General features: G+C 44.2%; 7 protein-coding genes and 1 pseudogene across 11 annotated transcripts; 5 read left to right on the forward strand and 3 right to left on the reverse strand.

The window, feature by feature from the left end:
• Nucleotides 1-4167: 4167 nt before the first annotated feature.
• LOC102512793 (olfactory receptor 51F2) lies at nucleotides 4168-5112 on the forward strand. The gene has a single exon (XM_006173609.2). It carries the CDS (start codon nucleotides 4168-4170, stop codon nucleotides 5110-5112), a length of 945 nt encoding a protein of 314 aa, XP_006173671.2.
• Nucleotides 5113-11353: 6241 nt separating this feature from the next.
• LOC102513030 (olfactory receptor 51E2) lies at nucleotides 11354-12535 on the forward strand. The gene is given in 2 exon segments (XM_032490468.1): nucleotides 11354-12252; nucleotides 12254-12535. Coding segments are annotated over 2 exon segments (963 nt in total). The 5' UTR covers nucleotides 11354-11523; the 3' UTR covers nucleotides 12488-12535.
• Nucleotides 12536-19900: 7365 nt separating this feature from the next.
• LOC102516310 (olfactory receptor 51I2) lies at nucleotides 19901-21013 on the forward strand. The gene is given in 2 exon segments (XM_014559305.2): nucleotides 19901-20668; nucleotides 20670-21013. Coding segments are annotated over 2 exon segments (963 nt in total). The 5' UTR covers nucleotides 19901-19951; the 3' UTR covers nucleotides 20916-21013.
• Nucleotides 21014-27995: 6982 nt separating this feature from the next.
• Nucleotides 27996-28955, forward strand: LOC102516564 (annotated as a pseudogene).
• Nucleotides 28956-30728: 1773 nt separating this feature from the next.
• Nucleotides 30729-40647, reverse strand: LOC102513284 (olfactory receptor 51E1). Of its 2 annotated transcripts, none has more exons than XM_032489210.1 (2): nucleotides 40064-40647; nucleotides 30729-33730 (listed from the first exon to the last, which is right to left on the reverse strand). In XM_032489210.1, exon 2 carries the CDS (start codon nucleotides 33686-33688, stop codon nucleotides 32735-32737), a length of 954 nt encoding a protein of 317 aa, XP_032345101.1. In that variant the 5' UTR covers nucleotides 33689-33730; nucleotides 40064-40647; the 3' UTR covers nucleotides 30729-32734. The 2 variants fall into 2 exon arrangements, with proteins under 2 accessions (XP_032345101.1, XP_006173673.1); XM_006173611.3 differs by lacking the exon at nucleotides 40064-40647 and adding an exon at nucleotides 39920-40045.
• Nucleotides 40648-44048: 3401 nt separating this feature from the next.
• LOC102513522 (olfactory receptor 51D1) lies at nucleotides 44049-45023 on the reverse strand. The gene has a single exon (XM_006173612.1). It carries the CDS (start codon nucleotides 45021-45023, stop codon nucleotides 44049-44051), a length of 975 nt encoding a protein of 324 aa, XP_006173674.1.
• An 8418-nt stretch (nucleotides 45024-53441) lies between these two features.
• TRIM68 (tripartite motif containing 68) lies at nucleotides 53442-65747 on the forward strand. 4 transcript variants are annotated; one of them, XM_014559422.2, is made up of 8 exons: nucleotides 53824-53979; nucleotides 56747-57229; nucleotides 58820-58915; nucleotides 59707-59967; nucleotides 60410-60432; nucleotides 61010-61110; nucleotides 61265-61446; nucleotides 62297-65747. In XM_014559422.2, exons 2-8 carry the CDS (start codon nucleotides 56804-56806, stop codon nucleotides 62393-62395), a joined length of 1188 nt encoding a protein of 395 aa, XP_014414908.1. In that variant the 5' UTR covers nucleotides 53824-53979; nucleotides 56747-56803; the 3' UTR covers nucleotides 62396-65747. The 4 variants fall into 4 exon arrangements, with proteins under 4 accessions (XP_032345102.1, XP_014414902.1, XP_014414908.1 ...); XM_032489211.1 differs by lacking the exon at nucleotides 53824-53979 and adding an exon at nucleotides 53442-53618 and having other exon boundaries at nucleotides 61265-65747; XM_014559416.2 differs by having other exon boundaries at nucleotides 53797-53861; nucleotides 61265-65747.
• A 981-nt stretch (nucleotides 65748-66728) lies between these two features.
• Nucleotides 66729-67718, reverse strand: LOC102514009 (olfactory receptor 52I2). Its single transcript, XM_006173614.3, has one exon. The coding sequence runs from the start codon at nucleotides 67701-67703 to the stop codon at nucleotides 66729-66731; it is 975 nt and encodes a 324-aa protein (XP_006173676.2). The 5' UTR covers nucleotides 67704-67718.
• Nucleotides 67719-70277: the final 2559 nt, after the last annotated feature.

A 70277-nucleotide genomic window follows, 5' to 3' on the forward strand; every position in this document is an offset into this window, starting at 1 on the left:
ATTACTGCCTTCAAGTTTAAGCCTAGAAATCTTGCCACAGCTTCAAAGATTGCATTAACTTTTGAAATATAGAACTCAGGAGAAGCCATAATTAGATTTCAGGTTTGTGAATCATCTGGGTCTAAGTGCTATTTAAAGCCATGGGAATAACAAATATATCCCAAGGAGAATATATGGAGAGCAAGAAAGAAGAGAGACTTCTTGGAAGAAAAACAGACTCCCAAAGAACATCACAATTGAAAGACAAAGAACAAGAATATTATTCGATAAACAGGGGAGAAACCTACAGAATTACTGTCATTGAAGCTAATAAAGGAGAAAGTTTCAAAGAGGGAGGTGGTCAACACTGTAAAAATTTCTGATGAAGGAGAGGAAAACAAATCTGAAAATAAACTTTTGGACTTGGTGACATCAGCTGGAGAATGCTCTGACAGTTATTAGAGAAAGAATCCAGCTTGCTGCTGAAGGTGAAGAAATAATAAGCAAAAGCAGACTATCCCTCAAAGTACATTTTTTTCATTATAAAATATATGGCAGGAAATTGGGGGAGAAACAGCGTTTATGTCTTATTTCCCTCACTAGCTAAGCACAATGGCCAATTATGAAAGATATTCAATAAATCTTGGTTGAATTGGATGTGTTGAAAATATCTATGTAAAAGTGTAGGAAGCTTTCATTAACAAGATGGGGTAGAACTCAAGTACTGTAGATTTCAGAAAGAGAGTCAATGGTACTAAATAAGATACTAAAGAAGGAAAGGAATTTTGTTGGAGTTAAATTAGACAAGATGAAGAATGATTTATTTACTTACTCGTAAAATATTTGGAAATGCTTGACTTTTGATGTTCTAAAACTAAAATCTAAGTTCCTTATCCTTTCCGTGGAATTTCAAGATCTTCATGCCCTGGGCTCGCACACCCTGGCCTCTCTTGTTTCACCTCCACAGCACCCAGCTTCACATTTAAGGCTCCAGCACAATGATTTTCTGTGGTCATCTAACAGATTGAGTTGTTATTATTCCATTCAGCCTCTGCTCATGTCATTTCTACCTCAAAAATACCTCTTTCCTGCTTTCCATCCTTGTGAACTTATACTCACCCATCAAACTTTACACAGTTATAATTCACCTACTCTGTTAAGATTTCTTGGAACTAATTCCTCTCAACACACAGCCAAACACATTCATGTATATATGCACTCAGAATCTGTCACGCCACACTATTTCTGTCTTAACTATCATTTAGGAATGTTTCATCCTTGTGCACTCTACAACTAGCAGCATTTCTTGTCTCTGATTCCTCTGATACGTGTTGTGCCTAATACAGTTCCTGGCATGTAGTTAGGGTTTCAACATTGGTAATTTTTCATTTTTCATTTGCATAAGGGTCACCAGGCTCTTACTAAAGACAAGGTTTTCAGCCTTACAAAGGTGAGGTCCTGACCATCTCTCTGATTGTCTCAGGCTCCAGACCACTGTCATCTGACTTGCTTCATACCCTCCGTGCTGACACAATACACAGTGAGCTCCCAGTTGATGTTGAAATGAACAAAGTGTTTTCGATGAATGATCAAGAGCTTAGATGGTGTTATCGGCTATGAAAAGGAATAAAGTAAACCCTGTGTCTGAGCCCAGCATGGATGATGAAGGGGTGCAGGAAGGTATCCATGGTTGTAGACCAATGGAGAGGAAGGAATTTGAGGGAGCTCTCTTCTGCCAGCTCAGCATAGATCATTTCAACCTGTACTTTTCTTCCAATCACTCAGCAACAAAAGGAATTTTAAAAACTGACAAAAAGTATGACAATAAGCAATGAATAAATTGTTTGATGCAATAATGTAAGCAGAGCCATGAAGAAGTTAAGATGAAAGAGAAATTGTTCAGACAGCAGTTTTTTAAACTGCTCTCTTACATAGTTTCCCAGAACTCAGTGGCAAAAATTACAACTCAGTCATTACATATGATCATGAAAGTCATTGTGACAGGAAAAACTGACATATATGAAGGCCTTCTGCATTCCCATAACTTTTTATTCATCATTATACACTGGATATTGAAGTTATTTATAAACAGTACCATTCTTTCTCCCTTACTTGATTATAAACTCTTTAAGAGGGCTTTTGTTTGTGTTGTCTTAGCTTTTAGCACAGCACCATGCACAGAGTAGGTGCTTGCTAAATGTCTCTGAGAGTGTAAGGCAAGAGTCAAGGAAGACATATTACAAGTACATTCTAGCTCAACACTTTCACATATGCCATTTGAAAAGCCCTGAATTTTTCACCTCGACTTACCCAAAACGTAGCAATCTTTCAAGCACTGATTTCCTGGGAAAGGCTTCTTCTCCAAATACCCCAGACTTTTTGTACACAGAATTGAAAATGCTCCCTTTTTCGTAATTACCCTGCCTCCCAGTAATCCCCAGAAGCTGGTAACTTTAAGAACTGAGTCCCAGGTTCTGTGAATTAATAATAAATAAACAGGTCAAAGACTTGTGGAAAGTGAGCAGTGAATCCATTATTTTATATTAGCTTAAGTATCATTTACTTACTAGATTTTTAGTGTATCTTTCTGATCAACATTATTTTCAAAAGACTAAGTAGAGCTACTAAAAATGTTTTTCAGAAATCAATCTATTTATGAAATCACTAATAGAACTTATCAGCCTTTCACCTTATCAACCTTATCAACTTACCAAACTTTCACAATTAATTGGAAATGCATGCCAGTTGGGCAAGACTATATCTGCTTTGTTCCTATGTAATGTTGGTTGAATTCATGACACTCAATAAACAAGCATTGGAAGCAGTGTCAAAAAATGCTCCTTTTCTTATTAAATGTTCCCTTTCTGTTAGCTCTTCTTTCTATGTTGAGGTTTGATAATGCATTTCTGACAGTAATTTCATTGTTTCTCTGAGGATACTCTCATTACTCTAAACTGGAGATGCTGAAGTTATAGTTCACTTATTTGGTCAACTCAGTTCACTGATTTATTTTTTCTCTTATTTCCCATTAATTTGAATTAAAATTTTCCTAATTCTTTAAAAGTAAGAGACTTATTTAGGGAATTTTTGAGATGGCGCTTTGAATGAAGTCATGTGGTCTGGAAACAGTTAGGTTCCCCTGAGGAACAGTTACCTTAGCATTGAATACTTCTCACTGGTTGAGCCCTCTTCAGCTATAGCCCCAATCTCTGTTTTCCCCTGGATCCCCTCTTCCCACTCATACAGACCCATCTGCCTAGTCTACAATTCTCTGCTAAAGGAAAAAAGAAATATGCTGTTTGCAATAAAGTTATATATCCCCCTCCAAAGCAAAACAATAACATTCTGTTAGGTATGTCCTGAGAAGTATGTCTTAACAAAATGGAGAAACTGTGTTCTGGAGAAAAACTAGTCTCCAAGCGTACTGAAGAAAGAATACATTTGAACGTGACAGCACGTTATATAAAGTGGGGAGCAGAGACCTCTGTAGATGTCTCATTCTCCATCTCTCGCAACTGTAACCTCAGGTGCTGTACTGCCAGGTGACTTTAAAGATTAGATACTGTAGGCACCTGCACATGACTGCGCTGGTGCCTGAGCCATTTATTGTCACTTCATAAGTGTTGATTTGCATTATAAGTATCTCATTCTCAGTATTTTCTGGCTTCCCAAATTATCTGCAAATTTCTCTACTTTCTGTTTTCATGGCCAATGTACTATTGCCATCCCATAACCCCAGTCTATTTTTCTCTGATCCCAGCTATACAGAAAAACTAACCTGCTACCTCTTTATCACACTTTGAATACTCCAGAGAGGATGGAATATGATTGGCCAAATTTGAATAAAGTGTCTTTTCTTAGTCCAGTTATCACTGGTTAAAGAAATAGGAAGAAAGATCACATAGTATAAACCTAGCTACCAGGAAAGGGCCTCAGGAAAGAAAAATTGTGGGCAGGAGCAAATGCAAAACTAAAAACATTTTTTGAGGATACCTACTACAGCAGTTGACATCTTACAATTATTTTATAAATTTAAATGAGCCACTCATATTCATATAGTATCTAGATACTCATCTTTCGTTAGTTTTTGGTTGAATAAAATTATTTGTAATTGGATTCATTTTTTGAATGTAGGTTTTCTTGATTGTTCCAAAATTTCATCTTTGAATTCCATACTTTTAATCCAGCATGTCAAACTTCCAGAATACCTCATCCTCATCCATTATTTTCCTGCTGACTGGTGTTCCTGGGCTGGAAGCCTTCCACACCTGGATCTCTGCTCCCTTCTGCTTTCTCTATGTAATCGCTCTCTCAGGAAACAGCCTGATTCTCTATGCCATTGTCACCCAGCCCAGCCTTCATGAACCTATGTATTATTTCCTCTCCATGCTGTCCACCACTGACCTTGGCTTGTCCGTATCCACTCTGGTCACCATGTTGGGGATATTCTGGTTCAATGCCAGGGAGATCAGCTTTAATGCCTGCTTGTCACAGATGTTTTTTATTCAACTCTTCACTGTCATGGAATCGTCAGTGCTGTTGGCCATGGCCTTTGATCGATTTGTGGCCATCTCTAATCCCCTCAGGTATGCCACCATTTTAACTGACTCCAGAATAACTCAAATTGGAGTGGCAGTTGTCATCAGGGGGACACTAACACTGACACCAGTGGTAGCACTTCTTACAAGACTGTCCTTCTGCCGCAGCCACGTACTCCACCACTCCTACTGCTTCCACCCCGATGTGATGAAGCTCTCGTGCACAGACACCAGGATCAACAATGCAGTCGGGTTGACAGCCATGATCTCTACCGTTGGTGTGGACTCAATCTTCATTATTGTTTCTTATCTTTTGATTACTAAGATTGTCCTCAGCATCGCATCCCCAGAAGAGAGGAAGAAGGGCTTCAGCACGTGCATCTCCCATATTGGGGCTGTTGCTGTTTTCTATATTCCATTGATCAGTCTGTCCTTTGTTCACAGATTTGGGAAACGAGTCCCAGCCTACGTACATACTATGATTGCTAACACTTACCTGCTGATCCCCCCTGTAATGAACCCCATCATCTACAGTGTGAAGACCAAACAGATACGCAAAGCTGTGATAAAAATTCTCCATTCCAAAGACACGTAGAGTCACAGAATTCTAGAGATGGTCTCTGTCAGGTCATATTATCTACCCATTGAAAAATAAATCTGGTGATTGCTGAAGCTAAGGATGCAAATATTTAAAATCAAAGCTGGAATATGTTTAGAAAATTAGCTTGACTGATCCCTGTATTTTACAGATGAAGAGACGAGAGACATAAGAATGGGAGGAATGAGCAGCCTAACTCTAAGTCTGGAGGTTGTCTTCCCAACCACTGTTTGTTCTGAGCTGTTGTTTATCCTGCCATTACCCTTTCTCTTCTTACTTCATCCACTTCACAGCAGTTAGAATGACACATTATGAAAATGTCATTCCTTTTTGAGAAATAGGTACTATTTTCTAACAGTAATAATAATTTTAGCTAACATTTATTATTTCCTTTGACTGGTCATAGTTCTGTTTTTTATATATAAACACATTTTATATTCAAAACAACTTCATAAGGTAGTTACTTGTATTACCAATGAGAATATTGAAGCACACAAGTGTTAAGTAACTTGCTTAATCAGCTAGTAGGTGACAGAGTTCACATCCATGCAAACTGACCTCAGGGTCCACCCACTCTTAAATTTAATGCTGTATTGCTGCATATAAACTATATATATTATCTATATACTGTATTTATATATAATATAAACATATATATACACTGTAATGTATATTTATACATTAATTAATTTGTACTGGGAGACATAATTTGATCGAAGAAGCAAACAAAAACTAAAACTCTGTCCTCTAGAAATTTTCAACCAATTTATGGAGGAAAAGCTCAAAACAAAATCTTTAAACCTCACAAATATATTTCTACCTGATGGTCTTTCCCAACTAAGCATATTCTAGAATTTCTCTTCACCCTCCATAAACTTTCTTTGATTGATTGATTGATTGATTGAGGGAGGGAGGCAATTAGGTTTTCTTTGTTTGTTTTTGTTTTTTTAAACAGAGGTACGGGGGATCAAACTTGGGACCTCGTGCATGCTAAGCACGCACTCTACCATTGAGCTATACTCTCCTTGCTCCATCAGCTTTCTGCCCCAGCAGAAACTGAAAAATGACTAGAATTAGAAAAGAATTACGATTTGTGTTATTTGCTTAGAAGTTTTAAAAGCTCTGGCATATATTTCATGTAATGGCTTAATCCAGCAGCTTAATTATTTTTTCCAATCTGGGTATATCCAATAAATCTCAAAGTTTTAAAGACATATTTCAATGACACGTTGGTATCACTCAGTAAAGACAGGCTCTATAGCTGGTTTCAGATCCATCAAGGAAGCAGAAGTAGTCGTTCATTTATACAGGGAATTTATTAAGTGACTACAGTACCAGTCACTTAATAATAAGGATGATGTCAAAATCCTCAACATATTCAACAGTAAAATTTTCAGTCTCAATTATTATCAGTCGTCAAAGACCTGATCTTTGTATGTTGTAATGTCCAGGACTTTGTTCTCAGACCTATTTTTTCCTTTGTTATATTCTCATTTTTGGTCATCTCATCCACTTTTGCTTTGCAGTACAGTCTAGTTCCCCCATCGTAGTTAGAGTATTTTTATACACAAGACAGATCGTGTCACTTCCTCTGTTCAGCATGTCCCAGTGGCCTCCTGTCTTACTGAGGGAAAATTCACAGTCATTATACTCTCTTATAAGGATGTATGTGTTCTGACTGCTCTCCATCATCGCGACTTCATCTCCTACTACTCTCCCCTTTATTCACTCTGCTACACCCACACTAGCCTCCAAAATATTTCCTTATGCTCACCCAGCAGGCTTCACCTTCAGACTTTGCACTGGCTGTTCTCCCTGCCTGGGACGTCTTTCTCCAGATGCCCACATGGCTTACTGCCTCACTTCATGCAGGCTCGCTCCATGTTTACGTGTCCTCTCATTAAAGGGCCCTTTACACTATAAAAACTAAAAACGACAGCAGCACCTCTCCACTAATTCCTGCCTGCATTCACTCTCTTCCTTACCCACCTTGTTTTAACTTTTAGCACTTACAACCCCTCCTCAACATATTACATACATACCTATTTATTTCTTTTCTAGTCTCCATTACAAGGAAAGGTCTTTGAGAATAAGGACTTTGTTTCATTTATGCTATCTTCCAGACCCTAAAACAAGGCTTGCCACATTGAAAAATAATAGAATCTCTGGATGGCCTGACTCTATTTATCTCTCAAGCCTCACTGCATCCCCTCTAAGCAGTGCTCCAGGCACGACAAATAACTGGCATTTCCTTAACTCTGATTGTTCTGCCTCATTCTCAAGCCTTTGTACAAGCTGTTGCCTCCACCTGTAGCACCCTCATGCTCTCCTTTCTGACTTAGAAATTACTTTCCTTAGAGACTTTTTAATGACTTCTCAAGTCTGTCTGGTGTCATTTCCAGGTGCCCCTGAAGCACCAATGTGTCTTCCTCATGACATCCCCTCCCAGACTCTACTGTAACCAGTCTCCCCACAACAGACTCTGCCCACTTCTCAAGACCAGGGAGCATGTCTTCTTCACCACTGAAAATGAGTGAAATTTCAGATGATGTGAACTTACAGACTGCATTTTTGTCTGTCTGTCTCTATACATGATATACGATGGGGTATGGAGAAAGGGAAGAGAAAAAGAGAAAGAGGGGCTCCAGCTAGAGAAGAAGGATGAAGTACTCAGAGTCCCAAACTTGGGAAAGAGAAGATAGAACTTCAGTCTTAAGCCAGACAGCCAAGACAATCACACTGCTGCTACAGATGGTCCTCCCCCACCTCACCCCCAACCACACTAACCTCCCTGTCCCTGTCCAACATTCCTAGAAACTAGCAAGCTTCCATTCCAAGGGAGTGTGTAATTTGGACACTTGGGGAAGGGGGGATTGCAAAGAAAATGTCATCTCTGACCCAAGTGGACAAGTTCACAACTGGAGACTTTCCTAAAAGCCAGAGTAGTGGTAGACACATGGCCGCTGTCCCACTACTTGAATTCAGAGTCCAAGTGAAAATCCTCAGTGTCCTGTAAGACTTACATGATCCAGTTCCCCATTACCTCCCTGATTCTGTCTCCCCACCACTCTTGCCCTTGCTCTCTCCCCTGAGGCACAGTGGCCTCCTCGGTGTTCTGAATCACCTTGCACACCCCCTTCTCAGGAACTTTGTACTTCCTGTTCCTTCTTCCTGGAATGATCTTCGTCAGATATCTCCATGGAAATAAGTCTCACTGCCTCTGGCTTCTCCTCAGATGTCTTCAGTATGCTCAGCCTTCACTGACAACTTCATTTAAAATTTCAGCTACCCCCTTGATATTCATCTGTTTCCTTCATCCCTTTGTTCTTTCTCCTTAAGACTACCTAACATCTTATTTCACTTTTTATGTTAACTCCATTTACTGTCTGTCTTCCTTACCAGAACACTCCAAGAGGGTGGGGATTTGTGTGTGTGGTGTCTGTTTTTCTCATTACATTGTAGGCGCTTGATAAATATTTGTCGAATGTGAATGAATAGTCAGAATACCGGGTTCTCTGAGCAGTATTATCACTCATTAACTATGTGATCTAAGCACAGAGCCTCTGTGTCATGTGTTCTTTATCTGTAACACAGGTGCAATGAACAGTGGCTTCCCTACCTCAAGGTCTGTTGCATTAGCTGAAAGAAAATCTGGGAAAAGAAAAGTTGAGGAAGTGCATGAACTTATTTTGAACTATTTTGAGTACTCATCTGGGTGAAAAGGATGTGAACTCCTAGAGCCCGAGGATGTAACTATACTCACGTTGACTGTTGTGTCTAGCAAAGTGGCTAATGAGAAAAAACACTCATCACTGTGGCTAACAGGGCATTTGAGTTACTTGGAGGAGCGGACACAGACTGGTGACAATCCTACATGAGCAAGTGTGGGAGTGGCGGCAGAGGCAGCGGGCCGTTGGTGATTGCCTGCCCCCCACCCCAAGACTGAAATAGGGGAAGCCCATGGGAGTGACACACAAGTGGCCATGAAGATACTACACCCTATCTGCCAAGCCCCGGGGTCCTCAGTCCATATTACCACAGCCTGTCCCCATGGGCTTCATGGGCAGCGTTATAAATAGACCTGTGCCTAAAGGGGAGAGCCAGCTTCAGCTGCATCTCATCAGGACCGCACCGAACTCAAGTGAGTGCACACTCACTGGGGCCCAGCAGCCCAAGGTCCCTGCCATCCTAAGGGACCTCAAAGACCTCACAAACTGCCTCCTGGCAGGATAGGGGGAAGCCCTTGCCACCCCTTCACGTCTTCATTGCCCGAGAAGAAATGTTCCAGAGCATTAACAAACATCCAGAAAGGCAAGTGAGAATAAATGCAGCAGCCACATCCAGACCCAAAGAGAAGCTGAACTGGCCGGGGCTCACTCTAGGCAGAGGGCCTGGCCACATGGGAGGGAAACATGAGGTCTTCTGGGATAGGTAAGTGGGAAGATGAGATGATGGCCCAAAGTCTTAGACTGCTACCAGCAAAGCAGAAAAGATGCCCTGGGGACAGAAGACTCAGGAAGGTATCTGACTCTAAGGCCAACACAGACCCTTATGTCTGCCAGTGCTGCTGCAGGAGCGTGGGCAAGAGGCCTTGAGGAAGGGGAAGTGTGTTAATTACTGTGCTCCCCCTGCTACCTTCTGTGCCCATAATTATCTGCCTCTGAAAAAGGCTTTTCATTCCCTGACAGCAGCTGAGGGCCAAATCTGGGATCTAATATCTATCAAGGAAAATAGCTGTAATATCTTTGCACATGTTCTGAGAATGGAGAACAAATAGTAGTCAGAGGCGTGAATTTTGTGACCTTTGAACCCTGGATCTCTTCTTCCTTGCTTATCCAAGATGAGGATAATCCAATCAAAATGTCTAGTTCTCATTTTGTCATGTTATTAAGACTACTGGTCTCCAAACCCTCTCCTCTATGGCCAAATAGGAGAGCATGTCCCAGTTGCAGTAAGAACCCAGGTTAGGAGTGAAGAAGAATCCTAGGGGGATGAACAGGTTAGCCTGAACACCACTGCAGAGTTTATTCCCAGGATTCAAAACCTCTTCTAGAAGTCAAGCCCTTGGCTGTTTAGAGACAATTAACTCTAAATACCAGGGCACCTAGGGAGCCTATCAAGGAAAGAGCTTGTGGTGGCCAGAGCTGCAGGTCGGGTTTGGGTGAGGCAGAGCCACAGCCACACTGGGCTTCCAGAAAAAGAAATGTCTCCCCTAACATAAATGACTCATTGGAGAGGTTCCAGGAAAAATAGAGCTCTAGGAGTAGCAGGACGCTAATCAAGCTCTCTCTGGGGCAATGGGAGTGGCCTTGGAGGCGGCCTTTAAGCGTGGAGGAACCCACCAACCAGGAGCAGAGAGAGGAGCCTGCACAGGGCCATGCCAGGCAGCTAGGGTCCTGCCAGTGCTTTCATCTGCAGGGAAGTCACTGGTGGGAGCTACTGCCTTGCATTCAATAGCCCTAGATGAGTTTCCTTTTTACCTCAAGAGATTGTCTCTTGGCCTTTCTTCCTTAGTTTTTGTTTTGTTTTTTAAATCATGGCTGTGTTTCTTTCCTCTCTCGCTGACCTTAGACCTGGGGACCTGAAATCCTGAAAATTTGCAAAAACAAAAACAAAACCCCTCCTGTCTCCTCTGTTTGGTACTCCTTTTATTCCCTTCTCTATCTGTTTAATTTCTACTCATGTTTCAAGACTATAAGGAAGGATCATCTTTTTGGGGGGACTGTTTCCTCTGATTGTGCCTCTCCCCCTCCCATGCATTATATGCACATCTTTTGCTAACACTTATCCCAAGATTTTAATAATTTTGTTACTTGTCTATCTTTTACCCGAGTCGGCATCAGAAGGGCAAAAGATGTGTCTTTGACCACATCATCAGCATCTAGCAAATAGCCTTGTCTATGGTTGGTCCTATAAGTAAATGCTTACAGAACAAATGGGTGATAGAGAAGGGGAGGGGAGGGGAGAGAAGGGAGGAGGACACAGCCTATCCGGAAGAGGTTCCTAGTAAGGTATCACTTACCACCTATCTGAGAAAAAGGCCACCCACTATCTAGACAGTGAAGGTATGGGCCAGGACAAGGAGTCTGCGGAACTTGGGATGGATAGATTTGGGGAGAATCATTGTTCTCTCCAGGTTCCCTTTTATAAATGTAAGTGAACCTTGAGAGTAGTGGTGATAAATGAATTTTGGCTGTCATTTCCCCCTTTACCAGAAGGCTTCAGAGCTTATGAGAGAGCCCAAATGACTTGGAAGAGTGGGAGGAGAGAGTAGGGGAGGGAGAGCTAAGGTGCGTTCAGCAACCAGGGTCCAGGGCTGGACTCTCTGACTGTGCTTCATGTCCTAGCAGGCTAGCAGACTGCCAGTGTGACCTCACCCTCTCCAGTGCCCCCTTCTCGGTGCCAGCTATGAGTCCCTGCAACTTTACACATACCACCTTTGTGCTTATTGGTATCCCAGGACTAGAAGAAGCTCATTTCTGGATAGGCTTCCCCCTGCTTTCTATGTATGCCGTGGCAGTGTTTGGAAACTGCCTCGTGGTCTTCATCGTGAGGACAGAGCACAGCCTGCACGCTCCCATGTACCTCTTTCTCTGCATGCTGGCAGCCATTGACCTGGCCTTGTCCACATCCACCATGCCCAAGATCCTTGCCCTCTTCTGGTTTGATTCCCGGGAGATTACCTTTGATGCCTGCATGGCCCAGATGTTTTTTATTCATGCTCTCACAGCCACTGAGTCCACCATCCTGCTAGCCATGGCCTTTGACCGTTATGTAGCCATCTGCCATCCACTGCACCATGCTGCCGTGCTCAACAATATGGTGACAGCCCAGATCAGCATGGTGGCCATGGCCCGTGGATTCCTCTTCTTTATCCCTCTGCCTCTGCTCATCAAACGGCTAGCCTTCTGCCACTCCAGTGTGCTCTCACATTCCTACTGTGTGCACCAGGATGTAATGAAGTTGGCCTATGCAGACACACTGCCCAACGTGGTCTATGGTCTTACTGCCATTCTGCTGGTCATGGGTGTGGATGCTCTGTTTATCTCTTTGTCCTATTTTCTGATTATACAAACAGTTCTACAACTGCCATCCAAGTCAGAGCGGGCCAAAGCCTTTGGAACCTGTGTGTCACACTGTTGTTGTGGTACTGGCCTTCTGTGTGCCTCTCATTGGCCTCTCAGTGGTGCACTGTTTAGGAAACAGCCTTGATCCCATTGTTCATGTTCTCATGGGTGATGTCTGTCTACTTCTGCCTCCTGTGATCAACCCCATCATTTATGGTGTCAAGACCAAACAGATCAGGACTCGGATGCTAGCTATGTTTAAGATCAGCTGTTACAAGAACTTTCAGGCTGTGGGAGGCAAGTGATCCTTACCACTCCTCTTACTCTTATCCTTAATGAATGGATATAATGACTTCCTAATGCTGGCCTAATCCCAGTTGCCCATAAGCACATCAGTGCTTTTCTCTGATTTTGCCTCCAAATACTTCTGCTTGGGGTGAAATTTTTGAGGCTGCCATAGTTCTTTTCCACAGGTCACAATGCTGTTGATATCTTTATTGTATAAAAATCTTAAATTAGAAAATCCACTATTGCCCAGTAAGTAGTAAAAGAACATGAAGAAGAGTAACAAGAAGTACAGTTGGCTTTGAAACAAGGGACAGACTGTTCTCTTTGACTAGTAATACAGGAAACCTGTATTACAACAATAATTAGGTAACATTCTGTCTATTAAATTAGCAGTTTTCATTAATAAAAAAATCACAATGAAAAAGGAGCTTGTGTTGAAACATATATCCTTGACAATCACAGCTGATGGTATAATTGGCAAAATACAGCAAGAACTTTTTATTTTGTTTTTTTTTTTCTTTTTGGCAGGCTAGAGGGAGAGGTAATTAGGTTTATTTATTTAGTTCTAATGGAGGTACTGGGATTGAACCCACGACCTCATGCATGCTAAGCACGCACTCTACCACTGAGCTACACCCTCCCCACTAGCAAGAACTTTTTTAAAGTTACATACTCTAATGCTGTAATCTCATTTTTGAAAATTTATTCTAACAAAATATCCCTAAATGCAGAAAAGTTTTTCATAAAATATATCAGTTATACCATTATTTAGAGTAGTTCTATATTAGAAATCCTAAGGTGTGATCTATAAAAGTAAAGAATAGTAAGCTCAAGTATGGTCCATTCATTTAATGGAATATTATGTGAAATGATCTATATTAAACAAATATTATGTGGCTTTTAAAGACTCTGCTATAAAATGAAATATACATATAATGTTAAGAAAAACAAGAACACGTGATTGAAACTAACTTGAAAAACAACCTATGCCTTAAAGGAAATGTGCTCAAATTGCTAGTGACTTAGTTCTGTTTCTTCCTTCTAATTTTTGTTATTATTATGGAGGTCTTGTTTGGTTAAGATGTACAACTTTTAAAATGGAAAAAATGAAACTGATAATTTACATAAGCCAGGGCTTGTCACAGACCTCACTGTTGTTTTCCTCTTTGTTATCTGGGAATTTAAGCCCTAAATAATAATGCTATTGAATATATTTTGAGTGCTTGCAATGTCCCAGGACTATAAGTGCTTTATAGGTTTTGCCTGATCTTTACAACAACTTTACCGGGTAGGTACAATTTCTGCCCCACACACCAGTGAGAGAAACGAGGTTTACATTAGTGAGAAAACTAAGTCACAGAGTTTGTGGTGCTGTGCCATGATTTGAAATTAAATTTCATAACCAAATACAGTTATTTAATGTCCATGATCTATTGTTTCCTGTTTAACATCTGGCACTTATTTCCACAGTCTGTGCAAATTTTGTTTTCTCTCTTCTGTCTGCCTTACGAGATGAATGACTGTATTCGTGTTGAGAGTAACAAATCCAAGTTATTCTTCATGTTGCACAGCCACCTTGCGTGTTCTACAGGTTGCTGCTTTCCAGATGAAGGGAGAATATTTTTGTCTATTTATTACTTACATCCGCTCCATCGTGTTTCCATTTAGTGTATTCTGTATCTGTCAGACATTTCCAATGTCTGAGTTTTAACTTAGGTATGACATATTATGAATCTTATTCTAAATTTTACCAAGTGTTACACCTATTGCTTTCACGTTTATAGAGTCCCATAAACTCAGATTTGGAGATGTGAGAGGGTTCCTTGGTCTTCTTTCCCACCAGTGAGAGAATTTGAATGAATCTTTTCTCAAGATGGGCTGTTCCCATTGTATTGTTAAGCAGGTCTGATAAGAAGCTTAAATCTGACCTCAATCACTGAGCAAATGTTGGGTGGGAGACTAGGGTGGATAAACCATGGGGGAGACTCCCACCTGCGGGCTCTTTCTTAGGAGAGGGGTCCTCAGACTTTTAACCTCTCTCCTGGAAAAGGGCCCTCCTAGCATAGGTATCTGTGAGCATCCCATTGTGACTCCCTGCTCAGAGGCAGTAAAACAGCCTTCAAAGTCATGAGGCTGATCAACGCAGATGGACCAGGGCTGGGAGAAAGAGCCGTGGGTGGTAGCGGTGACTGTCCTAAAGGAAAGTAGGGGTGCTCGTGCTCCCTGCAGGCACTGGGCCTCCTCACCCCAAATAATGAGGTCAGGAGCCTCGTTTTATGAGACTGATCCCCTCTGTGTCTTGCCACAACTTCCATCCTCTTTTATCTTCCTGTGCATTATTCTACCTCAAGTCACACCCTCCCGCCTCCTTCCATACACCTAAGAACATGGCTAGATTACCAATTTTATAAAGTGCGTATCTCTTGTGCCTAAATCCCTCACTGTACCTCACTGCAGTCCAACTTAGTCATGTTCTATCTGTCTCCCCTACTCCTCCTTCTGCCCTAAAATTTTCATTTTTTAAAAGTAGTCCAAAGACTGATATGCAAATATTCATTAGCAGCACTATTCACAGTAGCCAAAAAGGTGGAAACAACCCAAGTGTTTATCAACAGATGAAAGGATAAACAAAATGTAGTAAATACATACAATGGAATATAATTCAGCCATTAAAATAATAAAATTCTGACACATTTGACAGCATGGATGAACCTTAGAACATGATGCTAAGTGAAATAAGCCAGACCCAAAAGGACATATGTTGTATGATTCCACTTATATACAGTACTTAAAACAGGCTGCATTCATTGAGACAGAAAGTAGAATAGAGGTTACCAGGAGCTGAGGGGAAGGGAAATGAGGAGGTATTGTTTAATGGGTGCAGAGTCTCAGTTTGGAATGATGAGAAAGTTCTAGAAATGGATAGTGGTGATGGTTGAACAACAATGTGAGTAGACTTAATTGCACTGAAATATACACCTAAAAAAATTGTTAGAATGGTAAATTTTATGTTATGTATGTTTTACCATAATAAGTAATCACCAAAGAAAGAATAAAATAACTCATCATCAGTTTTATAAACAAGAACATGTTGAAATGATTGCATTTTAGGTACACTGGGTTAAAGAAAACATATTATTAAGGTTTTTAAAAATATCTCAAAGAAGAAGGTATTTAATCCTCAGTGTTGAGAGGAGGGCAGAGCCTTGGGATGGGGTTTAGTTCAGAACTCCTGTTCTGCCACTTAGTGGGAAACCTTGTCTAAACTATATCGCCTTTTTGAATGTACTCTGTAAAACATGGTGATTAAATTAGATAAACCCTAACTCCATCTTCTTCTAAATCTTATATACTCTGAATATTAAGAAGCCAGGAACAATTCCAAAGGGGCTCCAAGGCAAAAACTCTCCAGGGACTCCTTGGGAACTGCTTTTTGATCCACTTGAGAAAATCAGCCCCCTTTCCTGAGGCCACACCTGCTGTTTACTGAAACATGGCATTTATCAACTCAACCTCCTAACCCCTGCTTCTGCCAGTTATAGCTCTTTCCAAAAATTCAACCTGCTCTCAAAGATTGGGGATTTTCCACTCAGGAGGTATTCACGGGCTCTCTGAAAGGAAGGCCAGTCCAACAGAAAGAGCAAACCATTTCTGTGACCCATCAAGTTAGCTCACTCTCTGAGGCTCGTTTTCCTCATGGGTTTATTAGGGGCAATGATAGTGTCTACCCTCAGTGCTTTTGTGAGGATTGTGGGCAATAACCCATGTGCAATGCTTAGCACAGTGTTTAACACATAGTATGAACTCAGTAAATACTCATTATCATCATGGAGGGGGTGAATAATAATCCCTGCCTCACCGGTATATTGAGGGGACAGAAATGTGGGTTTCTGCCTTTGGCAAGCAAACCATACAGATCTTTTTTAAACACTCAGCTGGTCACACTAGCCTGGGAGCTAGAATTTAAGAACTGGGCTTTTCTCTCTCTCTCTCTCTCTCTCTCTCTCTCTCTCTCTCTCTCGTCTTTAACACCAGTAACAGGACTAAGATTGGGAGATGGGAAAAAGGAAGGGAGTGTGGTGGGTGGAGAAGGTGGGATTTAAATGAGATTCTGACCAGGATTGAAATGACTTCCTTTAGGAAGAAGACAAACACAAAAGCCGTAGTTTTCAAAGTTGTCACATTCTAGAAGGTGGCAAACTAAACGGGGTTTATGGCCATTGCTTATTCCGTGTTCACGCAGATGAAGATCCTGGGAGAGTGTTTGCCTTCTGGTTCCCAGTGATCTGGAAGGGCTCCCAGGAAGAAGGCCTCTGGGTGCTTGAGTTGCTGAGTCAGCTCACAGAGGTGGTCCCAGGCAGCCCCAGCCGTGAGAGGCCTCTGGGTCTCAGGCAAGTGCTCACTGTAGTGAGAGTATCTTTCCCAGTGAAAAAGGATCTCCAGGGACTGAGAGCCATAAAAGCGCTGCCCTGTTCCCAGCCGTGTTTATGTTGGCCTGGACAGTGGATGGCACCAGTTTGGGTAGCCATTCCCCCGAGAGCCAAAGAGCCTGACGTTGCCCTTTAAGCAGGACAGCCCCCACCCCCCTAATAATTACATTTAGCCCCCATCTCTGAGTAGCACTTCATTTACTTAAGACTGGAATGACAAGAAATAAGGACAGAGCACAAGTTTGTTTGTTTAGAGGGGGATAGAGATTTCCCCAGGCTTTTTTTTTTTTTTTTATTGGAAAGAGAGATGTACTCTCAATATTTATTACCAGGGATTACCAGCATCACATATCTGAGATTCTTTCCAGTGATGATCACCACCAATTCTCCCAGCTGGTGCCAGAATTTATGCCCAATGTGTATTTTTTAATACGTTAACTAATTAGTTACTGAGAATTGAGCTGGCAGGTTGGATAAAGAGCTTGAGAAGAATGGGGACAATTTAAAAATTGAAAGGAAAAGAATTTTGGAGTGCTGCTGAAGTCTCAGCTCAGGTTAATAACCGTGAATTTGTTTTGATACAAGATGTCTAAGTTGACTAATTTTTCTCAAGTTTACTTATCACCTTCAGAGGAGAAAGGTAGACAGGCTGGACCCATTTCGGCTGGGAGAGTGCAGCTAGAATCGAGGAGGAGAAAAGCCAAATGTGTTCACAGAAAGCAGTTCCAGGTGAATGACTGTAGTCCAGACTGATTTAGGAATAAGCTAAGGCCAGAGCTCTGGAGTAAAGCTCTCAAGAAAGCGAGAAAGAAGGGACATGGACCTTGTACGTGGTAAGAAATTGAGCAAGAAATAGAGAAGAATTCAAGCCCAGTTCTGAGTGGCTCTGTAGTTCGTATTCTTTCCACTCAGTTCCCTCCCTTTTGAATCTGTTGGATGCTGCAGGTCAGCCCCAGGACTGGGGTGCGGGCAGCATCCGTGTCAGCCCCAGTCTGCAGCTGCAAGCCCTAGAGTCCTGGAGTCTGCCCAGCACGAGGGCTGAGCGTTTAGAACAGGGTCTGTGGGCCTTTCGGAAGTCTGCCTTCTCCCCACTTCCTCTAGGAAGCCTTCCCTGACTCCCTTTGGCTGGGTTAGGCCAAGCACTACTAGGCTCCCAACACACCACTCCATACCCCTACCCTCTACAAAACCCAGGTGCTCATCCTGCAGGATTCCTCCTGGGGCCTGGCGCAGAGGAGGCTGACTTCAGGAAAATTGTCTTGGAAGGATTTCAAATGCAGATGTACTGTTGAAGTTGATAGTCTTTGAAGAGAATTTAAACTTGGTGGGATATTGTAGATTCTGTGATTCCATCTTCTTTACCCCTTATTGTTTAGCTCCTCCAGCCACTTCCTGATTCCAAAAACTAGCCCCAACTTGTTTAAACTCCCTACCCCCCAGGGACCTGTGTGGAGTGACTCCTCTGTGGCTCAAGCCTGGCCTTCCCTAGAGATGGGCACGAGATGGGCACTGCCCCAAACCATCCCTTTGCAGTGGGATAAAACTCAATCCCTCTGCTGCAGAGACATCGGGGCCCTTGCAGGATATGGAGTGGCAGAGCAGCCGGTGACAACAGCCGGGGTGAGTAACCTGGGCCCTCAGCACACCCTCTTCTCCACTTCCCAGGTGGATGGCTGCCAGCACCTCCACCTCAGATGGAGATATCAGTGGGAAAGATCTAGAAATAAAGCAGAAGAAAGAGAAATAACCAGTTTTAGGACAATAGGAGACAGCAGTGCTATTCTTTGCTTGAAGAAGAGAGTCTCAAAGAGAGACCCTTCCTGGGGTCCGGGAGTTGACAGCTCAAAGAACTGCAATCTTAGACCACATTTCCAGGGAGAGATGTCCCTCATAGTCTTTCAAGAGAGGGAAGACATGAGAGGATGTCAAGTTCACTCTGTACCTGGCATTCACTTTCTTTTTTATTATCAACTATTTTTATACTCTAATATCAAAGAAGTTTAATTTGGTTCATAATTTATTTAATTTCTTTATTTAAAAAATTATACAGAATTTCCCTCTTTCCTGAATAATTCCTTATCTCAAAGAGTATTTTTGCCTGTCTTTAACTTGTTTTATCCCTTTTAATTTTTACAAAATATGCTGCACAAGATCTGTGTTTGAACATCTCTGTTTGTTATTCACCTTTGCGTAGAATGAGTTGCATCAAGTTTTGATATTTTCTCAGAAGTAGTGTCTGAGAGAGAAGGGATGGAAGGTGCCAGCTGACACTGTCAGCAACTTTTCTTCACTGGATTTACTTTAAAAATCTTCTAACAAAATATGGACAGTCCTCCACTTGAGAGGCACAATGCTAGTCACCCTCCCTGAGAGAAAAAGGGAAGGCAAGGCAAGGAGAGGGAAGATCATGCCTACCTTCAGAGGGAGCCGATTATGTTCGCTAGAAATAACGCAACTGCAGCCCCCAGGGTTCAGAGCAAAGCTCTTTTAAGCACACAGACCTATTTTTGGAGGGTTTTAAGTCTCTGCTAAAATATATTTAGGTGGCTGTTTCCCTTACGTTTTTTTGACCTGTCTTGAAAGTGGCTTTTGTTTGCTTACTTACATGTTTTTGTTTCAATAATGAGATTTAAGGGGCAATCCAAAAAATAATAACAAGCCCGTGCTGTCAACCCTTCAGGCTTCTGCAGTATGTTTGCAGTTTACTTCCATGAGGCCATTGCTTCTTCTTTAAAATAGAGTGTTTTTATTAGATTCTTTATTTTCATCTCATATTTTTAAAGAAAGCTTTCTTCAGTAGGTGAAGAGATCAGTGTTTCACACTATGAAATGATACTTTCATAGTCAATAGGTTTAAGTTATACTTATCCCCTAGTTTCTTTTTAGATGGAGTACATTTTTCGATCTCCTTCTCATTTCATATTTGCTACTGTGCGTGAATCCATGTCACCTAATATCACAGCTGTTTTTCCAATGTTTTTGTCTTGTATTATTCTTCTGCCCAGATTGAAGAGGTCACATCTATCTGCAGACCTCATCCGTATCCCGAGGATGCTCCCTTCCCAGTCCTTCATCAACATCTCCCTCTTCCGGCCCCCTGATTTCCTGATAATTGGCATCCCAGGGCTGGAAGCCATTCATGGCTGGATCTCCATCCCCTTCTCCTCCATCTATACTGCGGCCCTCACTGGAAACGGCCTGATCCTCTTGGCTGTGAGGAGGACCCCCAGCCTGCACCAGCCCATGTACTACTTCCTGTCCATGCTGGCCCTCACCGATGTGGGTCTCACCTTGTCCACCATGCCCACCACCCTGGCTGTGCTCTGGTTTGACCATCGGCTCATCGGCTTCAATGCCTGCCTGGTCCAGATGTTCTTCCTCCACTTCTTCTCTGTGGTGGAGTCCTCAGTGCTCCTGGCCATGTCCTTTGACCGCTTCGTGGCCATCTCCAACCCCCTGCGCTATGCAGCTGTCCTCACAAATAGTGTCATCATTAGGATTGGACTGGCCATTGTAGCTCGAGCCACTGTGTCCCTCTTCCCATTGCCCTTCTTACTGAAGCGATTAAGCTTTTGCCCCGGCAAGATCCTCCTGTCCCACTCATTCTGTTTCCATGCAGATGTCATGAAACGGGCCTGTGCTGACATTACTGTCAATATCATTTATGGGCTGTATGTAGTTCTGTCCACGATGGGTATAGACTCGTTGCTTATTGTCCTGTCCTACACCCTTATTCTTCACACAGTGATGGCTCTGGCCTCTCCCAGGGGAGCGCACCAGGGCCCTCAACACTTGTGTTTCTCATATTTTAGCTGTTCTGGTTTTCTTCATCCCTGTCATCAGTGTGTCCATGATCCACCGCTTTGGGAGGCACCTGCCCCCCATTGTACATACCCTGGTTGCCTATGTGTATCTGGTGGTGCCCCCTGTGCTCAACCCCATCATCTACAGTGTCAAATCCAAGCCCATCAGGGAGGCCATGCTCAGGGTGCTGAGGGACAAGAGGCAAGACTGATGCAACCAAGAAGGAAAACGAAGCCAAACTATCATATCTTATATCCAAAAGGCCCTTATTCAGAGCCCTGACCCGGACAGGTTATCAACAGAATGAGAAGCAATTGCCCATGCTCAGACTCAGACTTGTGGGTGAAAAACAGTCCTGATTCTTTCCTGCAATCATTAACCTCAACTTGTTTTTTAGTGTTTAGTGGTGCAAGAATCTGTGCTCATTAAAAGAGATATTAAAATGAACCATACATATAGTCTCTTCCCTCCATGGAAGACTAGAAGCTTCTAAATGCACCATTACAACAAAGTGTAATAAGGCTGTGAGAGGTTCACACAAAGTGCTACAGGAACCCAGAAGAGAGTTTGCTGCTTTGCCAAGAGAAAATGAGAAAGGAGTTAGATAAGAAGGAGGCTGAAAGGTAAGTGGGGATTTGTCAGGCAGAAAAGGTAGGCAAGGGGAGAGCATATATAATAAAACATGAAAAAACTGAGGTTTGGGATTATCTGGTGAGCTTGTGGGAAGGTGATGTGGCTCCGCATAATCTGTGTGCGTGTCAGAGGGAGAATGACGGGAGATGAGCAGGAATGACGGACAGTGGTGAGACGTGTTGGGGCCTTTCAGATCTGATTGAAACATTTGGCCTTCATTCTTTGTTTAAAAGTCAGCCGTGGAAAGGCTACTGCACTGTGAAAGGTTGCACAGGCTTAGCTGTGCAGTACGAATTAGGAAGGTGAATGTGGAGGAGTAAAAGAGTGCAAGGAAGGCATTTAGGAGATTGGAACATAATGGAGCTTTCACAGTGTCACATGAGAAGCAGACACAGGAAGTGGGACTGCTTAACCTGCATGAACAACCCTAGGGACTGAGGAGAGAGTGAGGGAGATACACACAACTAAACCTCAATGTCTGTATATTCCACTGGATGGTTGCTCACCTCCATCCCTGCCACCCTGGCCACTCAGATCAAGGGCCCTTTATGCAGACACTGGGTGAGTGAGGACAGAAGTTTGCTGAGCACTAGGTGTGTCCTCCAGTCGTCCTCTTTACTTGGTTGTTCAGGGCTCCCTTTAGGGTCGAGGCTCTCTTGTGAGCATTAATGTGAGACATACAGAGTTTCACACTGTAGTTACATTCTCATACAGCCATTCACATGTCCTCCGTAGACTTTTTTGTTTTCAATCTTCCAATATTTTTTTCTTCCACGCCTTATCACTGTTCTTCAGGACCACCTCCGAATGAAGCTGTAGTGAGGCAGCATTGTTTGTTTTACTTCAACCAATGTATTAAAACACCCCAACCAGGTCACTTGCTCCTCTATCAGCTAGATGTAGGGAGAGTCCCATGAGACCCCACGTGCAAGCTGAGGAAAAGGCATTGATGCAAAAGCAGTAGGTGGCAGGAAGTGCAGGCCACCTGTTTACGTAACTCACTGGTGCCTGCTAATCTTGTACCAATGTAACTGATGGTTGCTGTCTGTACTCACCCTGATGACATGGGTGGGCCTGACAGTAGCCATTAAATTAGGTAATGGACCTGGTGATCGTTATACTAAGTGAAGTAAGCCAGAAAGAGAAAGAAAAATACCATATGATATCACTCATATGTGGAATCTTTAAAAAAAAAAAAAAGACACAAATGAACATATTTACAAAACAGAAACAGACTCACAGAAATAGGAAACAAACTTATGGTTACTAGAGGGGAAAGGAGGTGGGAATGGGATAAATCAGGAACTTAAGATTTGCAGATACTGACTACTATATATAAGATAGATAAACAACAAGTTTCTGCTGTACAGCACAGGGAACTCTATTCAATATCTGGTAGTAAACTGTAAAGAAAAGAATGTGAAATGGAATACATGTGTGTGTGTGTGTGACTGGAACATGATGTGGTACGCCATAAATTAGCACAACATTGTAAATGGACCGTCGATAAATAAAAAGAAGAAAAATACTTAATTTCAGTCACAGTCACGTGATGTCCCATGATCAGAGGGTTAATCCCTACTAGGGTCCAGTAACATTCCAGCACCTGCTTTTTGAACAGAGAAAACTCTGCTGGAGACAGCATGGCCTTGCTCCGGAATCTTAGGAGTCTGTGCTGCAACTATCCTATTGGGGCTTTATGGAGACTTCACAGATATTTATTTCTCACAGATACAACTGGCCTCATGGTTTGACCAACTTAAATGACCAAAGTGACTTAGATTCTTGCATCACAGACGACCTTCTGCAAAGCCGTCTGTCACTCTATGCCCTCTCAAAACTGACAGCCTGCTGTGCACTTGATAAATGGATCAAAGAATTATTCCCAACAGTAAATGTTTTATCTCTAAAATCCAAGGAAAATTAAAAGGTGCTATGCCTCTTTGCTAACCGTAGGAAGTACAAGGTGCAATATTCAGCCCTTTACCTTAGAGGGGATATGCTAACAGGACACAGAGCCCTAGACCTGTAAGAACTTCACTGACGTGTCAGGCTGGTTAGTATTTGAGGACTTTATCCCCGCCCTCTGGTGTGCTTATGTCTTACCTGGGCATTCAGAGGACTTAACCACTTCCTGGCCTCCAAAACCTTGGTCAGTAATTTCAATATCCATGTCCAAACACCATGTTCCTTCAGTTCTTGAGAGCTCTTTTGAAAAGCACCTTTCCTTCTGTGACATAGACATTACTTCTCTTCTCACGACCTACTGAATGTTCGATCTACTTATTAGTCCCAAGTAGTCTCACCCCAGTGTTGGCTAACTCTGCCTCTTCCCAGCAAATAGAAAGATGCTCTTTTGAAAAATGAGGGGAACGGTATAGATGGGCCACTGAAGCATTGAAACCTGTTGAGAGCACATCTTAGAGAGGGCTGGGCTAGAAAGCCAGAGTCTCCACATTCCAGAGAGTTACAATTGCTCACATCTCTAATCTCTGAGTTTTCCTTTCTCTTCAGAGCTCCCTTCAGTCTCTTCCATCTTCCTTACCCTGCCATCGCATGTCACCATCCCAGGGATGAAGCTCAGCAGAGAGTAATTGTCTGTGACCCAAATGCTTTGGGTGCTGTCCCCAGACACTGGTGCATTTCCCTGCAGCAGCATAAAAGGGGTGTATCTTGGTTTCAGGGTCTTCCCAGGCTTCTGTAGGATATTGTACAACCAAACAGCCTGGGGAAGAGCCAGAGTAAGTAGCAGGGCTCAGACTCAGGTCTTTCTCTGTGTCCAGAGTCCTGGGGGGCACCTCTGTCACCTCCTCTTTTCCTCCTCCAAAATAAGAGTCAAAGAGAAAGAAATGACAGAAGGCAGAGGTAGCAGAGAAACATGGAGATGAGAGTGTTGAGTATCCCCACGGGTGGTTTCATGTCTTGCATCAGGGAGAGATCAAGGAGAATCTCTTCCTGTGGCTCATGGATTAGCTCAGAGGAGGGCACAGAATCTCATAATCTGTTTCTAGGAATGATGCCTAAATTGTGATCCAAAGTGGTAATGGTTAAGGGTACCTAAATCTCTTCTGGGCTTCCATTCTAGAAAAACAGAAATGTTCATGCTTGGCAACACGCGAGCATAGTCCACAGACGTCTCCAGTGAATTTTTCATTCACTCATTCATTCACCAAAACAACTGAATTCCTAAGATGTACCTACCATACATTGTGCTGAGGGGAGCCTTATCAAAATAAATCAGAATTACTGTTCTTGGCAAACTCAAGCTAGTTGAGAGAGAAATTTGAAATTACCATGTAAATGATTGAATGGGGTTTCTAAGACACATGAGTGGACAAACAGAGGAAAGAAAAAAAATATTTGGGCATGGGGAGGGTTGTTCAGCAAAAACAAAAGGTTAGGAGCAAGAAAACCTTAGGGGAAGGAGATTCAGAGGGGGGAAAAAACAGAAAAAAGTGAAGAGGTGGGAAAGTAAAAATAAGTCTATTTCAGGAACACTAGGTTTTGCAATCATAGAATGCCAGGATTAGAAAGATAGATAATCTAGTCCAGTTCCATGATTTTACAGATGAGGAAATTGAGGACCAAAAGGAGAAACTGACAATGTTTAGTATGCATGGCACCAGGTACAATCTGTGACAAACAGTGCAGTTTATTTGAAAGAACAAGGTACTTTGTACCAAACAGAACCAAGTTTAGATCATTCTGTGCTGTCTCCTTGATAGACATTTGACTTTTCTAATCCTCAGGATCTTCATTGATATACATGGAGAAAGTTACATCTATCTTACAATATTGTTTCAGAGCTGAGGGAATTCACTGATCATCAAAACTTGACTAATCTCTAATATGTACCTTATATAACAAGCATAACACAATAATACAGTGGCATAGCTGGATCCAGAAACCTCTTCTCTAATCCTCTACGTTAAAGTAAGTTGAAGTGCATTGTATCTGCCTCATGAGGTATGTTAGCGCTCCTCCAGCAATTACAAACCATGGAGAGAGAACCAGGGGTCTCTGCCCTTGCAGTTGTCCCAGAGATTCTAGTGCTAGAGCCTTGAAGGGATGTGCACCCAAGTGACGGTGCAGAACTCTGGCTGAATGCACTGATGGACTGGCCTAGGAGATGATTATACAGTTCAGTGGGGCAGGAATGTGCCGATTTCAATGTGGTACCTTACGAAAATTAAGCTGGTTGAAGCAGTTTGGAAAATCTGCAAAGAGAGGAAGGTGGTGGTGTATGCTGAGAGAAATAATACCAGCCAAACAGCTGCCCTAAGGAACTCTAAGAGAGATGACGAGATTATGAGCAATTGAATTAGGGACTGAATACTGGGAAGGAGAGCATAGATGTAATAAGGCACATTGGGCAGATTGAATGAGTTGATTAAAAGACATCCATTAGCTTTAATTCTATGTAGATCATCCAATAGTAAGGTTGTAAGTACACATATGTCTGTGAGAGCCCCCATCACACTTCTCAAAGCGGGGTAGGGATAGACTCAAATACTTGATATTCATGTGGACCTGTTATGAATTTATTTTTCAGAAATTTAACCAAACACTTTATTGGAGATTTCTTCTGTGCCCTGTCGTCCATAAATCCAACGTGTTTCCAATTCTATAAGGCATCATTGCCTGGGATAAGACCTCAACCACCCACCTCTTCAAAATCAGCCACGATCCTAATATCTGGAGCATAGGGGAACAGAAATTTTCTTTTACTTCCTCTCCTTTCATGAGTTTATAGACTTGGTTATTGACCCTGCCATTTATTTATTCAACCAAGCAAATAGTGACTGAGAATCTACTCTGTTCCGGGTACTGCACAATGCAAGAGCCATGTGTCAGCAAATAAAACCATATGGCTGCTGTATTCATGGATCTTACAGTCTAGTGAGAGAGAACAAAAGATTTCAAGGAAAGGAGCAATCATAAAATGTTAAAATGTGTTGAGTGGTATAAAGGAAACTAAGAATGTGTGGTGTGAGGATAATGGGTGGGATATGTGGCTCAGGACACCTACTTAGTGAGGGTCATCCCAAATGGTGCCTGAGAAAATGATGCTTAAGATCTAAGGAATGAGGAGTCAGCCATGTAAAAAGCAAAGAGTGGGGTATGGAATGAACATGAAAGTCCCAAAGTGAAGAAATAGCTTGGCTTATTTAATAGACTGAAATAAGGTCAGTGTGGTTAAAGAACACTGAGCAAGAGGTAGTCTGCTATGTGATGAGTGTGGAGGGTTAGGCTGGTACTGGAAGATATGGGTCAGTATCAACATATATCACATATCACGTCACAACCATTTTATCAAAGTGCGTTGGGGAATGACTGAAGTGTTTTAAAAAAGGGAGTAACATAAACCAGTCACTTCCCTGAACATCAGTTACATTATCCCTGAAGTAGGAGTAGTAATCTTTCCAGGGTCTACATCACAGGATGATCGTGGAGATTAAATGAATAATACGTAGTGAAAGATTTAGAGAAATGTAAAGTGTTAGACAATACAGTAAAGATAACAAAAATCATGGCTATGGTGCTTTGCACCTGAGATAATTTTTCACATACTTTGTCTCATCTAAAGAAAAGGTCAAAGGATTTGGAATGAGACAGACCTGGATTCAATGTCCAGGACTACAGTATATGAGCTGTTCATTCAGAGGTCAACCACTACAGTTGAGTCTCAGTTTCCTCATCTGTATAATGGGACGGGGAAGATGGTATTATCCAAAGTCTCTGTTGATTCTGAGATGGAGAAATCTAGTCAAAAATACTTAGGCACAAATCAAGCAATTTATTCTACAGCAAAAGTGTATCATACATATTATTATCATTGTTATTAAAATAATCAGATTCTGTATGATGAAAAATTACCTGGTAAATGATTTTGTTCAACATTTGCATTGTCACTGAAGGGTAGTACAATTTTCTATTTCATTAAAAAAAAGTGTATCATACAAAATTCAAGAGCCAGAAAAATTGTGACTTTAGGAAGACTCAGTTTCAGGAAGTACAGAGCCATCTCCATAGGGGGAAAAAAGCAGCTTCTCACTCCCTCAGACTCTGTCTCTGTGGGACTGCATGAACTCTCATGCTTGCTTCTCTCTGCATATCTGATTCATTATCCTCTCTTTCCAAAGAGGTATTCTCCTTTTCTCCCTATGCACATGGAAATAGCACGTCCTCAATTTGGGCAGCAAGTGGACAATCACTAGTTTCTCTGAATTCCAATCACTATTTCCTGGAGAGAAATTTCATGCCATCAGCTCATACCAGGTGTCAACATTGGGGATGATAAGCTTTTGCAGGATAGGTAAGATTATGTAGTAGTGATGTGACTCTTAAGGCGCTGTAGATGAGAGGGAACAGCCTTACAAAAGAAATTTATTATGTTCATAAAAGAAATGAGACAATCTAGGCAAATGCACTGGCATAGTTCCTGGAATATAACATAATAGGGAGTCAGTGAATATTTTAATTGTTGTTATTATTATGTTTTGAACATATCAGTAAATGGTATAACCAGTTATGGAGCTTGATTTTTAGAATTTGGATTCAATACTAGATTGTTCTTTCCTATCATCCTGGATCCTCTCAGTGTCTGCCCAGATTGAAGAGGTCACATCTATCTGCAGACCTCATCCATATCCCAAGGATGCTCCCTTCCTAGTCCTTCATCAACATCTCCCTCTTCCAGCCCCCTGATTTCCTGATAATTGGCATCCCAGGGCTGGAAGCCATTCATGGCTGGATCTCCATCCCCTTCTCCTCCATCTATACTGCGGCCCTCACTGGAAACGGCCTGATCCTCTTGGCTGTGAGGAGGACCCCCAGCCTGCACCAGCCCATGTACTACTTCCTGTCCATGCTGGCCCTCACCGATGTGGGTCTCACCTTGTCCACCATGCCCACCACCCTGGCTGTGCTCTGGTTTGACCATCGGCTCATCGGCTTCAATGCCTGCCTGGTCCAGATGTTCTTCCTCCACTTCTTCTCTGTGGTGGAGTCCTCAGTGCTCCTGGCCATGTCCTTTGACCGCTTCGTGGCCATCTCCAACCCCCTGCGCTATGCAGCTGTCCTCACAAATAGTGTCATCATCAGTATTGGACTGGCCATTGTGGCCCATGCTACCCTGTCTCTCTTTCCTGTGCCATTTTTGATTAAGCATCTTAACTTCTGCCCAGGAAATAACTTCCTGTCCCACTCATTCTGTTTCCACCTTGATGTGATGAGGAGAGCCTGTGCTGACATCAGCATCAGTATACACTATGGGCTCTGTGTGGTTGTGTCCACTGGGGGCATTGAATCCCTGCTCATTGTCCTGTCCTACAGTCTCATTCTGCACATGGTCATGGGACTGGCTTCTCCCAGGGAGCACATCTGGGCCCTCAACAACTGTATTTCCCATATCCTGGCTGTGTCTTCTTTATTCCAGTTATCACCATGTCCATGATCCACCGTTTTGGGAGGCACCTGCCTCCCCGTTACACATGCCTTTGTTGCTTATGTGTAGCTGGTGGTGCCCTCTGTGCTCAACCCCATCATCTACAGTGTCAAATCCAAGCCCATCAAGGAGGCCATGCTCAGGGTCCTGAGGGGAAAAGACCAAGGCTGATGTAATTATGAAATATAACAGGGTCTGAGCACCATAAAAGACACTTGCTGTAGCCTCATAGGAACCAGCTACCCTCAGCAAGTATTGACAATTCCTAGTCTTTGCTAATACAATGGAAAGACCATCAGGCTTGTTCATGTTATGAATGTATGTTCACTGTTTACTTTGTCCTGGAAGCAGTGCTGAGGATTAACGACTGAGAAATATATTTAACATGGCCCTTTCTTTCTAGGAACTCACCATCTTGTGCCTGGATAAAGCATGTAAATACACAAGCAGAATTTAGACATATTCGTACCATACAAAGTTCTGTGCAAGAGATTACTAGGGATTGCAAACTGGTACTTGCCAGAACCTTCCTGGGAAGTTTGGAGAAACCTCTACTACAGAGAGTGCTCTTTATTTCATCTTGGAACATGTGTAGGGTTTTTCTCCGCAAAGTAAGAATTAAGAAAGAGAAAAATGTAGGGAAAAAAGAACAACACAAAAAAGGCATTTTTATATTTTTTCCATAAATTTGTATTGAACAAGTGAATAAATAAATGTATTGATCAGACGATAGGATTCCACTGGCCCCAGCACTGACTTCTTGTCACTCATCTCAGGAGTGTCCTGTTCTCCAAGAGACTCCCTTATTTGACAGATTCCATAGTAAAGTCTGACAGTGACAGTTGCATCGTCTTCTATGTCCACTTCAGATCTCCTCCAGATTCTCCATACCTTCACTCTTCAACCTTCTTAAAAGCCCTACCTCCTTGTTGGCTTCCTTAGGAATGGAAGAGGCAGATTATAATCTGGTTCTGCACCAGCTTCATTCCCTTTGGATTGAATCTAAGATAAAAAGCTATTAGATGCAAGGGGAATGGACAAGAAGAAGTTTGAGTGTACCTTGTTTAAAAGATCAGCAATGAACATCCACTCTGAAATCCTAAACCAATGCTGGAATATAACCAGCATGGAGGTTTTGACAGCTGTCCAAGCAAGAGAGGGGTCTCTGGACTAGGATGCTGGCAGTCAGAATGGAGAACACAAGGCATGTTTATGAAACATTTCTAGATAAAACCAAAAATAAATGAGCAAGTGACTTACGGACTGAGAGTTCCTATCATTCAGACTTCTCTAGCACCCAGCAAAGGTCCAAGTAGCTGAGATGGTAGAGGCAGAGACAGGAATATCCAAACAAAGAAAATGGGAAAGGTAAAAGGATGCCCATGTAAAAGATATATGATGAAGGTCTTTGTCCGGAAGATACCCTAACTGCCTGCCAAATCACCTAAAAGAGGCAGCACTCTCTCTTATTCGAGTTCTTAATTCCAGGCCCTTCTCGGTGACCTGATGAGTGTTCATGAAGTAAGTGACCAGACATCTGGTCTAGAAATTAGGAGATTCTTGCTCTAGTTTTATCTCTGGGTCTGGTATTTAATACTTATTGAGAAACACAGGAAGGTGGTGGTGGTGGTAGGATTTATGTGTGTGTATGTTTATATTCACTAAATGGTTAACCCATTTAGGATCCAACCCATGAAACTTTATCCTGAGCTTATTAACTATCATAGACTTGGAATCCCTTTTGAAATCTAGGATAATGGCTGCATCCCCAGAAAAAAAAAAAAAGTAAAATGTGTCTGATTTATCTCTTTATTATCCATCTATGTGTGTCTCCAATAAAATTTCAAATATAAAACGAATATACACATTCATCCTATGTCCATACAGAAGCATGTACACAAGCATTTATTAAAAATCTGGAAGAATAAACACCAAAAAGCAGTATTTTTCAGGTGACAAGTTTATTGGAGTTTTATTATATTTTTATTTATTTCATATTTTCGAAGTATCTAAGATTTTTCTTTACAGTGATCACATATTGCTTTCCTAATAAGAAAAAAATCTGTCTCTTTCTCTCCCTTCTTTCATTCTGTTTCTTTATTTCAACCCCAGTGTCAGGGCACTACTGGGAACTGATATGATCTTCCACATAGTTCAAAGTGACCAGCACTGAGTCTAGTTTATGTCCGTCATTCTCCTAGCCACCACTCACCTGGGCATAGCAGATTCCACGCTGTCACAATTCTCATCTTCTGGATTCTAGTTCAAGAAACTGGGTATTCAATCTCCATAGCCTTTCTACTGAGTAGCCCTGTGCTACTAGCTATGGCCAGAAAGTCTGGCGGGCCATGCACCATGCTCTCCACTCTACTACCTGCTTCTCACACTTACCTACCTCTCTTTAGGTCTGACTAGCACTCCCCTGTGACTGGAGATCTCATTTCTCCCCCATTCATTCCCATGGCACTCCTGTAGTGCCAATGCTACCTCCTCCCCATTCTGCTTCCTTCTGGAAGTGCTGTGCCTGGCTTGTGGGGCTCCTGAGTGAGCCTCCGGAACCATACTCATGCTAAGTACAGCTATCAAGGACACAGTCATTATTATTGGTCTCGCCTATGGTCTTCTTCTCTGAACCTTGATGCAACAGGCTTCCCCCTACATGGTAGCTCAGAGCCCTCAGAGTACATGGTGTCCACTTACATGCTCTACTCTCTTTCTGTGGACCCATGCTTGCCTTCACCTTGCTTCCTGGCTAGTCTCAAAGTGCTTCCTACTCTTGACTCCCTGGTCTATGGTAAGCAGCCCAGCCATTTTTACTGTGAGCTTCTAGATTTTCCCAGCTGCATCTCTCCATGAAGTGTCTCTCCAGAAATCCAGTGAATGCCCACTGCTGATTATACTGTTTCCCAAACTAGCCGCTGTTAGGAAATTACTCATATTGCTACTACATATTGCAAATTACTCCTGTTGCTACTACACAAATACAATGGCAAACAGACCAGGAACTATTGGGATTAAAGCCATCAGCAACATTAACAGGAAATTCCTAAATACAATACTGGCTGAGTGAGAAAGGAACTTAAATACTTCCCCTAGAAAATGCAAAACTCTGGAATGTCTAACTCACTACCCAACTAGTCTAACAGTCCCTCCTAACAATATGGCTAGAGCGTCAAAAGATTTAATTTTTTTTTTTTTTTTTTGAGCCTGAGTGATCTCATCAAACATCAATTTCCCCATTGGTACAATGAGGGTACTAATCATATTTCTACCTAAATCAAAATGTTGATAAGAAAATTACATAAGGAAAAGCATCCAAGGTCTGTTTAACTCTCAGAATACCATGTGTCATCTTTCATTAATGTAGATGAATATAATCTTCCTGTGGATTTATTTTTAAGCCTCTTCTTAAGAACTGGTACTCAGAAGAAATTTTTTTTTTCTCTATAGAGGTCATTTTGAAGAAGGAAATCTAGGTACGACTCTTTCCTAAGTTCCAAAGTGGTTGGAGATTCTGAAGAGGAAAACATAGTTTGAAGCCAGATTATCTAACTGTATTATATTCTTATATTATTTTATTTTTTGCCATGCTTAATCCTTTGGTAGTAAATGGTCTTAAGATGCATCATCCTCATCTCAGAATGCTGTGGACTATCAGGGCAAGTGATAGTCTGAATGATTTGGACTTAAGAATTGGACTGAAAGGTTAAGTGGGAAATCATAACCCTCCAACCACAACTACCTCAAAGAACTAAAGGGAAAAATAATATTGAAAAATGGGGATTGAGAGTATACAGTTCTACCAACATGGAGATTCTCCAACCAGTTTCACCTTTGAAGGATCAGTTGCGTCTTTAAGAATTTTCTCCCTAATACTGTCTTCCAAAATCTTGATATTAAAAAAATGAATTGAAGGACTTTGCATGAAAAAGAAATCTGATCCCTGCCACCTAGGGAACTGAAGTATGTGTGGTCACATGGAAAAGACGGAGGATGCGCTGCCGGATCTCCTTAGTCTTCACTCCATAGACAATAGGGTTGAGCACAGGAGGAACAAGCAGGTAGGTGTTGGCCATGATGATGGGCAGGAGGGAGTCATGCCGTTTTCCAAAGCGGTGTACCATGGACAATCCAATGAAAGGCACATAGAATATGAAAACAGCACACACGTGAGAGACACAAGTGCCAAATGCCTTTGCCTGGGCTTCACGTGTCAAGCCCAACACAGTCTTTAGGATAAGCAGATATGACAAAGAGATGAGAAGTGAGTCCAGGCCAATGGCAGAGATGATGACAATGAGGCCGTAGATGATATTGATGTGGATATCAGCACAAGCCAGCTTCATGACATCTTGGTGGAGGCAGTAGGAATGGGAAAGGATATTGGAGCGGCAGAAAGGCAGCCGTTTGATGAAGACAGGCAGGGGTGCCATAAGCGCAGCACCCCGTACCACCGCAGCCATGCCAATCTTGATAACACGAGGCAACGTGAGCACAGTGGCATGGCGCAGTGGGTGGCAGATGGCCACGTAGCGGTCAAAGGCCATGGCCAGCAGCACCGTGGACTCCATGCCAGATAAGGAGTGGATGGCAAACATCTGTAGCAGACAAGCATCAAACTGGATGGTAGTGGAGTTGAACCAGAAGATGGCCATCATTTTGGGCATAGATGAGGTGGAGATGAGGACATCAAGGCCAGAAAGCATGCAAAGAAAGATATACATGGGTTCATGTAGGCTATGTTCTGTCCGCACGATGTAGATGATCGTCAGGTTACCTAGCACAGCAATAAGGTAGAGGGAGCACAGCGGGAAGGCCAACCAGAACTGAGCTTCTTCCAGGCCTGGGAGGCCTATTAGAATGAAATATGTGGCACTGGATTCATTGCCATTGGAGCCCACCATATTGAAGAAGCTGAGCTGTGACCAGTGCCTGACGAGTAGAGGCTGGAATACAGAGATAAACCATTATTAGATCCTCTAGAATTCCAGTATCATTTTTATTTCTCTTCATCCTGATGGCCTGTTCTCTGACCCATACTCTAACTTCATTGCTTATCTAAACTCATTCTATTCGAAACTCAACCTAGCCATCCTTCATAACTGAAGGACCAATGAATATTTACCCAGTCCTACTTACTAACTCCACCTCTAAAGTTACTCCCGAAAACAAATGAAATAGTAAGGCAAAAATTCTAAGCATATTTTAAACCATTTAGTTCACCAAGGATAGGTTATTGGCTAAGTACACATCAGACTTAGATGATAAAAACAGCCATCACTTCTTCTGTCCTGTCCTATACTTATGCTCCCCTATGCTTAATATCAACCGTAATTCTAAATCTATCATTAGGCTACCTTTAAGACTAATCCCAGTCCAATGTAGTAATTCTAAGAGTAACATAGTTAACACTGAAACCTAACCTCTTCACTGCTCCTAATGATCTCTCTAACCCCAACTTTAACATTAACCTAAGGTTTTAGTAGTTATTTCTAATGTAATCTAAAACTTAACATCTATTTAATGATGATAAACTTTAATTCAATAAAAATACCTGACATACTAACTTCATCCTGAACTCTACATTTCACTCTTGCCAAATGTCCATCCAAAGTCTTACACTTGTCCAGAACGCCTAGTTTATATCATAAAAGGAACAATGGCTGCAGTGGGTGCTGTTGGTGTCCCACCCAAATCCCCTTCATCAAGTCAGTGCATCTATGTTTCATCTGCAGTGAGTGTTGAATGCTAAAGGCTCATAGTTCCCACTTTCCCCAGATCAAAGGAGAGGCACTGCACCCAGAAAGTTATGCTTTCCCTACCAGGGTACATCTAGAGGTCAATGAGTGCCTGACATAAAGGTACAAAGGCTTAGCCTCCTTGCCTCAGGGTGGGACCAAATCTGTGATGCAGTGTTCCTGAGGAACCAGAGCTGAAGCTGGTGTACAGCTGAGACCACAGCCTTACTTAGCTTTCTTTCCCTTCTCTATCCCACTCCCCTCACTCCTCTTCTCATGACAGTAGTCCTTCATATCTCCTTTAAACAAGAATTTCTACTTCAAGCTCTGTTTCTAGGAGACTCACCAAGCTTAAGAGAGTGGGGTTGACACCGAGGACTAAACCTGATAGATGATGGTATCAGAAGCACTGGAGGAACAATAAATCCTGTACCAGGGTTCTGGTATCCCCGACTCTGGCTATTAAGGTGATGGATATAAGTAGGAATTGCTGAGGTAGAAAATGTCAGACTTGCATTTTCTCAGATCATATCTCTCTGATGAAACAACTATAGAGTTAACTAACTTCCTCTCTTTTTTTCCCTTTCTTTCATTCACAGATATTCACATGCTCCTACTTTTCACTAGATTATATAAATTGTATATATTTACTCACACAGTGTATGTGTATATTTCACATACATACTATCTATGTATATACTAGCTGTCTCCTCTTCCCGTTATGAAAATAGTAACATTTATTGCTAGAGTATATTTAAGATAATTTTATCTTGGCAAGAAAAGAGAAAGGGTTGGTTCTTAAGACCTGGCCCTTGACAACCAGGGTAGGGTATTCTGCACGGGCTACCAGAGAGCAGGTGAGTGTGGAGAAGAGCTCAGGGCCAGCATCAGGAGGGGCTCACACCATTCACTGGGCTCAGGACACACTGATGATCTTTGCTCCACCACTGAGCTGTCCCCCAGAGGTCCCCTCAGACCAGGCACAAAAGGGGAATTACTGGCAGCATGAGTTTTAGAACAGAGAGTGACAGAGTTTAATTCAAACTGCTCGAGGGAGAAGATATAAGGAGCCAGACTTATCCAAGAACTTCAGGTTAAGAGGCCAAAGTCATCAACATCACATAACTCTTCTGTACTGACCTCTCTGTAGCGTATGCCACTGTGATCAGTTTCCTCCTTCTTAAACCTTCTCCTTGCCCCTTCTGCTTCCCATCTATCTCCGAGCACTAGGTCTTTCTGGATCCTCAGCCTCCTCCCCTTGACCCTGAAGCATACTTTTAAATGATAATGCTCTCAGAATTGTATCCTCAGAGCTCTTCTTGTTCTAGATACTCTCCCCGGACTATCTCTTCCCCTTCAGTAAACCCCCTTGTTTACTATTGATTCCGAAACTATTGACCCCAAGTCTACTTGGGAAAGCCTGACTTAACTTTTGTGATCCAGATTCATCATTCCAAAGTCACTAAAAGCGTTCACCTAGCTTTCTCTCAAACATATCAAACCCTCCGTGTCTGTGTCCACACAGATCTGACTAGCAGTCAGTCTCTCACAATGACAGAGACCAAGCACTGATATGGAGATAACCAGGAATCAAAGAGAGGAGGATGCAGCTGGCCTGGAAGTAAGGCGCCTTGACAGCATGAGGTGGGCAACTGTCGCTGGAGGTAACAGCAGGCTGGACCTCAGAAGGCAGCAGCAGGAGAGAAATGAAGGAATGGAGAGGGGAGCCAGGTCCAGGACCCAAGCATCACCCTTCAGTCTGTCAGCCCTGAAGCAGCCCAGTCTCCCACTTGACAGACAGCCTGAGCAGCTGTTGGTAATTAAAGCCATCGCATGCACCCAGAGAATATTTGGCACTCCAAAGAAAACTGGAGCTAAATCATTCTGTTTTGAAAACAAAACATAATCCAGGAAAAATATACAAAGAGGTTTTTTTTTTCTTTTTTCTCTCATTTTTAGGAAGCCTTCACTGCCTTAACCCCCAGGGAATAGCTCTCTGTGCTTGAAATTTCCTCTGAAAAAGTCACACTATTTTAGCAAATCCCAGAAATGCTTCTTGGAGAACTGTGAAGGACATCTTAGCCCTTTCTTGATGATGGGGGAACAGAAGCCTCCAGTGATACCGAGAAATCCACTTTGAGGCCTTAAATCTTCCTCATTCCTTCCCCGTGGCCTCCAGGACTCTGGCCCCTGTCCAGCTCAGCCCCCTTACCAGTCCATCCTCATATCCTTCCCCCGAGTTCTCTGAACTCCCTTCTTCCCAGAGACATGGAAAAGCAGTCAGGGGGACAGAGTCAAGAGAACAATAGGGTCACTCCCAACAGGGGCCCTATCGGTTTTACGATTATAACAGAAATCGTTGTATGCCTATAGTGTTGAATGCAGACACTGAATAAAGAGTACCTAACCCAAGAACAATTCTGCATAATAGGATTTCTATGTATCTTCTCTATATTATAGGTGATAAAACTGAGGCCCTCAAGGAGTTAAAAAAATGTTTCCAGGGTTTACCTGTTGACTGGTAAAACAGAAATTTGACCTAGACTGTTCAGCTCCAAGGCCTGTGTATTTCCCCTTTGAACTGCCTTTAATGTGCTGTACCTCCTGAAAGCTAATCAGATCTGCCCAAGAGGCAGAGGAGAAGAAGGGCTTGGTATGTAAGTCACCTGGCCCAGCTAGAGCCTTGGAAGGCAAACCAAGGGAGCTGTAAAGAGGACCCTCTGGGACTTGAAGACTCTTTCCTTTTCAGCCCCGACTCCTCTGGCTGTGACTTGGGCAGAGCCCACAGTGGAAAGTAAAAAGCTTTATCCTCTTCTGAGTACTTCCTTATTATACAATACAAGCCTCAATACAAGGAGGTATCAGTAATCCCATTTGACAGATGAGGATGGTGAGAGTTGGTTAGAGCTCTCTGTGTCAAATCCATGTGCTTTCCACAAGGCCAAGCCCTGCCTCTCTCCCAGTCTCCTTTACAATGAATCAGTGCTTTATACGGACTATTTCAATGTTAATTCCAATGAATCCAAAATTTGTAGAGCCATGAGTCCAGAGGGCCTCTCTAGGGCTCAGGACGCCTGACCAGCTCTCTGCATCTGGGCTCAGTGTGTGGGGCGTGAAGAGAGGGAATGTGAGAGGAGATCCATGGTCACTGCCATTATCAGGCTAAGCACACAGAATGTTCCATGCCTGGATCAGTGGGGTGAGAGCCTCAGGTGCCCCTGCCTGCCTCTGTGGGAACATCTGGAAGAAAATGTCCTTGGAGGGAAGCCCAGGAATACCTGGGAGCCTCTGGCTCTTACTCCCAGGCACAGAGTGGGAAGGCAGACTTCAGGGGCCATGCTGTGGCCAGCAGGGATGATCAGAGCTCGTCATTCACAGGGAGGGACCCCCTTCCTTAACACTCCATGAGGGCAGTGGGCCCAGAATCACATCCATCCTGGATCGTCTGCATCGTCTATCCCCCACACCTTGCTTGGATTTGATAGAGGAGATGAACCCTTACAGGGCCTTGGCCATTCTTTATAGAATGGCCACAGTGAGAATGGAAAGATGGGAGAGTGTATTTCTAGCTCACAGAAGGCAGGGTGAGGCCTCCAGCCCTACCCTCCTCCACTTCCCAAGCTGGACCAGAGCCAACAATATTCCCACACACCTGCGAAGTTTGACCTAGGTATCAGGACCTTTCAGAGCTACTCTGACCATTGCCTACATGCACTGGGACTTTGATTGATACACTGATTTTTTCAACAATTCTTGATTAAATAACTACTGTACGCCCAACTCTGTGCTAAGCATCAGAGAGACTGGGACACAGAGCAAACAAGTCACAGATCAGCCCTCCAGTGGTGGGGAGAAACTGAGACAAGTATGCCATTACCATAACATGTTGTGATAAATGCTAGGGCAGGGGTAAGTCCCAGGGCCTCAGGAGCAAAGCAGACAGTAGCTTACAAAGTTGTCAGGCTCGAAGGGCTTCCCTGAAGAGGTGACATGTGAGCCAAGACTTGAAGGGCCAGGCACAGTTAATCGGGCAGGGCTGGGGCATGGGGACAGCAGCATTTAGTTAGACAATGAAATGTATTGAGTGCCTACTGTGTGCCCAAAACTAGAGAAAAAACAGTGGATAAAACAGTGTGATGAGAAAGCACCAGCCATTCTAAGGTCAAGGCAAAGAGTGTTGTAGGCAGAGGACGTAAGAGAAAAAGGTCTTCTGTTCTGGGGGTTCACTGAAGAAAGAAGGCCAGTGTGGCTGGAGTATCAAGATCACAGGAGAGTTGTAGAAGATGAAGTCAGGGGAGGGCAGGGGCCAGATCACGTAGGGGCCTGCAGGACAGGGCAAGGAGCTTTGATTTAATTCTGAGTGACTTGGGGAATTTAAGCGGTAGACCTGATCTAATTTGTTTTCAAAAGTGCATTCCGGCAAATGCAAAGGCCCAGAGAGAAAGAGAACATGCCTTGTTTGAAAAGCTGCAAGTGGTTCAGTGGGAAGGGATTGGGGGCAGGGGGAGGGGGGATATGCAGTTTGAAAGAGTGCAAGGCAGGGGAAATCACCATGTGGACACAAAATCCGCTTTTTAAATGGGCTGAAAACGGAACCCTCATCCTAGATCCAGACTGGGTCAGGGTCAGAGCCCCCTGGGAAGATTGCTAAATCCCAGCCTCAGCCACAGCCTGACTCCTGATGCAAAGTATAGAGTGAGTTCAAACCCACTTGGAGCCCATGCCCCAAACAGAGCTATAGTCTGAGAATAACTAAACAACAAAGTCCTACTGTACAGCACACAGAACTATAATCAATGGCTTGTAGTAACCTGTAATGAGAAAGAATGTGTGTGTGTGTGTGTGTGTGTGTGTGTGTGTGTGTGTGTGTGTGTAACTGAATCACTATGCTGTACACCAGAAGTAAAAAAAAAAAAATTGATTTTGTAAGTCAAAGAAAGAAAGGGGAAAAAAAGCTACAGTCTGACCCCTGCACACAAACTGAGCTTCGCCTGCACTAACGCCCTGGGTGGGACTAGCCCTGTCCACACACTGAACCCTAGTCCAACTCTAGCCCAGTCCCAGCCCCATCTGTTCGCTGTCCCTGTCACCTTCATTTAGGTCACCCCCTTCCAGGCTCTAGATGGGCACCCAGTAACCTGATCACTAGGAAGTTTCTTGAAAACCACATAGGAAGCATCTAACACCACCCCTGCTTCCCTTCACCACACAAACATAGAAACTGCTGAGTCTGTCTGTCCTTTGAGTCAGGGGCCACCTTCACATCCCCGGCCCTGCCCTTGTACTTTTCTGGTTCTTTCTGTCCTGGTTTCTCATTCACTCAACAGGTCTAAAGAGGGACCCCGAGCTGCAAGAAACCCACACAGCTGGACCCCCCCCCCAACCTCCTGTACTCACCTCAGCTGCACCGAAGGCACTGGGGCCCTTTTCTCCAGTCCTCTTCCGGAAGCTGTCTGGCAGGCTGCGCTGGAGAGCAGCCCTCTCTGTCTCCACCCCCTCCTTTGGGCCTCCCTGGTCAGGGTTATTTATTCTCTGTCTTACCTCCTCCCTCCTTCAGCTTCTCCCTGCTAGGCGGCAGGATGCTTCCCAGAGGGTCTATCAGCAGGCACCCCTTGTAGCCAGCTGGGGGTCTGGTGTCCTTCTTGGCTTCTGTGTCTTGGGAAGGTGTGCCTGGGGGAATGGGGAAGGCGGAGCCATGGGTAGAGGGGTCTCTACAACCCTCCCCAGATGGGCCCTGTGTGAGCTGTGACGTTTATGGCAGCTCCCAATGCGAAGCTAGGGGGAATGAGTGAAGAAAGGCTAGAAGAAACTCACTAGTGTGGCCTTGGCCTTTGGGAGGAGCTTTTCTCCAAGTTTCTACTCAGGCTATCGAACTCAGCCAGGGGAAAGGAAGGAAAAGCATCCAGGGAGACCCCATGATTACATGCCAGCTCATGGCCTCCCTGAAGCTTTCTCTAGCCTCCCCCTTCTCTCCACTGGTGGCGCCTGCCTGGGTCCCTGCTGGCCTGGCTTCCAACGGCCCCACCTGCCTTTCCCCGAAGCTCCAGGGATGCGCCTTCTGTGTCCCCCAGACTCTGGGCCCTGTGTCTGGCTGACTCATAACAGGGATCCCCGGGGACCCGGCCTCTACCTTCCACTCCCTGGCTTTGAGTTTCTGGACTTCTTACTGAGGAAACAGAATGTGATTTCTTAACCCTCCCCTCCCTCTGACTGCAGCCGTCTAAGACCAATGCCATCTGGTTTCTCTCTTAAGGGCAAAAATAGTGAGGGAACATTTTAGAGAGTTTAGAGAACAGTTTGAATGTGACACTAAATAACTTACATATTTAAATAAGTTGTTTAAGTCTCTTAATAAGGCCAAGTGAATTTTAGTTGGTTTCTCTCTATTTTTTAATGACCAGTTTCACAACTATAAGCTTTAAATTCACAACACACGGCATGCTGACATAAGCTATCCAAAATTAGACAATGTAGTTTCATAGTGCAGTGGTTATCACGGCCTCACAAAATTAGATTAATGTCAAATCGGGCCATTTCAACTCAGACCACATCAAAACTAGTGATTACAAGACCTGCATGTGCCTGTCAACCTGCAGCCTGACACTCAACGCCATCACTCTTGAGCCATCTGTGCCGCCTCCCTCAATCTCCTATAGAGTTAGAGAGTGTGAAGCCGTAAAAAAAATGTTTTTATGGATAATATATATAAAACAATGATTTGCAAGATACAGGATATCAAGCAGTGAAGGACAATGAGCTCTGAGTTATGGGAAACACATGAGGAGAATCCTGGGGTTTCCCCAGCTTACTGCCTGGACAGCGTGTCCACGCAGCAGCCCAGGGAAGGAGAACCCAGGCAGAGGCCAGAGCACACCATAAGCTAAGGATGTGGAGCTGAGAGTCCAGGAACTTCCAGCTAGCTAGGATTTGAAGGCAGAGTATGGGAGGTAGTCTCTCTACCCAGAGAGAGACTCCAGAGGTACATAGAGGGCCCTCCGCCAGAATCCAGCTGAGAACTGAGCAGCACGTGCCTGTGAACAAGCTCCCTGAAGCTGGGGAAAGAGCCACCTGGAAAGATTAGAGGTAGTACCACCCAGTGTTCACGTAGGGCAGGGATAGCGACTGTTCCCACCAGCCAGACTGGGAAACTTCAAGATTCACAGGCATTGAGTAGAGAATACAGAAGGATATTGCCTCAGTGGTGAGGAATAATTAACCAAGCATTGTCTGCAGTCTAATGCTAGTTTTAGATCACAGGTGATCATTAAGAGCTGGGGAAAGTACTTTGTGGACTTCATAAAATAGCACAGTCAAACTAAGGACTATGATGTGTAGAGACAGGAACAACAGATGAGGGTGGACAGGAGGCGGGGGATCATTTTGGTGAGGGGATAAGTGAATGTGTTCATCGACAATGAACCGGAACCCACTCAGCCTCTCCTCTCTGAGAAGCCCCAGCCAAACAGACATTGAGCACCTTATACGTCAGGTCCCAGAGACAAAGATACCTAGTTCTTGTCCTCAAGGAGACAGACAACCATCATACAGATATTTCAGTTCTATGATGAAAGATAGACAGCTGTCGTAAAACTGTTTATGCCCTATGACCAAGGAATAAACATCCCGTAGGAATACACAGCTTTAAGGCTTATGACAGAGGGAAGCACAGAGACTGTAGGAGCCTAGGGGAAGCCCTTTTTATTGGTAAGTGGGGAGGTAATTTGGTTTATTTATTTAATTTTTTTAATGGAGGTACTGGGAATTGAACCCCCGACCTCATGCTTGCTAAGCATGTGCTTTGCCACTTGAGCTATACCCTCCTCCCTGCCACCAACATTTATTTATTGCTTTTTATTTTCCACGTGTTTTCACACCTATTATCCTACTTAATCCCGGCAACCACCCAATGGGAGCTACATTGTATTTGTTTTATAGCACTTACAGTTCCCAAAATTGCTGAGGAGCAAAGTAACCTGCTCAGGTATCAAAGCTAGTGATCCTAACCTAGACTGCATCTAATTCCAACCCCACGGTGTCTCTTTCACTGATACAGTCATCAACCATGTCTAAAGGAACTTCTTGGCAATGTTGTGCTTTCTTTGAATTTCATTTGTAAATTTGAGCATCATTTGCAAATCAGACACCAGTACAGGAAAATAAATTTCAACTTATCTGAAGCTTTATGAAAACATTTTTTTAAGAGATAGAGAGTTGTTTTAATTAATCACAATAAGTCTGGACATCCAGGCATGGCCAAATGGGTGCTGCCCTGCACAATATGGGAGCACCATTTACATAGACCATGATGTAGATGGTGTTTCCTAAAGTTGTTCAATGAGACAACCATGAATATGATCATTTCTTGCACATTTACAACACTTTGCAATCTACAAAGGATGTTCATAGTGTGTAAGCTTTACAACATCACTGCTTTTGTTTTCCGAAGGTTCTGACCTCCCTAAATTCCTGGTCTTCTGCCTCAACAGCAGGTCACAGTATCTTTCCCTCTGCCTTTCCTTTTTTGCTGTTCTACCAAAAACACTCAGGTGTCCTTGATTTTAGAGAGTTTCTTTTAATCCCTATGGGGAGCAATGAACAAGGATGAGGGGGTAGTAGGGAGTGGGGAGACCAATACAAGACACAGCAAGGGTTCTGGCACCTCCAGGGCCTCTCCCTCCAGGTGTACTCACTTAACTTCTAGCACTTAGAATCTGTTAGGTCAAAAATGTTCACATTGAAGAACTGTAGGTAGAAAACAATAGCAATCAGGGACATTATTCATGAAACATACATGCCGGGACACAGCTACTACACAGACCAAAACACAACTGGCACATTCTGTGTGCACTCCCACACACACTAGAAGTCACATATAGTCACATAAAGATACCTACATACTCGTAGACACAATCAGGGTAAATATTACACTTGTGGGAAAAGTCTCCAGTAGAACCACAAAAGATGTGTACTGGCAGATTCCACATAAATACACCCACATGCACGCAGAAATGTCAACATTTCATGTGTGCTGTCTCTTTTCCTGCTATAGACTCCGTCCCCTCCTTCCCATTACTACCACCCAGATACTTTCATTAACCCCTAAAAATGACTGTGTAACCACTTTGGGGTCCAAGAAAGAAGCTTTATAGCTAACACAGACTCACTGACATGGATACATGGGAGCAAAATAATTAGAATCACACATCAAAATTGATATGAATCGTAGGGTGTGGCATGTACAGCCTTCTTATGTCAAATTACATGGATTTTCCAGCTGGGAGAGAGGAGTAAGTCAAGGCCACCGTGGCAGAGAGACTAGGATGATCCTTCTCCAAGATGTCCTGTCCAGACTGGGTCATGAGCTCTTCTGTACTGATACATTCCTGGAGATAGATATCTAAGGTCTACTTAGATAACTGGGAGCAGACAGCCCAGTGGGTTGGATGGTCCAGTCACCAAGACATTCAACAGGACTGAGTCCTGCCGTCTTTCTTAGGGTTTGAGGACACTAGGGAGGTTATCCTGCTCACCTGCCATCCTGTGAGAATACATGGAGGACCCGTGAACGAATCTCCTTGGTTTTGGCTCCATAGACTATAGGGTTAATCACGGGGGGTAGCAGTAGATAGATGTTAGCCATAATCACGTGGAGCAGGGAGGTGGGGCCACCCAGCCTGTGCACCACAGAGAGCCCGATGAGGGGCACGTAGAAAACCACCACAGCACATAGATGTGAGACGCAGGTGTTGAAAGCTTTGAGTGCTGCCCCCCGGGAGGACAGCTCCAACACAGCCCTCAGGATGAGGACATAGGAGAAGCCAATGAAGAGGGCGTCGACGCCCATGACTGAGAGGATGATGAAAAGTCCATACACCACGTTGACCGTGGTGTCAGTACAGGACAGCTTCATGATATCTTGGTGCAGACAAAAGGAGTGTGTGACAGTGTGCCTTTGGCAGTACGACAACCGCTTCAGGATGAAGGGCAGAGGGAAAAAGAATACAAACCCTCTGGTCAGGGCAGCGAGTCCGATCTTGGCGACCGTGGGCCCTGTGAGCACAGCAGCATGCCACAGTGGGAGGCAGATGGCCACAAAGCGGTCAAATGCCATGGCCAGCAGGACAGCGGACTCCATGGCTGACAGAGCATGGATAAGGAACATCTGGGCCAGACAGATGTTGAACTCAATCTCCTGGATGCCCGTCAGGAAGAGGCTGGCCATCTTGGGCATGGTGACAGAGGAGAGCACCAGGTCAATGGTGGAAAGCATGGCCAGGAAGAGGTACATGGGCTCATGCAGGCGCCTTTCCACACGGATGATGAGGACAATGGCCAGGTTGCCCAGGGTGGCCAAGGCATACATACAACACAGTGGGAAGGCCAGCCAAAAGTGTATGTTAGGACCCAGGCCAGGAATGCCCACCAGCAGGAAATAGGCTGGATGGACCAGAGTTACATTTGATGTGGCCATGATAGGACCCAAGAGCTGAGGCTTCTGCATCCCAAGTCCACAGTCTATGAAAGGGAAGAGGAGAAATATCACTCAGTCATGGCTCGGAGGAGAGAAAGGACTTATCAAGACAGGGGGCTGAAACAGCGATGGCAGAAAATAGAAAGACTAAGTACTGGTCATTCTGAACTCCAGGCTCTTTCTGCTCTGATTCTCCGTAGACGCATCTCCCTGTGAAGCCCACTCAGAACACTCAGAACATACGTGTAGCAGCTCTTTATTTCCAGAGCTGATGTTGCTGACCACAGGCACAGCTCCTGGCCAATTCTAAACCAGAGCCGCCAGGCTTGCACAGAACCTCCCAAACCCCAGATTTTCTAGCTCATGTTGGGGTTAGGATCCTTCTGAGTCCAGAGTTTGAGGCTCAGTCTGTGGTTGCCTTTAAGACCCAATCTGATCCAAGTTTAGGGCAGGAAACAGGGGCTTAGACTAGATTTCAGCAGACAGGTTTGTGTTTCAGCCTGAGTACCACTTCTCAAACTTCCTTGATAGAATCATTTGAAATAGTCATTGAAAACACTGTCTCCACAGTCCTACTCCAGGCTCAGAGAATCAGATTTTCCAGAGATGGGGTCCAGAAATCTAGTTGAGACAGTAAATCCCTTCTCTCTAGGTGATTTTTTTTTTCAATTGAAGTATGGTCAGTTACAATGTGCCAGTTTCTGGTGTACAGCATGATGTCCCAGTCATACATATACATACATATATTTGTTTTCATATTCTTTCTCATTAAAGGTTATTATATTGAATATAGTTCCCTATGCTATACAGAAGAAATTTATTTTTTATCTATCTTTATCTACAGTAGTTAATATTTGCAAATCTCGAACTCCCAGATTTATCCCTTCCCACCTCCTTTCCCCCAGAAACCATAAGATTGTTTACTAGATTTTTTTCTAATCGGAGAAATTTGGGGAAAGCTGTCCTGGAAAAGCTGTTCTGGTGTTCCATGAGATGGGGAGGTAGGAATAAAGAAAGACAAACATTTCCAGCCCCCAGTGAAGAACAGAACATAATCTTTCACTGGGATCTCTCAAGGCCACGTGAGAGACAGTCCCAGATTGTACCTGGCTGGGGTGTGACATGGAAACCAGATGCAGCTTAGACATGGAAAGAAAATCAGTCTGTGCTGCAGCCAGTGCCAGCCGGTGTGCACAGGCACATCCTCCTTCCGCCACTACCCTCCCTTGTAAGCACAGAACACCCAGGCTAAACATCCTTTCTCTACACAGACTACTCTGTGCTAAGCCTTTCTCCTGAGATCCGAACTCATACAGCCTGCTGCCTCTTCATACTTCTGCTTGAATAGCTTGTGGCCTCACACTCATCTTGTCCCAAATAGGAGCCCTCCGAATGGTACCACTGGGTTGCCCACGTCATGCAGTCAGAGTAGCTAGTCTCATTTTGATTTTTCTGCTCTGTCACCTCCACTGTGATTTTGTTTTCTCGAGTAATCTATTATGGCCTCTCCTTTTGTTTAACACACCCTGCCTCCCTCCCAACCTCATTCTACCATCCACTCTGCTCTCATTATGAAAAGAACTTCCTAACTCACCTCCCTGCTTCCAAACCCAGATATTTCAATTCACCTTCCCCATATGCTGCCATCTAAACAGCAGAACGAAACATGTCAGGCTCCTGTTTAGCAAGGTACAGGTGACTCCCACAGCCTTCAAGATCAAATTGGAATTCCACAGTCTGCATTCAAAGTCATTCCCAGGGTGGCTCCAACTTCAACTTTGCAGCCCAGATTCTCAGTTTGTTTCTTCCTTGTCAATCGCCACCACCACCACCAGCACACACGTGTATTTTTCTCTGGGTAAATTAATTCCCCTTGCCTTGTTTTTTCAGTGAAGGGTTGGAAGCTGGAACTGGGGAGCCTTTCCTGGCACAAGGGCTTAGACAAAGTTTAGAATGAGCCTCACAGCGGTTTGAAGAAATTCCTCTTTGGGTAGGTCACTGAACAAGGTCTGAAATCAGACGCGGTCATCAGGATGAATGCACGCTGGCGGACATCTCCAAGCAACCAGGCTGGCTGAGCAAAGGCCAGGCTTCCTTATGCAATGCGCCCTCCCTGCCTGAGCCTCCGCAAGCTTCCCAGGCCGTGGGCAAGGCTGCCCTCCTCTCCTGTTCCCTCCCCACCCTGGGCTGAGCCTGGCATACTCTCCAACAGTGCCTCCGCCCAAGGCAGCTGCCCTTATATAGCTTCTCTGAGGACCCTAGGGAGCGTGAAAGGTGATGAACAGTGAACTACTCCAGGCTCCCTGGGAGCACCGCTCCGCTCAGGCGCCCAAGGACAGCTGAGCTCCGACCCCTACCCAGGGGGGCTGTACTCTGTTAGTATTCTAGGGCCAGCACAGGAGACTAGAAGGAAGGGGAGTGCCATGGAGAAGAGGGATGACCAACACTGGAAGAAAGGAGCTACTGGAGTGGAGGCGTGGGTGCGCACCTAAAAGCGTGCGCTCAGACTTGAATACTCTGCTCACTCTCCGCACGCATTATCCAAGGGGATGCAGCGCTATGTTCAGGCACTGCCTCTCGCTTCTTGGCTGCCCCCTTGTGGTAATATGGGAGAATTGAAGGAATTTGGGCAATGGCTCTGAGGTTAGGGAACCAAAGACCTAACTGACCTTGAATCTGAGCTCCTGCCACTGCGCTATGGCCCCTTAGTGTTCTCTCCTCTCCCTAACAAGCCAGCCCTTCCTTCCTGGGGCTACTAATCATAGCTCTCCTGTCCCTGTACCCTGTCCCCACAAATGAGATAGTGTAGAGTGGTTGTTTAAATGTAGCTCTGTCAGGAAACAGACTTCTGTCCAAATCCTGGCCCAACCACTTACTAATGGTCTGACCATCCTTAGCATCCGTTTGATGTGAAAAGTAAAATGAGATGCTAGAAATTCTCCAGTGAATGTTTGTGTTCATTATTATTGCTCAAAACCACTGGAAGAGCCGGTGAAATAGGAGGGAATCCAGTTGAGATGGTGCTGCAACAGCCAGAGGAGGAAAATACACAGGGAAGGAAGAGTGGGCAGCAGTGCAGAAGGATGCTGAGACATCAAGTAGTAGGAGGGCTGAAAACAAACACAAGGTCACTGGTTACCTTGGGAAGAACTGTTGAGGTGGGTTGGTGGGAATGGAATCTTGAATGCAGCAGAGTGAAGGGTGAGTGGGTTAGGAAGAAATGGAGAAAGTGGATGTAGACCACTTTTTAAAGAAATTTATATGTGAAGAGAAGGAGTGAAATGGGCAATCCATGAAGAATTGGTAGGTCTAAGGAGAGTTTTTAAAAATTTGTATTTTGGAGCATGAAGAGATTGAACACAAGTAAGTGTCAACGGGATGGAATTAGTAGAGAGGCTCCCTGTCTTTTACTTCCCACATTCCTGGTGGAGCTTTTCAAGGCTGTGACCCAGGTAGACCCTCTGTCCTTCTACCTCTGTGTAGTAACCATGAGAAATCTCAGCTGCTCCCAGAACTTCCATCACCCAAACAGGCCAGACCAATATCTTGAAACCCAGACATGGTAATGTCTGTTGGACATTATCATTTATGCATCCCTCAGGCACCTCAAACTCAATGCCTCCAACTAAGTTCATATCTCTGATCCCCAGTCTATGCCCGTAATCTGCATGTTCTGTTCCCTGTCACAGAAATGACTGTTGCCCAAGCCAGAAACCTAGAAGTCGTCATCTCTGCCTTCTCTCCCTCTCTCTCTTACCCACGTCTTTGATCACAACTAGTCACCAAGTCCTCTTTATTTTAACTCACTGATGTCTCATGAATCAGACTTTTTTTTCTCCATCTCCTCTGCCTTTACTCCAGTCCAAGCCCAGATAATCTCTTTCATAAGTCATCAGAAGAGCTTACTTACCAGTCAGCCTCATTGAAGATCTTTCCTACCAATTCATTGTCCACACTGTGGCCAGTGTGATCTTCCAAACACAAGTTAGTTTATAGCATCTTCCTATTAGCTTTAGAAAGGTTGATGTTCACACTCCCTCACCCAGCTCATAGAGCCTCCATGTGCCATCTCAGTGCACCTCTGCATCCTCATCTTCAGACATCTACCTCCCTTTTTGCATGACAAGTCCCAGACGCACTGAAATTATCCCACTGCTTCAACGTGCCTATGTCTCAACCTTCAGTTTTCACGTAATCTTCCCCCATGGTAAAAATACTCATCCTACTCCCTGTTTTTATTCATTCTTAGTCTTCAGGTATCTCTCTAAACAATACTTCCTTAGGAAGATCTTTCCTAAGCCCTAATTTTGATGGATTCACTTTACTTTTTTTCCCTTTGTTTCATTTAATGTCTTCAACATTATGAGATTATTTATTCTCATAATTCTGAGCAGATCTTATCCTCCTATTTCTGTAGTGGGGTGGACACTGATGTGTACATTTAAAAAAGGAGGTTTACAGAGTCGTCTTTCATTCACTCTTAGTGCAGAAGTTATTTATCCTCTCATTGATGTTCGTTCGTAACTCACAGTTCTGTTACTTCAGTTGAGGCCCAGTTTAAGGGAAAGTTTCCTTACATTTTTGGTTGCAACATCAAGCACCAAGTTGGCCCCAATTTTGAATGAAGATTTTTCATGGGAACTTTTCAAGTATTTTTTCACTTGTTACAGTAATAAGGATATTATCTCACTGAGTACTGTGAACCGTGGTATGACTTTTAAAATAATGGTATATCCCTATATTTTTGTTTCAATATTTTTCACAAGAAATAAGGAAGAAAACAGTCAATATAAACAGAATATTTAAACAGTCAATAGCAGAAAACTCTGACCAGGGACATACTCAAATTCTTAGCTTAGGAGGGCCTGAATTATATGAACTTTATGATCACAATTCCCCAGCCCCATCTCATGACGCACCAACTGTCCTTCAGTATGGTCCTACACTAGCATTATTTCACTTCCTCAAATGAAAGTTCTGTTTCCTTACACCCACTTCTTGCTCAAGAGTGGGCTGGCCAGCTCACCTGTGTCATTCTTTATAACCTTCCTAAGAAGAGGCCCAATCTACTATTCACTGAGAAGGAGGCAGAGCTCTGTGAGAACCTACATCAGATAAAAACAGTAATTTGTCAAACCATCATTCATAACCATGAAAAAACAAAGGGAAGCAACTAATGTGGAAAATATCAGAGCTTGAAAAAGGGAAACAAATATGAGAAATAAGATCAAATGGCCCAGTAAAAAACAGGGCAGAAATGAGAGACCTTAGATAAAAAAAATTGTAGCATCATTGAGAACTGAGAAAATCCTGTTGTGTTAAAACAAGAACAGATTGCTACAGAAGGAAAGCAGTGTGCAAGCAAAAAAGAATTATTGGAATTAATAATAACGATAATGAGAGTGTGCAAATTTTATGGTTGGTTCTGAAGCAAGACGGGGAAGAGATAGGAGTATTTTCTTGAATCCCTAAGTCCCCCAGGTGTAAAACACAACAATAATAACAACAAAACCAGAAACTGAGTAGAAAAAGAGTATTCGTTGTCTTTCTGCACAACATTTTGGAAGAATCTCTCAAGTTGACCATGCATACTTCTTGCATGAGACTTGCATAAGAAAAGGTAAGACACATGGAGGGCAAAGACAGGCATTCCAGAATGAAGGAAAGGAAGGGGTGGAGCAGATGGAGTAAAGTCAACAGTCCAGGAATACTTCCTAAAAGCCTCTCCTTCTCCACAAGAATTCTAGGTCTTATTTTTTAGACTCACCTCACCCTCCATCCCTGACTCCCTCCCCTCGCCTAAGTGAGAGTATTAGCAAAGGCCTGTGGCTTTGCTGCCCTGAGCTGGGATTTCCTTTCTCTTCCTTGGGCTGCCATTGAGGGGATGGAAGAGGGAGGCCCTAAATTCTGCTACTTGGATTCCAGTGAGGTATTTATCGATATCATGAGTTGCCTTCTAGAACTGAAGACAGCCTAAAATACTGGAAGAACAGAGGGTATTAACCTCCATTATAAGAGTTCCAGGAAGAGACTTTTGAGCTGAAGGAGGGCAACTACCCGTGGTCTGAGCTGCACTCCTCCTAGCCTCCTCCTTACACCCTCACAGGTTTTTTCTTCTTACTGCCAAGTCACTACCACAGGAAGCTATCTCCTCCCCTTCAAAGTTTGGGCCTAAGATTGTATGAAACTCCTTGAGGCTGTGGCTCACATGTCGAGAGAGAGAGAGAGAGAGAGAGAGAGAGAGAGAGAGAGAGAGAGGAAGGCCAACGCGGGGAGGGAGGTCTTTCAGCAGGGTGTATGGCACGCAACACGGCCAGTTCCTAGTCTCCGTCCACAAAGTCAGGCCCCAGGGTTTGTGCCAGCTCCTACCCCTTTCTTAGCCCTACTTCCTCACCTCCTCCCCTGCCCCCCACCCAGCTCCCAGTCCTTGTTTCTCCTTTGAGTGCCACTCCGCTCCCCTAGTGCAGGTAGACACCATCCCATAGTTAGCCATTCAGCTTGTTGTCCTGGTCCATCCTGGATTCAGGCAGAGGGTTGGGGTCTGCAGTTACAGCCATGGGATGTATCTAAGACAGAACCTCACCTGGACACACCTGTCTGCCTCTCACAGCAAACAAAACACCCCAAGAGAGTGAAAATATTGAAAAAAATAAGAAAAAGTACATCATGAATGCATAAATTATATGTAGATACTAGCCTATCCTTACATAGGCATAAAGTGATTTATATTTAATATAAAATTAAAAATGTGTTAGTTTTCTTACTATTTTATCTTTGCTTCCAAAGAACTACATTACCATACAGTATCTCTCTTTCTCTCATAACTGAAAAAACTGCGTAACAGCCTATGATCACAGGTAAGTGGTTCTTTTAAAAATGTAACAATGTCTCCAATACTATATTATTAATATGACTGTAATTCTATATGCCATAAAATTTTATAATGATTCATTCATTAGTGTATAGGCTAGGTTATGGTGAAGCAATCATATCAATTACACTGTGACCATAGAGTAATCATATTGCTGATCATTATCAATGCATAAATTGTATACCTATAAGTAAATATGAATTTCTTTTCATATTATCTATTTTTTACATCTAAGGTTAACAATACATATAACACCTACAGTGTTTCATGTCATATACGACAATATTGATGTAGGTACTGACAGGCAGATGATACATCTTGTAAATAGAATACATAACTTATAATATCAGTAAGTACAGTACAGTACTGTAAATATATTTTCTCTTCCTTATAACTGTCTTAATAACATTTTCTTTTCTCTACTATAAGAATACAGTGTTTAAAACATACAAAATATGTGTTAATAGACTGCTTATGTTACTGTTAAAGCTTGGGGTCAACTGTAGGTTACTAATAATTAAGGTTTTGGAGGAGTGAAAAGTTATATGGAGAGTTTTTACTGTGCAGAGGTTGGTGTCCCTAACCCCACAATGTTCAAGGACCAACTGTATAACCAACTTGATTTTGAGTTCCTTAGGAGCAGAGCTCTGTGGCCCATAGTTGTAATCCCAGCACCCAGCACAAAATGCACAAAGTTAATGCTCAGTAAATGTTAAAGAGGCTTGTTTCAATTAATCCGTTTACTATTTCTTTAGGGCAGCCATTTCTCCAGATCCAGGTGAGGCACAGGGTACAGCTCAGCCCTCAGCTACCTCTTTCCTTTTTTCTTTGCTCCTGGCCCCATTTGTTTCAGAAATTTTCTGGACCTCACCCTTCAGAATTTTAGCCATGGCCTGGGCCCTGACATTGGCATGAGGATCCAAAAAATATCAGTCCCCACAGGGAAATCATTTGGAACTGGGCTTCAGTTGGAGGATTTCCTGGTTGTTTTCCATACAGGCTGGATGTGCCTTTATTTGCTTATTCAGTGTTTAGTAAACACCTAAGTACCAGAAAAAGGACATGGTGCAGGCAGTACAAAGAAAAACCCAAATCACTGCCTTTTGCAGTTTTTGTGTGTGTACATGTCTCTGTGCATTTGGACGAGGGATGAGTACCCCTTGTTTTGGGGGGGGGGTTGGCGGGGGGGGGTGTTTTGCTTTTCAGTTTCTATAGCAGTTTCTGACCAGGAATTCCACTTCTGCTTCGTCAGTTCCCAGTATCTGCTTCTAACTCTAAAGGGGGTTGTGGCAATAGTGATGAGAAGTTGCCTGCTGAAGCTTTGAAGGATAGGAGCTCGCCAGGAAAACTCGGGGTTTTTTAATGAGAAACCACTATCTGCAGCCTAGAGCCAGGAGAGGTCGCTCATCTTGCAGGTAACTGCAGAGTCCACTGAATTTGAGTCCCCAGCCCTTCGCTAATTTGGGTCACAGAACCAGACATGGCTGGTCTCACACGCTGCTGAGTTTAATGTGGAAAACTGTCAAATGAGCAGCATTACGTCCGGCTCTACCACCCGGAAGGGAAAGGTTCGCCCACAAGAGCCACTAGTCATCCAGAGCGGAAGTGTGAGAAGCAAGGAGTTCCCCGGGCCTGGAGCCAGCTGGGCCTCTGCTAATGCAGGGCCTGAGCGGCCTCACCCAGGAGCCTCAATCCTTCGACCCGTCCTCAACTGACTCCTGTGCCCTTTTACAGTTTAAAGAACTCTGAGTACGGTAAGGGTCCAGAAAAACCGAACAGAGAAAACGAGCCGCCCAGCCTAGAGGTGCGCGGAGCCCGGTCCCCCGCTCCGATTGGCTAGGGACTTCCCGGTCCCTGTCTGTGACTGGTTGCTCCCACAAAGACGCCGCCGGCAGGGCGGGCCGCTCATTGGCTCTGGCCCTGTGGGCGGGGCCTCGGAGCCTGTGGATGAGGTGGAGGAGCGGCCGGCGGCTGGGGTTTTCGTCTCCTGGCCGGCGGTAAGTGCCGCGCTGGCTGGGCCCGCCGCTTCGGATGCTGCGGACACTCGGCCGTGGGAACCGGGCGTCTCCGTTTTCAGTTTCCGCTTCGGGGCGCTAGTGCCGGCTGAGGAGGGAGGTGGGTATACAGTTGTGCCCCTTCGGAATTCAGAAGTCCTGCTGGCGGCCAAGCTTATTACTCAGCCCTCACCCGCGCGCTGCCCTCAGGCCCTGCCGGGCGTCATGTGACCGGAGGTTACCACCCCCTCAGCTCCCGAACGCCGGAGGTCACCACCTTCCCTCTTCCCACTCAGGCCACTCCTCTGGCGTCTCTTCCAGGCTCTGTCCTTTACTCCGCAACTGTCTTTCTTAGAAGGCTCTCCACTCTGCCAAATGCAGGGCAGGAGCAATTAAACGTTTAATATTTAAAGTTTTGCCAAAGTAATTTGTGTATGATAAAAATAAGGCAATTGCTACCCGACCCTAAATCCTTTTTTGCAGGGGCTACCGCTTTTCATTTTCTCATGTTTAGAGCTTTTTATGGCCCTACTAAATCTAAATAATATGCTTCCATCGCAAGTTTTATTTTTTGAGGAGGGAGCAGAGAAAGGTTTATTGCAGGGACGGGTGGCTCATGCCCAAGAAAACCCCAAACTCTTCCATAGCATTTCTTGACTCAACATTTTTGTATTTCTTTACCCCACTTCCCTACTGCCACCATCTTTCCATTTTCAATAGCAGTTTTCATTCTTTTGTTGATCTTTATAGCTTTAAACCATAGATATCAGCTTCTATTGTGTCAGCTTCAGTTGGTAGCTCCGTATTAGACGAGGGTATTGACATTTTTTCCACATCCAACCTATCAGCTGGACTTCAACATTTCCGTTATCTCTCATGTCTTCAAAAATATTTGAGGCACTGTTTTTGCCCTTAGATATGGTAGTGAACAAAGTAGACAATGCCACTCATGAAACTTGTACTCTGAAAAGTAGGACAGTAAACACATACATGTCAAATGACTTTAAGAGCAGGAAGGTGGAGAAGTCATTTCAAACTGGGAGAACAGCAGGAATCCACGTGGGGTGGAATGAGTGGACATGGGGGCTGCAGGGAAGTGTGGAAGTGTCTCTGTTTGCTTGACTGGGCTGTTTCAGGGTGAAGAGAGACCTTCCTACTGGACTGCGTGCCAGGGAAGCAGGATAGGCTCTTCAGTACGTTAGTGATTTAGCAAAACAAGGTTTTAGGGTACTGGATCCTACAGTTTGGTAGTGACAGTGGAAGGAGGAAAAACAGGAGGCAGGGAGGCCAGTGAGGAGGCAGGGCCTGCTAATGGCCTATAACGGAGAGTCCTGCAAAATCTACTGAACCGTCCCACTTCCTTCAGGCAGCCTTACTGGATTACCCTAAGCCACAATGATTTCCCTCCCCTCTTGAATTGTTATTATACCTTAAAGCTAGGGAGGTTAAGAAATGAACTCACGGTCATGTAGGATGGGGAGACTGATTACCAAAGTGGAAAGTATTGGGGAGGGATAAATTGGGTGTTTGGGACTGACTGATACATACTGCTATTATAAAATAGATAAACAAGGACCTACTATGTAGCACAGGGAACTATATTCAATTTCTTGTAATAGGCTATAATGGAAAAGAATCTGAAAAAATACGTATTATGTATATGTATAACTGGATCGCTTTGCTGTACACCTGAAAATAACATTGTAAATCAACTGTACACTTCAATAGAAAATAAAATTTAAAAAGAAAAAGAAAGCTAAAGAGGTGAAGTACTTTGCCCGAGATAGAATTGTGGAGCCCAGGACCAAGCACCTGTAAAATGAGAACAATAGAATAATGGTTTCTGTAAAATAAATTGAGTCAGTCCATGTAAAATGCTCAGAGCAGTGCCTGACTTATAGTCTACTCAAGGAGTGCTTGGTATTATTATTAATGCATAATACGCTGTCAATTCCCTAACACGTTATAAAAACATTTTGGATTTAGAAACTATTTTCTCTGTCTAGCTGATTTATTCATTCAGCAAATATGTATGCAGCAATAACTGCATGACAGCAACCATTTAGGTGCCGAGGATACAACAGTGACTAAGACCGTCTTGGCTTTTCCCTTTACTGACTGGTAACAGACTTACAAGGTGAACACATAAAAACTGTGCCAAGAGCCTGCCGTTGATCATTCAAGTTCTGTGTCCACACTTGTGGCCCTGGCAGAAATCTCAAGCTTCTTGCGGTAATGAATTCATAAATATGGGTTTAATTAACATCAGATGACCTTTGTTTTATCTTCCAAGTGATGTTTGTTCATGTCTACTACTAACATATCCCTGAGGAAAGTGTCTTGGCATGTTAGTGAGTATCACTGCAGAGGTTTACAGGGGGTGGAGAAGATATTGCTGGTTCCCTTATACCTTACACTGGAGTGTGCAACACGAGAAAGCAAACTGAACATAGAGGCAGTGGGCTTCCAGCATATTACCTTTTCTGCACCTTGAAGTATGTACATAGACATAGAAACATGCTAGAGAGTGAGGCTGGGGATATTTCTGGCCTTATTTTGGGTACTGAAATACCACATGGGTAAGTTCTCTTAAACAGACCAGTGCTGGTTTGGCGAGCATGTGGAGGTAGAATAAGAATGGTCTGGTGAACAAACCCAGAAGAGAGTCAGAGGTGACCAGGTGAATGAAAACAGAACTCCCAGCATCCCAACGCTCGGACATCCCAAGATGTCCCTTCTGTGGTGTGAGTAGCATGACCCAGTCAGAACTTCAGTTGGGAAGGCCAGTGCTTATTATTAAACAAGGTCAATAAAGGGTCCAAATGAGGAAGTTATTTTTTTCAGTCACTAAGTATTCCTTGAATAGCTCCCTTTTCTCCTCTTCTCAGCGTTCACTGCCTCCACCTGGTTTTATTCACATTCTAAGGAGAGTGTGGTGGGGAGCCATGGATCCCGCAGCACTGGTGGAAGCCGTTGTGGAAGAAGTGGCCTGTCCCATCTGCATGACCTTCCTGAAGGAGCCCGTGAGCATTGACTGTGGCCACAGCTTCTGCCACGGCTGTCTCTCTGGGCTCTGGGAGGTCCCAGGAGAATCCCAGAACTGGGGTTACTCGTGTCCCCTCTGCCGGGCTCCCGTCCAGCCAAGGAACCTGCGGCCTAATTGGCAGCTGGCCAATGTTGTAGAAAAAGTCCGTCGGCTAGGGCTGCATCCAGGGATGGGGCTGAAGGGCGACATGTGTGAACCCCATGGGGAGCACCTGAGGATGTTCTGCAAAGAAGATGGCCTGATCCTGTGCGAGGCCTGCAGCCGGTCCCCTGAGCATGAGGCCCACAGTGTCATGCCCATGGAGGATGTCGCCTGGGATTACAAGGTGGGAAATGGAGGCCAGCCCCGCTGGACTCTTCCCCTGCCCCTCACTTGGCTATGTCTAGATCAAGAATTTGACTGGAGCCCCAGAGACAAAATGAGAACTAATTCCCTTGGCTTCTCACATCCCCAGCTCTGGGGGCCTGCCTGAGAACAGTGAGCCACACCTCTCCTTGCATGAATGACCTCCTTTGACTTCCTTCCCTCCCATTTCCACACCTCACCCCCAGTCCCAGCATGCCTTAATGCCTAACCCAAACTTGCTTTCTGTACTGAGAATTTGTGGGAGAGCAGTTTGGTTTAGCTGGGGTTCTGGGTGCCCTGGATGAGGTCATCAAAGTGGTGCGTGTCAGAACCTGCAGACTCCTAGCAGTGCCACAGCTAATCACTCGACATCAGGTGAGTCATTTTAAACTCATTTTATAGACAAAAGTAGGGCTTAGAAATGTGAGATCACAATTATTGGCTTTAGAGCTAGAAGGAACTGTGGCTGAGTCGTTTAGGATTGAGTGATAGTGTCCAATCTAATGTTGTAGGGTCCTTTCTGACTTTAGGTTAAGTTAGTCAAAGAAAGATCAAAGGCTAGGACTCGGGTCTTCCTGCTCTTTGGCAGGTGTTCTTTCTCCTCTCCCTAGCTTTTATTTATTGGAAGAGGTGGTGAGGAGCCATCTCTGACACCTGCTGCTCCTTTTTTCGAGGTACCCTCAGCAACTTCTAACTTGTTCTTTCCTCCAGTGTCCATGCTGAGTGTCTTTATCTGAATCATCCCAATAATTCTGTGATCCATTCATCCAGTACTGGTCTTAATTTTCTCTCTTGAAGTTGAGATTAGGAGGAAATTAGCTGTTTTCCTATGTGAGAAGAATTTCTGAAATACTAAAATTATTTACTTACTCATTTTATTTTGGGATTATTAGAATATGGAGGCAGTACAGCATAGGCCTAAGAGTTAAAGAGCTGGGTTAAGTCACAGCCCGGCCATTTACTAGCTGAGTGACTTTGGATAGGTCAGTTTTCTTGATGAATCTTTGATAAAATGGTTATTGTTATGAGAATACTTTATGCTTTCCAGTAGTAATCTTCTGCGTTAGTATCTAGGATGGTGCTTCTCACCTTTAATGTGCATATGGGCCACCTGAGGGTCTTGCTAAAATTCAGATTCTGATTCAGGAGGTCTGGGGTGAGGCCCGAGAGTCTGCTTTTCTAACAAGCCCCCAGGTGATGCTGATACTGCTGACCCACGTGGATCACGCTTTGAATAACAAGGTTTTAGGAGGTCATAGGATAACAAGGCAGATAAGGATAAAAAGAGGCATGGATAGGAAAGTCCAAGGTAGTTTTCTGGCAGGGTTGGAAACAGAGCTTTTCTTCTACTTTACAAACAGTCAGAGGCTGTGGGAGTTGAACTGATTCTCAGGTGAAGAGACCTTGGATGTTATCTGGACAGGAATCCGCTCCCTCTGTGACATTCCCATTTCTTCCATCGTTCATCCTGGCTCATTGCCTGAGGGATTCTTGTTTTCCCATCACCTACCAATGCTTGGAAGCCTGGCTCTCCATCCAGGTGGCCTCATGAGGTTTTTATCTCTTTCAGTGGAAACTGCATGAGGCTCTGGAACATCTGAGGAAGGAGCAAGAAGAGGCCTGGAAGCTGGAAGTCAGTGAGAGGAAGCGGACTGCCAACTGGAAGGCAGGTTGCCACCTGGGAGAAGGAGTCTCTGTGGTCCTTTGTTGTCTTGGAGGTGGCCCAGGATGGCTTCCTCACCTCTGAGAGGCAGTGTGGGGCCTGAGGTCAGAGAGCCTGGGGTCCTCGCGCCAGCTTTCTCTACCAGATGTGCTGCCTTACGCAGGCCCTGGAGCCACTTAGTTCAGCTTCTTGACCGTGACGTGGGGACAACTCTGGGCTTACGTCCTCACGCATGAGAAAGGAGAAGTGCACACCTCGTGTATGCTCTAGCTCACAGTGGTGTTACTAAAGTATTGGAAAAATCATCCGGGAAATAAACTCAAGGCCCATAACTATCAAACTGTCAGAACTTTTGACCAATCGAAGATAACACTAAACCAGTCTAAAACATGTTGGGCTGATATAATACTAGGAAGAAGCAAAAGCATCTAACAGTCTAGTTGTTAAACTGTTTTACAAGCTTAAAGTATAACGCTTCTTGTCAGTGTTCTGAAAATAGAATATATTGTTTGAAAATGGAAGATAGTCTAGAGCATAGAGTAAGTACCAAGCTAATATCCTGGGCCCTGCTGCGGTCAGTAAGAGCTAGTAGTAGGGACCCAGAAGCCTGTACTGAAGCTGTGGGAGCAGGAAGGTAAGGAAATAGTATCTTTTGTGTTTGCCCGTGCAGTACCTGGCCCACGGTGGGCAGCACAACATTCAGAGTGTGTGTATATGCACGTGCCACTGTCCTCGCTCCTGGGGGGCCCTTGCACAAACAGTATCTGTGCCAATTTCTGATCTTGGTTCTGTAGGTACAGGTGGAAACCCGAAAGCAGAGTATCATGTGGGAGTTTGAGAAATATCAGCGGTTACTAAAGAAAAAACAGCCACCAGGACGGCGGCTGGAGGTGGAGGCGGCTGCAGCTCTGGCCAGCCTAGAGCAGGAGGAAGGGGAGACCGTGCAGAAACTGGAGTCGAATCACAATGCGCTCATCCGGCAGAGCCGGGTCCTGTGGAAGATGATCACGGAGCTGGAGGAGAGGTCCCAGAGGCCTGTCCGCTGGATGCTGCAGGTGAGGAGAGGTTTTCCCAGGAACACTGAGCCAGAGCTGAAGATGGCCCAGGACTCTAGAGAGAGGATCAGCACTTTGCCCGCCAGACATAGCCCCCACACCCACTGTAATGCCAGCTGTTCCGCTACCCCTGGTTGGGTGCGTGGCCTGGCCCATTGCAGTTGTGGCCTCATGGATGGGGCAGAGTTTAGGCAGCTCTGGCATCATACCAGTCCCTCCCCTCTGGCCAGAGAGTGAGATGGAGCCTGAAGTTGGCCAGTCCAGCTAGAGCTCAGCCTGCCCTGCACCCCTCTCTAGGCTTCTCCCCCTCTACCCCTGCATGCCTTCTCTCCAGCCTGGCTCTCTGCCTGCCTTTCCCTTAGAGAAACCCCCTCCCAGAGCTCTGTGTCTCCCTCTGAGGAACAAGCATACTCATGTGCTGCATTTCTTTTTCTCTTTCTAGGGTATTCAGGAAGTCTTAACCAGGTATGTTCCCATCTTTGGAGCCCCTAGACAGCCCTCTAAGGGATAGTGGGGCCTGGCCGGAGCCAGAAGTGGGGAAGGAACATAGACTAAGTACCTATAGAAAAGTGAGTGCTGGTCCACAATCTTCTCCCTCTTCCATTGTATTGGCTAAGGAAGCTTTGAACATCTTTCTCTTTTCTTCTGTGTACTTGGCCAGATTCATTTCAGGCATTACCAATAAGAATTTCAGGTAAAGTTGTAAAATGTATGGCTTCAAGTAGATGGCCCAAGAAGGGAAAAGACTGCGGATGTAGCTTCTAAGTCTGTGTATCAGCTGTTCTCCTCCGTGGTACACCTCTTCCTCTCCCAGAGTCAAATTCACATCCCATCCTCCCCGTGGCCTAGGGATGTGAATGTTCTCTGTGTCACAAATCGTCCAGCTCAATCAAATAATCCTCATGTCTCTGCTTTGCCTGGTGTTGCTGGGGAGGGCAACTCACTGACTGTGGCCCTGGCCAAAACCCTCCTCCCTGTGCTAAGGGAAGGCCCATGTGCAGAGCCAGGACTTATGGCCCCAAGGCCTCCCCCTCTCTATCAGGAGCAAGTCTTGGAGCCTGCAGCGACCAGAGCCGGTCTCACTGGAGCTGAAGACGGACTGCCGCGTGCTGGGGCTAAGAGAGATCCTGAAGACATATGCAGGTAAAGAGTGCTGGGCGGGACTGTGATGAGCAGTGGGGGGACCCCTCCTGAAGGACCGAAATGGTTCCATACCTCTGAGTGCCCTGCCCAGCAGAGACCTCACCCAGGCCCCCTGGTTCTGGGCCAGGGGACCAACCACAGTCTTTTTCCTTAGCGGACGTGCGCCTGGATCCAGACACTGCCTATTCTCGCCTCATCGTGTCTGAGGACCGAAAATGCGTGCGCTACGGAGACACCAAGCAGAAACTGCCTGACAATCCTGAGAGGTTTTACCGCTACAATATCGTCCTGGGCAGTCAGTGCATCTCCTCGGGCCGACACTACTGGGAGGTGGAGGTGGGAGACAGGTCCGAATGGGGCCTGGGTGTGTGTAAGGAAAATGTAGACCGGAAGGAGGTGGTCTATCTGTCCCCCCACTATGGCTTCTGGGTGATTAGGCTGAGGAAGGGCACTGAGTACCGGGCAGGCACCGATGAATACCCGCTCCTGTCCCTGCCCGTCCCGCCCCGCCGGGTGGGAGTCTTCCTGGACTACGAGGCCCACGATATCTCCTTCTACAATGTGACTGACAACGGCTCTCACATTTTCACCTTCCCCCACTATCCCTTCCCTGGGCGCCTCCTGCCCTATTTCAGTCCTTGCTATAGCATTGGAGCCAACAACACCGCTCCTCTGGCCATCTGCTCCCTGGATGGGGAGGACTAAGAGCCCCCTATCCTAGCCAGGGGCCTTGGAATTGTGCCTGGCCCACAGGGGGCTTGGAGGGCCCTGCCCCTGACAAGGGTCCTCTTGAACTGAGCCGAGCCTGGAATCCAGGGATTCCTCTGCCTGACCCAGTGCTCTGCTGCTCCTGGGGCAAAGTCTCCCACCAAACCACTCGTGTGAAAAAGCCAAGACTCAGCAAAACAGCATCACACCCCTGAGGTGCTTATGGTGAGGATCAGGGCGGTTCTTTCTGCCGCTCCTGCCCCTCCTCCCCATCCCCGTCAGTGCCATAATTCAGTCATGAGGACGATGAAGTGGATCCAGTCTTCAGGAAACCTGTTGGATAGGGTTTACCAACGAGCCAAACACATAATGTCCGTATCCAGAGCTGGCTGCTATGCGGGTACCAGCAGGAGGATGCCTCAGTGAGGTCTGCTGCCTTTGAGCCCCCACATCTGACCCCAGCTTTCTGTCCTCCCAGCTAGAGAACGGCGTCACCCATTGCCCAGACCACCCCAGTGGCCGTCCCCTCTCTGAGCAGCGGCTGGGCAAGTCACCCTCAGACTCTAAGGAGACCTGACCTGGTCATGCCCTTTTCTCTAAATGTCAGGACCAGAAAACCTGTCAGCCTTGTTTCCATTTTCACTTCATGGATGGAGAAACTGAATGGCCTTAGTGCAGCCTGATACGTCTCACAAAGCCGTGGGAAGAAGAGTGTAAGGATTATACATATTCAAATGAAGCAAAATTGACAAACTCGCTTCTCAGGTCACATGTCTGCGTATTATTCATTACATTCAGGTCTGAATCACTCCTGCGTTTGAAACATTTAAAGTGTCCTCAATGGGAGAATGGGTATAGTAACTGTATACTCACCTACCTCGTGGGATCGTGGTGAAGATCTCAGGTCCATGCCGTGCTTTTGTTCCTTGCTCAGGGACAGGGAAGGCAGGCCGGGGATTTTTGCCTAGGTGACCTTCCCATCTTGCCTTGTTCCAGCATCTTTGCAGCACTGCCTTAGTTTCTTAGGGCCTCTCCTGACAGTCTGGAGCCCTTGAGACAGAGATGCCCATGCCCTGGCAAACTCCAGGCCACAGTGATGTATTGTGCATCTATTATATGTGTTTTGTCTTTGAGCAGCGACTGTGACAATGAAAATGATAACAAGAAAAGTGTAAAACAAACGCACGGAAAGGAAGGCTCACCCACGAGCTCTTTGGGCTAATGTTTGGGTCTTTGTATGTCACCAAGGGAATCCTCCTGGTTCTGGTAACTACATAATATTCTACCTTTCTCTTCTCTAAATCTGTGACAGAAGGAGGAAAGCAGCAGGGAAGTGTAGGGAGAAAGATTAGGACCCAGCACAAAAAGCCATATATTATAAGGAAAAGGAATTAAGACTATATCTGGACCCTTTAGAGTGACTGTTGTGTGTGGTAGAAATAATTCATTGCAAGTCTTAAGAGTATGATGTGGGAATGATTGCGTTGGAAACAAACTGCAAGGCAAGCATATGAGAAGTATTGGTTTTGCCTATTGTGAGAGGCTACAATGTACACTTCACATACTGTCACCATGATTCTCCGATGTAGTTTCAGCTTGAAGGTAGTGACTGGTGAGTTAGGATTGGGCAGCAAAGTAGATACAGGCAGAAGGGAAATAATTCCTGTAACAAAGAATAGCAAAAATTGTCTTTCTACCTTAATTGTGTTGGTTGTTCACAAATGAAGGAGGTGAAAACAGGCCAAAATGGAGAAATAAACTCCTGCCCACCAGGCTTCCAAGTTGCTCTTTGAGCATTAGCCGTAGAAGAGGAATGAACTGGTAAGTCACAGACCTGGTCTTGGCAAAGGGTTGAGCTGACCTACGTTAGAGGGACCGTATGTCTTTGTGTGGTGGGAACTCCCTGGGGAAGTGTGTATAGACTTGAGAAATTAGGGCATGCTTCCAGTTATATCCATGGACACTTACCAGAGGGGCTAGGGGCCGAATCAGTGTTGTTCTTGTACTTTGGTTATTTATTAGGACAAATCTTGGAAGATTCCTAGAAAAAGGATTATTAGGTGATAAATTCATTCTAACCTAGAATGAATTAAGGAATGGAATGGCTTCATTTGTAATATGCTCTTCGGGTTGCTTTCTTGTTTGTTTTATTTTGTTTTTACATTTATAAGCTGATTTGGGTGCTATGATTACTTGTTAGAAGAATTAAAAGGTTAAACACATTATATGTTATCATAATGCCTGATCTTTAAGACCAGGCAAGAAGAGCTTAAGGTCTTAAGTGTATGAAAAACCCCTTTCTCTAAGGGGGTTTCTTAGAATTCCCTTCTAAGAACTCCATGAAAGCAAGGGCCTCATTTGTCTGGTTCACCATTGTAGCCCCAGTCTAGCATATTGTATGTGTGTGTTTGTGTGTGTATGTGAAAAGTTAAGTGAAGGAACTTTCATCCATATGCCTAGAATCAAAACAAAAATCAGATCCTCTTGCTTCGTAGGGGCATGAAAGACTGGATGCTACTTAATTTTAACCCTATTCAAAAACTGATTTGATAGATAATTACAAAAGTGGTCTGGAAAGGGAAGAGGCAGGTAACCGAGTGGAAGGGAGAATGCCCTGGAGGCAGGTGGAGGATAGAATTCTCTGGAGTGCCTAGGGTTGTAGCTCCAGCTGGGTGTGATGAGGGAAGGATGAGCTTTGCCCGTCCTTGTTTTACTGGTGGACAAACCGACGGGGTGCAATGCCTGAGGCTTGAGGGGAAAGGCCCTTCAAAGGGTAAAATGCTTGCATTCTGCAGAAGGTGGAGACAGAGGGCAAATTCTTGGGTTCACTACTCCCCAAGGAAATCCGGCCTTCCCTATTTTCAAGCAGAATTGGTTGTAATCTGAGCATCTCCTGTGGGTCCCAGGCTCTAGTCAAATGAGCACACAGTGCTTCATGTGATAGGGCAGGGTTCGTATCTGAATGTGTCGGGACAAGTCCAGGGTTTTCTTTTTGGGATAGCCATGAAAGGGAACCAGTCCACTTTGGGAAGTATGTAGTTCGATATGTGAGTATCAACGGTGGGTCCCAGCTAGTTTCAGTGAATACCATTGTGAATGAAACAGCTGGCAGGATGGCCTTCTGATGGAAATGCTGGGAAGAAATCTCTTTTGGGTGCAGGCTGGACTATCCCTTTGTCACTTTCCATCAGATTCTTTAAGGTGTCTAACATTCTTTGACTTAATGAACACAGCCAATTCATTGGGTTGCTCGTGGAGAAAGAATAGTGTGACTTGTCAAAATGGAAATCTTATCAAATAGACTTAACCATCTCGTGATCTTGATTTGGTTTTGTGTTGTGGGGTTGTAAGGGGAGGAGAATTTCTTTTTACTACTCTAGGAACTCATTGCATCATTATCTGATTGTTAGAGGCTGATTCCTACTTCTCTGATATTCAGAAGTAGAATACATTCAAGGTAGGTAAATAATATCAAGATTAGCAAAAAGTATAGATGCTAAGTCGTTGAGCAGCAGCTCTCTTTGGAACAGTTACTACATGAATACTGACATACACAGGACTATAGTTTTGGTGGTGCCTAGGACTACCCTCTTAAAATTATGGAATTAGGAATTTATTGGGTATATTTTTAAAGTATATACAGTAAATCAGATGTTGCATTATGTACTTTTATTCATTATTGTATTTAATCTTTAATACCTTCTACAAATTAGCATGTTTTCCCCATCAGTAGAAAGGAGATATTAAGACTTAGAAACAGTAGCTTGCTATCAACACTTAGTAGATTGTCTTTTATTAAGATTTTCAAATGTATCAGAGTCAAATACATGTTATCTCTTACTATGAAATCTTTTTCTTTTAATGTATACTGAATAGTCCGTGTAAGACTTTCTGAAAGGGGAAAATAAAAACAGAAACCAATGAAATAACTGATGACTTGGAGAAGAGCAGTGATATTTCAGCTTCAGGATTGTTATTGTTCTCTCTTAACCTTTTCATCCCAGGGCATACTTCCTTAGAGGTGTCCAAAAGAAGAAATACCTGTGTTATATTTGATCTGTTTTGTATCTTGTAGTAAAATTGCACAAGCAGGACTAAGAAGCAAAGAGAAAGATGTTCAAAACCAAACTCACATTGCCTTTGCTTCTGTTGCTTAGAAACAGAAAGCTGGTTATTAGTATACTGACTCCAGCCAGCTTAGCAATAGTGGGTCTATTAAAAGGATGTAGAGATGTTTCTTACAGAACAGAATGGATGTACCTAGGTGTTCAAAATGAATTGGAACGGGCGAACCAGAGACTCAGTTTCTTCATCCCATTTTGCTAATCTGCTTCTCTTGTTGTAGAACAGATTTCTCTTTCCAAGTTGATGTGTGGGAAAATGGCCACCATCCGTGATCCCAAGTTCATATCTCCTCAGGTAAACTGGAATCCACTTTGACTGGAGGACTCTGGTCCAGGTATGAGCACATGACCCAAGTTGAGTGGATTCATCAGTGGGCCAGAAGGCAGGGTCATAGATTAATAGTTACTTCTGTATAATCACATAAGGAGATGAACAGTTGTGAGAAAAATCAGATGTGGGGGAACCAAAGAGTTGGTTGCTTCTGCAGAAGGACTGGTAGGATACTAAGTTGGAAATGTAGGTCAGAATCTAAGGAAAGAACAACCCCAAATCTATACTCTCTCTGCCCAAACTTCAGATACTAGTTGATTGAAATCATCGAAGGTGTTGTCAGAAAATTAATCATTTCATACACATCCTTGTTAGAAATTGAAAAGTTAGGCAAAGAGACCCCTTATGGCTTCATCTTAGAACTTCCGTGGCACCACGTAAACCAATAGTTCCACAGATCTGTAAGGTATCTTTGAAGTTAGCTGAAATGCTTAAGGTTTGAACATACTTTGTATTCATGAACCCCGGCTGAAGTGGTCAAAGAGGCAGTGCATCAGCAAGCTCCTTGTTCGCTTTCGTATCTGTTCGGTTCTCAGGCCATAGATGATGGGGTTTAAGGTGGGTGGGATGATCACGTACAAGTCAGCTAACAGCACTTGGGTGTGCGAAGGCACTATGTCCTTCCCTAGCCAGGCCACATAGATGGATGCCATCCCAGGTAGGTAGTACAGAGCCATAACTGCCACATGGGAGCCACATGTGCTTAATGCTTTCAACTGTGCATTCTTTGAGGAGAGACCAAATACAGCCTGGAGAATCAGATTATAGGAGGCAGTAATAAAGAACACATCAGAACCCACCATAATAGAGGACCCAGTCAGGCTGTAGAGACTACTGGGCATGGGATCAGCACATGCCAGCTTGGCCACAGCTATATGCTCGCAGTAGGAATGGAGAACAACACTAGAGCCACAGAAAGGTAGATGACTCACCATCCAACTCAGTGGAGTCATAAATATGATAGCTCTGATGGTGATGGTCACACTCATTCCCAGCATCACTTGAGGTGTGAGAATCCTCTTGTAGTGTAGGGGCTTACAGATGGCTACATAGCGGTCAAAAGCCATGGCTAACAGCAGCCCCGACTCCACAGCTGTGGCTGCATGGACAAAATACATCTGAGTGAAACAAGCATTAAAAGTGATGGAGCTGTCTCCTGAGGAGAAGATGCTCACCATCTTGGGCACTACAGAGGAGGCCATAACAATGTCCACGGCAGCCAGAACACACAGGAAGCAGTACATGGGCTCCTGTAGAGTGGAATCCACCCAGATTACGGTCGCTATGAGGGTGTTTCCTAACAGGGTTATGGTATACATGACACTCAGTGAGATGGCCAGCCATAGATGTGAAGACTGCAAACCTGGGATGCCCACCAAGAAAAAGGTGCCAGGGGTTTCCATTGTATGGTTGTAGGGTGGCCCCAGCATCACAGATGAGACTGCTTTCCTGTTAATGTATAAAGTGATGTTAAGGATGCAATCCTGTAAGACTTATTTCCAGCTATGGTGTTAGGAAGTCTAATGATAGTCTCAACTCAGTGGGCCCAGAGTTAGAAAGCTGACATCTGGGCAAAGGTATCCTGCCTCTCCTCCCATCCTCCTCAATATTCTTTGCCTTACTAATTTCTGTTCGTTATTCAGAGATCATCTCGTGAGCTGCCTCCTTTGGGCAGTCTTCTCTACCTCCTCCCCCAACCCATGCTGAAACTGAATTAGGTACCTTCAGAGCTTTTATGGACTCTTGTCCATGCTGATCTCTGAGGGACCTAACTTGACAATCCTAGTACTCTACCTGTGACTTTATTGTGCTCACTTGTGTGTCTTGTTCATGGCCTTATACCTTATACCAGCCTTATAGCTGTGGTGCACAGGTCCATGGAAAGAAGGCATATGTATTCATTATAGCAAACAGTTGAATGAATGAATGAATGTGAAATCAGAGGAAAGAGTTTTCCTTTTATCTTTGTTCAATTCCAAACAATATTTAATAATTGTTGAATGAAACAGTGAACTTCCTGAGATTGAATGTGTCACACTTTGCATCTCCTTCCTCAAACTCTCACTGCCCTAATGCTGTATCTCTCAAGGCCCTAGGCTAGTGAGTCACCACACCAATTGTATGACTAGTTGACTTTACAATAGTCATATAAAGCCCAGGAACTATTTCCTAGGTGTCCAGGCAGTTTTAAATGAAGAGGGCTTATTTGCCAAGGCTCAAGACTAACCTGCCCTTAACTATCACCTCCTGTCTTTCCCCTTAGTAAGGGACTTTCAGGCTAAGAACTCTTCATATCTTTGGACACTGTCTTTACTTCACCCTTTTTGATTTTTCATCAGGCCTGGCTTCTCCCTGAAATATTGGGTAGATCAGATTGACAGAGTACTAGCCTCAGAATCCCATCAGCTGCAGTAGCATTTTCTTTGTTAACCAAGCACTAGACAAACATTTACCTGGTTCTCAATTCTAACCAGGTGGCATGCATTTGCCTCTTCCATTAACCCCTGGAGAGCCAACCACTCACTGGCTGATTCCACTCACTCACTGATTCCACACCCAGGTACCAACAGCAGCCTTGATGAGAGTCCCCAGAATGCCAGATTTCTGGGATGATTGCAAACTATGATCTTTATTGAAACAGACAAACCAACAACAACAAAAAATCCCTAGACATAAGAAATGCCTTATAATGGAACAGAGTGAATAAAGTAATGAGCTCTGTTTCACGGTCAGAGGCTTGCTGTTCCACTGGGTGAAACATCAGTGACAGATCTAGAGAGGATAAGGGGAAGCTTTTTGAAGTAGAATGGTAGTAAAGAGTGGAATTATTTCATTCAGGATATCCTTAAGACTGCTGTGTGTTTCCTGGATGCAGCAAACTTCAGGTTGAGCATTATTCCTTAAAAAGCCAAAGAAGAGCCTGAGGACCCAGAATGCCTCCCCTACCCCCTCACCTCTGATCCAGGATCTCCCTCCCACGTCACTGCCCTGCACAAATCCACATTTCTTCTGAGAGCAGTCTCAGCTGCTGCCTGCCCAGTCCTCCTCTATCTAGCCTTGGCAACTTGAAGCTAGTCATACGTTTCATTCCCTCGAGGCTTTTCCCTCATTCCTTTTCTTCTTGATTAGCAGTGCTAAAGGTTTATGTATCTTATTAGTCCTTTCAAACAACAGGACATTTAGTTAGGTTGGTCTTTTTTTTTTTTTAATCTTCAGTCTACTGCTGCTGAAAATGTTCTTGCTAAGATCAACAATGCTCTCCATCAGTGACATGCTGCCAATGCAGTGTTTTCATTCTTTATTTTACCTGACCTACCTAAAATATTTAACAGTATTGCCTGCTCCATGCTCATTTTTGGGTTAATTTTTGATTGAAGTATAACATACATACTGTAAAATGCACAAATCTCAGGTGTATAGTTGATAAAATTTTATAAAGTGAGCACATGAACACACCCACGTGGCCACTACCCAGGTCGAGATACAGACATAGTTGGCTCCTGGTCGTTGAGGTGCACTGTTCTTCACAAAGGTCTGGCCAAGCTCTCCTAAGACATTTCCAGCCCAGAACCTGCCTCTGCCTTCAACCCTGTGGAGACATTCACATGTAGACCTGGAGAGCCGATCACTAAAGAAAAGCTTAGACAAGTCACTTCAATAAATAAACTATAGGATATGTAATGATCCTTTATTCCTATTTAAAGGATGAGAAATATGCAATTCAAATTAAAATTGTCTTAAAGGTAAAAGCAGTGATGCACAGTTCATTTGAATGGAGACTTTGTGTTTATGATAACCCAATGCCTCCTCTCTACAACCAAAACCACATGCTCCTAATCAGCCCTGCTGCTCAGTTTCTACTCTCTCAACTTCCCCTGATCCCTGAAAACTGTCTCCATCATCCCAAGATTAGACTTACCCCTCCTCTCTCAGCTTTGAACCAAAGTAGTCATGGGTTCCCTGTTCCTTTTCTCTCCGCAATTGCCCCATCATTTCCAGAAGGT

Source organism: Camelus ferus, chromosome 10 (genome assembly GCF_009834535.1).
Source record: "Camelus ferus isolate YT-003-E chromosome 10, BCGSAC_Cfer_1.0, whole genome shotgun sequence".
In the NCBI taxonomy this organism is placed as follows: Eukaryota; Metazoa; Chordata; class Mammalia; order Artiodactyla; family Camelidae; genus Camelus; species Camelus ferus.

What these genes read in the sequence shown, in the direction of transcription:
- LOC102514009 (XM_006173614.3), bottom strand. Translation starts at nt 67,703, where the DNA reads ATGCTGGGGCCACCCTACAACCATACAATGGAAACCCCTGGCACCTTT.
- TRIM68 (XM_032489211.1), top strand. Translation starts at nt 56,804, where the DNA reads ATGGATCCCGCAGCACTGGTGGAAGCCGTTGTGGAAGAAGTGGCCTGT. An exon ending in CTGTCCGCTGGATGCTGCAG is followed by an intron (nt 59,968 to 60,409) that starts GTGAGGAGAGGT and finishes TTCTCTTTCTAG; the next exon opens with GGTATTCAGGAAGTCTTAAC. An exon ending in ATTCAGGAAGTCTTAACCAG is followed by an intron (nt 60,433 to 61,009) that starts GTATGTTCCCAT and finishes CCTCTCTATCAG; the next exon opens with GAGCAAGTCTTGGAGCCTGC.
- LOC102513284 (XM_032489210.1), bottom strand. Translation starts at nt 33,688, where the DNA reads ATGGTGGGCTCCAATGGCAATGAATCCAGTGCCACATATTTCATTCTA.
- LOC102513522 (XM_006173612.1), bottom strand. Translation starts at nt 45,023, where the DNA reads ATGCAGAAGCCTCAGCTCTTGGGTCCTATCATGGCCACATCAAATGTA.
- LOC102512793 (XM_006173609.2), top strand. Translation starts at nt 4,168, where the DNA reads ATGTCAAACTTCCAGAATACCTCATCCTCATCCATTATTTTCCTGCTG.